The sequence below is a fragment of the Podarcis cretensis genome, assembly GCF_951804945.1.
Source record: "Podarcis cretensis genome assembly, chromosome: 3".
NCBI classification, from domain to species: domain Eukaryota; kingdom Metazoa; phylum Chordata; class Lepidosauria; order Squamata; family Lacertidae; genus Podarcis; species Podarcis cretensis.
Window position 1 is genome coordinate 105,730,621 of NC_137172.1, and position 72,089 is coordinate 105,802,709.

A 72,089-nucleotide genomic window follows, 5' to 3' on the forward strand; every position below is an offset into this window, starting at 1 on the left:
GGTAGCAACACTTGCCTTTCTTCTGCTGGGGGGGGGAATGAGGGGCTGAGGAGGTTCAGCTGGGGGGGGGGACTGAGCAATGACCCTATTTTCATCAAAGGAATGTTGGAGGGTATGTGAATGGCTTGAACTGTGAAGCTGAAGATCAGTAGGCAGGTGGACAGGCCAAGTCAGAATCTCAGGTGCTTAGTCTTTATACAAAGCCTGGCCAATCGGAAGACTTCATGCTGCCTGGCAATGACAGGGGCCGATGTTCTTTTCTGCACCTGAAAAGGGCTCTGAAGCTTGAGTACCCATTAGGCTTCAGTAGTTCATTAGGATAGGCTCCAGGCCCAAACACTCCTGTTTCAAGCCAAAGAATCGCTGGCAGAGTCTCTGAAACATTTAGTTGTGGCCGCTCTGCAAAACATACTGCGAAAAATTAATTGTCCTCAAATAGTGAACCACCCATTTGTCTTCATTTCGGTGTAACTAGAAAAATCCGAACAATACTGTTTCTGATATCACCCCCATTCACCATGCAATGGGAAGAGACCGTCAAATGTGGTTTTAACAAGGAAGAGAAAAAGGAACTGCGAAAGCTAACAAGTGGTAGTGAGCATGGAATAAACTCTGCAAGGCTAGATATTATAGACATTATTCTGATAAAGGCATAATAAAGTACTGTCTGATATTGTCATTGTGGGGTGATTTTAATGCCTTCTGCTGAATTAATTCCTTTTTCCAGGGCATCAAGAAATTAATCTGTTTTATATTTGCATGTATGCGAACAGTCTAATATTTCAGAACAGAAGAGTGGATTGTATTAACTAATCACATAAAAATAAAAAACACCTTGTCTCAAAGGTATTGCCAGGTAGACGGAGACAAAAGGGAGGTAAGAGGGAGCCAAAACGAATAAGTGGCCAATTATCTAATCAGCCACCAGGTTTATGAAGAGAAGATTGGTCAATAATACATTGATAGCCTTTTCTGACATAAATGACCTTTTCCCCCCTTCCTTTTATTTTATTTTTGCTAATTAAATCTCAGAAGCAGTGTTTCCTTCTTCTCTGAATTGCCACTGGGATGACAAGTGGATCTCTCGTACCTCACAATTATAGACTCACAAGTTCTGTGAGTGAAGAAGGTGAGACTTTGACCTAACTTGCCGATTCACTGACAGGAGCCTAAAAGTGACAAACACCACAATCCCACCCATCAGAAGCCAGTCCTACTGAATTCAGTGGGGCTCAGAAATCAGTCCCATTGTATTCAATTAAGCTTACTCCCAGGTAAGTGGGTTTCGATACTGCAGCCTAAGATACTTCGATCAAAATGAAAACTGATAGTGACATAGTCCTGGGCATTTGATTATAAGAAAAGATAGGAAATTGTGATTTTAAAAAATCTCTTCAGAACTTTGGGCATGAATAGCTGTTTCACAACAGCAGCCAAAGCCTTAATGAGGCTGTGCTGCGAGAGGGCCAAATTAACCTTGAATTGTGGAGGGAAAATTTGCTGTGGCAGCTGCAGAAACAAACCTGAATTTACAAAACAGATGCTGCATTTACTAGAGCTGAATACCATCTTGTCCTCCTGAGTGGCAAAAATCCCCAAATACAACTGAAAGAGTAATATTCTGGCAAAATCACTGTTTGAAACATGTTTGTTTAGATGAGCCTATCCAGACACATGTTGGCATGTTTCCAACTTGTTTACTGTTCATTCTAATAATCTCTTAATTTTGCTTTTAACCATTTTTATTGAATATTTTAATATTTCTTGTAAACTGTGGTTGGGTATGAGCCTGTGAGCCAACTATAGAGTTAACGTGTTCATGGAGGAAGATCACTTTAGATGCTGTGTCCTATGTTTGGATCTTATGTCTTTTTCTCTTCCTGGGTCTTCTCTTTCTCAACATTGCATTTGAAGTAGCTGAGAGATACTGTGTTGGCCCAAATATAAAATGCACCCGCAAATAAGCCACACCTTTAAAATTCAGGGGGGGGGGGGAGAGAAAAAGACAATACCCCAATATAAGTTGCTCCCTTAAAATTGGGTTACAGGCTGAAAATCGCTGTGGTTAGTAGAATTATAACTCAGAGCCAATTGCAAGCCTTTGATCTTGCAAGCCTGCAAAAATTACCATACAATCGCTAAAATTGCAGATTGCTATTCAGTTGCTACAATTCCGCAGGCACTCACACCCCTAAATGGCAAATGAACAGTCTCAAGCTCACAAATCGGCAATAAAACATTGTTTTTTGTTCTGTTTTACCATATCTCTGCTTCAGCAGCGATATCGTAAAAGCCCATTTTGTAAGGTCGCAAATTATTATTATTTATTATTTATACCCCGCCCATCTGGGCGGATTCCAACAAAACACTAAAATACAATAACCTATTAAACATTAAAAGCTTCCCTAAACAGGGCTGCCTTCAGATGTCTTCTAAAAGTTTGGTAATTATTTTTCTCTTTGACATCTGATGGGAGGGCGTTCCACAGGGCGGGTGCCACTACCAAGAAGGCCCTCTGCCTGGTTCCCTGTAACTTGGCTTCTCACACTTTGACTTTTCATGGTCACAATTTGGGGGGGGGGGAGTGTGGCTTATATTTGGGCCAATACAGTATTTTTGGGCTAGGGTGTTACAGAGAGAGTCTGAGGGTCATATGCAGCCCCCACCATCCCTGGCTACAATTTGCCTATCTGTGTGATCTAATATCTGCTAGAGCACAAGGCACCCTGGATGAATATCCCCCTTCCCCACCCCAGCATTTGAGTCCTGAACACATTGTTCCAGCTGCTTCCATAATGCACCCAGTCCTGTACTCCTGTAAAGAAGCCAAGCATGAGATTACAGTTTTATGGAGCAAGATTTTCCGAACGCTCCAGACCTCTTATCAGAACAGGAGACAGCCACAATTTAAATTGGAAAAGAACTGCCACGATCAATGAAATGTTCATTAATTTTAACAGTAAGCAGTTTCACTCTTGCTCACATTAATTAAGGGATCCGAAACTGTTCTCCGGGCTCCTAAGAATCTATACATTTTGACATCACCCGCTTCATTCTCTTTAGCCAGGCTAAAGAACTGAAAATGAGTTGTCTGCTGTGTTTCCATAAAAGGAAGAAGACAAGACACAGCCACCCTCGGCTAACCTCCTCACCTCCATTAGCACTGACTTCATAAGGAAACGATATGTGGCTGTGTTCCATGACAGATGAGTGACAGCCCTTAACAGGGAACAGACAGTGTGTGTTTTTTGTTTTGCTTTCTCCCTCCATAACCTCTTCTAGCCCACTGATACCACCTTGTATTTAAAGGGGGGGGGGGAATCTTGTTTCAAATCTTAAAAGAAGAAAGCAGAGGTGTTCTAAGTATTTATACTAGCATGCATAAGTCAATAGCTATCTTTGCAAGAATGTAATTTACCTAGCATTAGTCTGCTGGCTGGTTTTCTTTAAGGTGGGTAGGGAAAGAGACAAGATTTCACACACACACACACAAACCCCAAATTTATGTACCTAAAGAAAGAAAAAAGAAAAAACAAAGACATAAAGCCATTTCAAAATAATATTTGTACCAACACTACGGACTTCCTGTCAATCTCGTTGTATATTCTTTTTTAAAAAATGAATGTACTCTTATTATTGTATATTTCTTTACATTTTATCTAATACATTCCTATATCAATATGTACCCTTAATCTTGTTTCTCAACTCAATTTCTCTCCAATGTCAATCGAATGCTAGCACATATAGTGAACCTTTACTATATTTTTGAACATATATCTTATATCTATCCCATTTTTCCATAAATTTTTGTTTTGAATTGCCTCTCAGGCTATTTGTCAACTGCGCCATTTCAGCAAATACTTGTAGTTTATTATGCCAGTCCGTTATTGTCGGGGTTTCTTCTTCCTTCCACCCCTTTGCCACCAAAGTCCGGGCTGCAGCCGTTACATACAAAAATACCTCTCTAAAGATACATTTCTGCTAAGTATTGTTGGGAAAGAGACAAGATTTCCTGTGATCTATGGGGACTCTGGGAGTCTTGGGTATTGATGGCATGTACCAATAAACCAATACTAAGACTTAAAATAAATAAATGGGAAAGCATTGTCCAGACTTTGATGGCAGATACTGGATTGACTTTGTAACTTCATGGCTATTAACATAACATTTTGAACCAGGCCTGGCATCAGTGGTTGGCATCAGTGGGCATCTTCTGAGTACCACTAACAAGTAGGACAGAGCTTCTGCTTTCATTTTCTTGTTTATGTTCTCAAAGATCAGGAATACCCATTGCTTCTTCCACCCCGAATGCTAGATCTGTAACACCTACCACAGACTTATTCTCCATTTTATAATCCAGACCCATTTCAGTCTGCTTTCAGACTTGGGTTTAGCACAGAAACAGGCAGCACTAGGGACACCAGGCAGTGAAGATGTGCAAATAAGCATCTTCCCTGAACAACTCCAATGTCTATGTACATTTTCTCTGCAAAATTCAGCTGCTCTTTCCTCAGATTAATTGTGACTTCTCTTCAATATCTACCTAAACAAACCTCATTCAGCTCTCCTAGAGTCTCAACAGTTGCTGTTGAAGGAAGAAAACAACACTTGTAACACTGCTGCTAAAGAACAATGTGTAACTGAAACCCACTGAGTGCACAGTTTTGTATCAAAAGGGGTCTTACAGAGACTACACTTGTGTGCTTCTGTTAGCATTACTTTGATATCCCCCAAACTCTCCTGTATGTAATATTCATGGACCACTATGGCAATGTTTTCTGCTTGTAAAGAGCAAATTCCGGAGATTCAAGTCTGAGGGGAGAGGGTGAAAGTTATTATTTTCATGTCTTTGCTCTCAAGGTAGTTAGCTGCTTGAGAGAATGGTAGACTGAACAGGTATTGCAGAATGTCAGATGGGGCTCTATCTAACCTCCTGGCTTAGCTTTCCTCAAGGATGCCATATTACAGTCTCTAATGCAGTGTCTAATAGGCCCCACTGGGAAACAGATACACTAAAACCTTCTGAACCCCAGACAGATGAAATTCGCACTACATATGACAGACAAGACACATTTCTGTCAATAGTTCAGATCTAAACCACTGATTTAATTACAGGCCTAATTTATATTTACAAACACAGGCTTCCAGATGAATTGGAAACACTACTTTCAGTGTGATTTTCTGAGGGTTTTGTCTGTGGCCGCATGGTACAGTTCGTTCAGTAGCACCCATGTCTTCTTTCCCAACACTTCCCTCAGAAACTGCATGGGGGGGGGGGGGGGACTCGAGACCAGTTATGGTTCATAGCTTTCTGAAAATCCCCTTCCTTTCATCCCATCCTGATATCTCAGGGCAGGTACACATCACTGGCTTAAAAGCCAGCCAGGCCATTTCATGTCTCTGTTTCAATTTGAATTTGTGCATTGTTGTACACACCCACACAGTTTGATGTGCTATTTGAAAGCAGCCCTACATAGGGATGCCTTTCAATGTGTAGTGTTTATTATGTATTTATATATGTTGGAAGCCGCACAGAGTGGCTCGGGCAACCCAGCAAGATGAGCGTGGTTTAAATAGTAAAATTATTGTTATTATAATTATCATCACCGCCATCAAAAAATTTTATGCAGACAGCTATCCAGGTCACAAGGCCAGGTGCCAGAGTGTACAGAAATGCCATTTACCTTCCCGCCGCAACAGTACCTATTTATCTACTCATCCTGGTATGCTTTCAAACTGCTAGGTTGGCAGAAGCTAGGACTCCCACTGCGTGGAGTCAAACTGCCGACCTTATGATCAGCAAGCCTGAGATGCTCAGTGGTTTAGACCACAGCACCACCCACATCTACTAGTCCAATGTGCATCACCTGATGTCAGCGACTGGGTAGATAAGGAAGTATGGTGGAGACTGCCGCCCCAGATGTCACCTAGAGAGGAGGAAGGGGCAGATAGCATAGACCTCCAGGAGTGGTTTGGCACAGGGCATACCTCAGAGAGAGACGAAGGCAAAAGTTGGGAAATAATGGGAGAGGAGGAGGAGGAATTGGATAGCATTCAGCAGGCAGAGGCTGAGCAGCGATTGAATGAGACACTCTCATGCATTCATCCGTACCCTACTCCAAAACCAGCCATTTGCTGAGAATAGCAGAACATAGAGCTCAGAGGCAACTGTCATGTAACAGCCACAGTCAGAGCCAGGAGGAAGAGTCTGATGAATAGGGAAGTAACAGAGAAGCAGGGTGGAGCTTCACTCGGGGCAATGTTAAGCATTATGATGCATCTTGGATTTGTCTCTGCAAATTGTATTAATAAACAGAACTGAGAAAGCTTTCTGTTTCTCTGTCTCACTGCTTTCCTGGGAATTGGCCAGAAGCTTCCAACAGCACCCTGGCACCAGGTTTATTTCCCTACGCTGTCTCCACCCAGGATGTATTTGTGCTCTTCTCATTTGCACATGTTCAGAGGTGTTTATTTAACTGTATGCTTGCACCTTTCCTCAACCCACACCTTTCCTCCCCACACCAATTTCTGTTACTCCTGAAGTTCCCTTCACCAGCATTGCCATTTTCTCCTGCCTCAAGGGAATGACTTCTGAGTAAACATGCAAAGGATTGCATTGCTAGGTGTACTATTATTCTTTAGTATGGAACTGGCACAAGCAACAATGGCACAAATATGTGTTACAGATATGCACACCAAAGTATGCCCAACAGAATTGGCTGTAGAATTGGCTGTAGAATTGGCTCCCTGTTCTTCGTGCATTTGGTGGCAAGCGTTACGTGCCCTGATTTGTGGAATGGCCAATAACAGTGTCCCTCATATAGGAAATTTTAAACTTTGGATTTCCAATGACAGATATTATTTTATTTTAAGGGAGGGCATTCCATTGTTCTGGATCCACTTTAGATTGCATTTGCACAGCAAAAGCAAATCTAGATTGCATTTGTTTCTGTGTTTTTGAAAAACAAACAAACAAAGGCTACCATACATTCCTATAATGAATAAATAAGAATAGAATCACACATTATCAGAATCCAGCAGACCCATTTTAAGTGCCTCTTCCGCATATGTAACACAGAGTTCAACGTATTTCATTTCCTGACATCACTGTGACGCTGGGAATTTTCCCATTGTGGCTCCACATCACTGGTTGCCACTGGTAGAGGAGTGAGCAACAGCGCAATAACATCAGAACACAATACCTCTCCTCTTTCCGGAGGGGAGGAGTTGTGAGCGGGAGCAGGCTCCCGAGTCAGCAGGGGGGCGTATTCGATCCCCTGCGTCAGCCTTTCCCAGCTGTCACGCCAAGCCCTTCAGCCAGCCAATAGGGCTAGATCGAGGGTGGGGTTTAGCCTCATTTAGGCGGCTGCGGCAGCGCTGGGGTTTCATTCGCTTCCTGTTTTCATCGGATCACCCACCCTCCCTTAAGGTCATCTCTATACCTTTGACCTTGCTACAGACTTTGGTCGGTTGCCTTGGTTGCCCATGGGGCCTGGCAGGATTTTTCTCCATTTGGCATATTGGCATCAGCCTCTTGATTTTCGCCTACCTCGTAGCAAATCGTCACAACTTTTGGGTATTGGCGGTTAGGCATTGGAATATGTGTGGTGTGTTGGAGGGCAGGTTGTGCCATCACCTACCCCTCCCCTTGTTTGGGTATTCCGTTAAAGGAATCCGGCAGTCGTGGATCCTGTCCGATGCCTTGCTGGTGGCTAGGGCCATGGCACGACCCCTGGTGATGTCTGGAGAAGCTTCCAGTTATATTTGCATCAACAAGCTCCTCCTACTGGCTGTTAACCCCCAAATAACCTCCCACTGTGTGGAGTAGGGTCATGTATAGTTTGTTTGATCCAGTACCTAAGCCAATACCATTCACCTGCTGTAACCAATAAAGTTGTGGCCTTATTTTGCCCATTAACCAAAATACATGTGTCCTTGTGCTTTATTTATCTCTACACGGGGGACGGGTCCTCGACTCACAAAGCAATTTGAACTATGCATCCCAAAGAAGGCTACAGAAGCCAAATAGGGCTGCTGATTTCAGCCACAGACTTGTGTATTGATAATATGCAGTTCAATGGACAGAAGACCATTTCCACTGAGAAAACTGGGGGTAGTGGGAGAGAAAAGGGGGGGGGTTGAGGCATCTAGGAGAGTTAGCAATTTCTATAAAGAAACTATTTCAGATGCTGAGGCATGAGGATGAATAGATAAAGAAGAGTCACAAGAGAGCAATGTTACTACAGTTTACTGGGCCCATTTTAACAAGCTGAATATTAAAAGGGAAACATGAAGAAAAATAGAAGGGAGGACATGCCGGTAAAAAGATGCATAAAAGAATAGCTCAAGCCAGCTGGAAGAAAAACAACAACACAGGCACAAAATGAGCTACAAGTGCCAGGGGAAGGTAGGGACAATAATAAGTTAGCATGTATATTAGGAGGAAGAGTAGAGATCCCCTTGGAATACTGCATGCTGGGGGTGGGGGTGGGGCAAATAAAAGTTACAAAAAGATGCAGGAAAGGTACAATTGTTCGATGACTATTCTGCTTCAGCCGGGAGCTGGGGTTACACCTGAATATATTTCAGTCAGTGGCGCTGAACGAACTACACACTAGAGAGGAAAGTAGATGGGAAATATCTGACGGTGCAATCTTATATGCATCTTCTCAGAAGAATATCCCATGGCATTCAATAGGGCTCACTCCCAAGTTAGTAGGTACAGCACTGCAGTCTGGATTTGTATAAGTTTCTGTGTTTGAAATTTACAGAAAAAGATGGCTGTGATTATTGAGGCATTGGTGCATTCCCCCCCCCTCCAATGGAACACTAATGAGGTCTGGGCTTCTCCATTTAGGAAAATGACAGCTAGGGAATGGGAGCCCATTTTGGAAGTTTGTAAAATTATGCATGTGTGGAGTAAACAGGGTGTTTTCTTTCGTGGACACAATACGTTCAGTAATATTGATTGACAGTAGTTTGAGACAACAGAAGACAACACCCTCACATCTTCCCTCAGTGTATAATTATGGAAGTCACTGTCAAACAAAAAAAATGTGATGGCCACTGACTCTGCTATCTTTCTAAAAGACTGGGCAAATTCATGAATGATAGGTCTATCAGTGGATGTTCACCACAATAACTAAATGAAGTGGATATTTATCCATTTTTCAGAAGCGAGTATATGTCTGAGGACCAGATGAAGGAAGCAAACAAGACAGAGCCCTCACTACCATACTCTGCTCATGAGATTCTGGAGATATCTGACTACTAGTGGAAACAGAATGGCAGACTGGGCCAGTCTTACCATTCTTTTTTATATATATAAATTGTTATTAGAAATTTAAACAAAACATATTATCTTAAAACATATCATCCTTAATTCTCTCCCCCCCATTTTCCCCTCCCCCCTCCCTCCCATAAAACAACCCACCCTCCCCACCCTGACTTCCCTGAGTTCCAATCTCTGGTTTGTCTATAAATGCTATTCTCTGCATATTACAAAATTGTATAAATCCTTAATTTATATAACTGATTATTGTCAATAAAAAGCTTGTGGGTGTTTATTCAAAACCTGCCAAGGAGTCCAATTCACTTTGTTGTCTCTTTAAATAATTTGTAAAAGGTCTTTAAAATCACAGTTATCCTTGTCCCATAATTTGTGTGTCAGTTTTGCCAGTTCTGCATAGTCCATCAGTTTATCTTGCCGGACTTCTTTAGTCGGGATTTCCTCAGTCTTCCATCCTTGTGCAGTTTTACCATTCAACAGAGTGAGGCAAGTTCATCAGATTGTTGTGAGTGTCACAAAATGGGCAGCCCATTGCTAATTAATTCATTGCATTTTTTTTTACTGCCAAGTTGATTAAGTCAGAGTTTAGATGCAATGATGTGCATCAGAAGCAAAGCAGCAAGCTGGAGCCGAATCTGAGCAATATTTGATTTCTCTTAGAATCCAAGGCTGTGGCTATGTGAGAAACCAAGTCCCTCTTGGGGTGTTAATGCTGTGAACCTCTCCATCATAGGCTCAGGTATAGACAAACCATATATAATAAAGACACCACAGTCTCCACTGTGCCTCATTCTGAAGGAAACACGAACCCTGGGTAAGTTGCTGGAACCCCTGGAATTTCACACTACTCAGAGATTAGGGTGGCATGAAACAATAGTTAATTTAGGGTAAGACATTTTGGACCATTGGTAATCATAGTAGCACATAGCAAACATGCCGTACACACAGAGAGAGAGATAAGTTCTTCCACAGAGCTTCAAGAACTGAGAAACGTTCCTCTAGACATTGCACATTTTCTGGAGTGCAACGACTGATGAATATTAATGAATACAGATTCCGATTTAATCACACCTTATCAAACCCCTACCTGGATCTCACTTCTGATTATGCTTTATCAAAATCCTGCTTCGGCATTCCACTCCCTCACTTGGCTTCCTCCCCCCCCCCCCCCCCCCGCTGTCATGCAGGAAGCCACTGATGAGCGTTAGCAGCAGGAGAGCATTTTATCCCCTTCTGAACTTTGAGGAATCAGAGGAGAAGAAATGACGGAGATGCTCTGAGATCGTGCTCTGATTAGTGTCGTGCCACAAGTGGAGTTCTCAGAAAGCGACTACCCCCGTTCTGATTTTCCAAGCATGACACAGAGGCACCTATTCCAGACACGTTTGTTTGTTTGATTTTGATGAGACACACAACGAAATGGCACATCAAAAGGGAAGTCATAAAGGAATGCCCCAGGCAGTACTTGCACCTAAAGCATCCCTAGCAAATTATATCATGTTGGTGAGAGAAAGGACAGGCTAGCTGCAACTTGAGAAGAAGAAAAAAGCTGAATAATTTTAACAGAGAGGCATACAGAGTGCCATACAAAATTTAATGAAGGCTGTAAGAGCAGGAAAACTACAGCAGTCAGAATTCATGGTTATAGCGATTCCGAGTTGGGATAGGAGAGAGATTAGATTCAGTTCGCATTTAAAGGCAAACCTATCTAATTTGTAGTTTCCAAAGCTATATGTGAACTGAAACACAGCAATCCAAAATTCCCAGCCAAGTAATGTGTGCAAAAGTGCCCACGCATTTTGAAAGCACGCATAAAAATGAAAGTATTGAAAATAGGAAATTCTTTTGGAAAAATCTATATATTATGCAAAAATTGTATATAAAGATGGATCTGTTAGGAGAAATTGGCACCATGATGCTGCCAAATTTTCACTAGGCCTTTTTTTTAAAAAAAATGCAAACTGATTTGGAGAACTGAAGAGTGGGAAAATGAGAAACCAAAAATTGACAGATTTGCCCATCCTTGGTTGATTATAGAATTCACAGTGGTTTTTTAAGCTAGTCACACATGGCAAACATATCCCATGAAATCATCAACAGCAGTATTTTTCAGTTAAGGAGATTTTTGCACTGGATTCAGGCCATCGCTAGCAAAGTTAGAAATGAATTCATTAGAACAAAACACAGCTTGCCTCATCAATATTGATATTCTTTTATGAAAATGTTGGCTCACCAAGTAGCTCCAGAGCTGTAAATCAAAATTAATGGGGCGGGGAAAATCAACTAAAATTCTTTAAACATTTAAAGGATTTAAGTATTCTACAGTTTCTAGACACTGAAGGAAAAATAAATATACAGGTGAACAGATGCAATGATTAAAGATGGTTGTTCTTTCTATTTCATTCTCTATTCTGATAGCAGACCAGAAGCAAAATAGCCACCACAACAATGAACAAGTGCCATCACTTCTCTGATTAAAATTGGCCTACTCTTATTTTTTTCAGGTAAAGTTTCAGCTAGATTAATCTACTAATTAAAATGATTCAATCTAGCAGCTCTCTTTTGGGCTCACCACATGTACAATTACTCCATGTGATGCATTTCCCAAACTTTCTCTTTAACTTTAAGAAGGGACCTGGGAATTGCAATGCGGTAGACCCCCTTCTGAGTTTGACAGCCTCCATTTCAATATACAGTGGCTGCTATCCGATGCTCCCATTCTGCCAGCAAATGTCCTAGTGGAACAGTAGGTTCCCCTGCTCTCCTCTCCCCTGCAGTATCCTCCACCATGCATCCTCAAATTCAAACTGTGGGGTTTGAGGGATCCTCCAGAGAAGATGTAGCTGTGGGAGAGGAGTGGAAGTGCCGCTGTTCCAGTGGAACTCCCTGGCACTGGTGTAGATACAACTCAATACAGCAGTATCTTGTTTCTCAAACACCTTGGTACTCAAAAAACTTGGAACCCAAACACTGCAAACCCAGAAGTAAATGTTCCGGTTTGTGAACTTTTTTCGGAAGCCAAACGTGCTCCGTTTTGAGTGTTACACTTCCGATTTGAGTGTTACACTGAGGTCTGTCTGTTTTTGCTATTTATTTTGCATTTTTGTGGCTCTTTTTTGTTTTTGTGACTGTGTGATTTTGTGATTGATTGTGTGACTGCAGTACATTGTTTATTGCTTTCATTTTATGGACCAATGGTTTCGTTAGATAGTAAAATCCATGTTAAATTGCTGTTTTAGGGGTTGTTTTTTAAAAGTCTGGAAGGGATCAATCCATTTTGCATTACTTGCTATGGGAAAGCGTGCCTTGGTTTTGGAATACTTTGGTTTTGGAACAGACTTCCAAACAGAATGGATTAAGTATGAAAACCAAGGTACCACTGTATAGGTAAATAAGTTTAAATTAAAAGCTAAACAAGCTAATATAAGCAGGTCTGCCCAATTATTCCACTGGGGACAGAGAAATGGAAAAATTGGCCTGTGAAGAGCTTAAGGCAGCTGGTTCCTTCATGGGAGGGAGGGAAGTTTCTGCAAAATGGACTGCCCAGTGCTGATAACCATCATGGACATGATTCTTTGCAAGGTGGGAGGGGTGCTTCCTTCCCATACAATGGCTCCAAATAAGTCACACCAGTCCAGCCTTGCTCTCTCCCTGAAGGGGAAAGGGTTTTTTTAAACAGGAATGGAGTGATGGTTGACCCTGCTGTTTCCTGTTGGCCCCATCCCAGCTCCCATCATAGAGAACAAGGACCCATACACCAGGTATTAATGGTACCCTGATTGTAATTTATTTGGTCATCTTTTGGAGCCAATTCATTCAACCATTACCGGCTTTCAGGCATAGTACAACTTTGTGAAACAGCTTCCAGCTCTCTCTGTCGCCCTCCAATGCAAACCTTTTATACAGAATCAGCCAAGCACTAGTCAGCACCCATAGGCATTAAAGAACATGCAGGTTCATCATATACCTGACAAAACTATGATGATAGTCACCAACAGCCATTAGACAGCAAACTCACAATGCTATGTACCAGTGCCATACAGTACATATACTGAAGTAGATAGAATCATAGTTGAATAGAGGTGTCATTGTGCATCATTTAGACCACTCCCACTGCTCATTCTAGAAAGTGCAGGGCTAGAGAATCACAAGGGATTTCAGTATCCACACCACTGATCATCTTCACTGTCTTCCTTTGAACCCTCCTCTACATACCACATTGTGAAAATCCAGTGTAGCAGAGAAGGAAACAGTAGTTTAGAAATAGCCTATGTGCATAAAAATACTCTAGGACTTCTCCAGAGCAAATTCTTTTTCATTGGCATAAGCCCTTTTGTCTGATTAAAGTTAATCTCAGATGAATCATCACAGTACTTTCATTTTCATTTCTCCAGCTGATTTTTCTTTTCTTTTTTTTGGAGATAGACCTTAGGATTCTATCTGCAGTTTCTTTATGCTATTTCACCCCTTGAAGTACATGTTAAATGGGAAAGTTTTGTAAGATAATTATTTAAATCCTTTTTTCCTGGAATTGCATAAGCTTTTTGTGTTATGTATCTCATCACGTATATCACTCTGAGGTGCTGGATGCTAGAAAACCACATAAATAGGGAAGCTTTATATATAGCCTTTTCACCATTTAAAGCTCACAGGATCAGGCCTAGGAGGTGCTTGATTGAATTTATTCACATTGCTAGATTACATGTTCTCCCTATTTATAACCCCCTTCTGAGCAAAATAGGAATAGTGGTAATGGGAGCAAGATGTGTTATTAATAGAAAAACTGAAGTGATGTAGTGGAGCTCTTGGCTGCCTCCTAAAAATTGATGGCTTTGATAACGTTTTTCACTTGAAATGGAATTTGCAGCACCATTCAAGCCTTACTTTCTGCTCCACGTGGTAGCTGTGAATTCTAATGATTTTAAATGTTCTTTTAAAAATAGATATATATTTTTTAAAAAGGTAATGCTCTCCACTTCCATTGCCTACATACAATTGAACCAAAAAGGTGTATCATTGCAAAGTTAATATAATTTTCGAATTGCCCGATCAGTAACTTTGTTATTGTGTCATTCAATGCACCAGCCACGTGACAAAAATATAAAATCACACTGTTAAAACCATGTTTGAATCGAAGAATCAGTAACAGAGAAATAGCCCAAAATCTGGAAAAGCATGTGCAATGCAAACACACCTGCTGTGTCTTCAAAATGAAATAATGTTATCATATTATAGCTAAACCAAAGTGTTGTAAATTATTGCTGGAATTACAGCAAAACTCTATATTCATCTTTACTCAGAAGAAAGTTTCAGTTTGTGATGGTTACAACAAAGGCAGCAGCAACAACTACTAACACAGCAACCATCTACCATTGTGTGTTGTGCTTTACAGAGCACAAGAGGTCTGGACCCTACCCACGAGGAGTTTGCAATCTAAAACACAGGGTGTACCACCAGTGTAAGGATTTCTAATTGTGCAATGGGACCCCCCCTCAAGTGTGCACTGCATCCTCCCCAAATCTGGTCCAGCAGGTTGGCGTAACCCCTGCAATATATTTCATGGATCCATGTGGAAAGGAGAGGGGGAGAATTAATGTTCCATTGTGCAAAAACAGAAATTCTTGTGCTTCTGGAACATTCCCCTTTGAACTACTTCGGATACCAATTCAGAGAAAGCAAGGAAGGAGTGGCAGAGATAAATGGAGAAAGAATCTGAAATTGTTTCTGTTACATTTGCTTAGGTTTTGTTACAGAATTAAATGTAGCTAAGAGTGGATAAATCTGTCCATTTTTGTTCCTTTCGGTTATTTCAATTTACCAGTATTAAGTTTAGTCTGCTCTATTTCTGCATCAGTTTGAGATTTCGTTTTTTAAAAAAGCTTGAAAATGTTACACATTTTTGTGTGCATGTCTCTAATCATACACAGGTTTGTATGCAAAGTTATCTGATGTATGCATCTTTGCAAGTGATTTCCACTGTTATACAATTTTGTACATTAATTTCCCTAACATGTGCCTTTTTCAATGCATTTTAAATTGAGAATTACATCGCAAAATTCAGAAAAGTGTGAATTTCAACAGATAGCTATATTCCCATTTGTGTACTGCTTTGGGAAGTATGAATTTGGTAGATTGACAATGAAATGCAATCTGAACCTTCAGCAATTCATACTTCACCCCTCCCCTGTCTTGCTAGAAATGCTCTAGAAGTAGATGAACCCAGGGTACTGCTAGCAATATTTTTCTCTGATTTCTCTCTCAATAGGACTCAACAGCAATTCACACCTTTCAGAAGGATTAAAAACAGAAGAAACTTGACATTGCGAGGGATCAAGCTGTATGCTTCCAGCAGTAAAAAAAACATCAGAAGCATGAAGAGATGTCATAGCTTGTAAGATTTAAGGCCTCAAATCTTAAAAACGTCAACCGTACACAAAACCATATACATACCTAACCAGTCCTGCTGGGTCAGCTATCATCAGCTTCTGAAACAAGTGAATCAATAAAGCATCTCTTGAGATTTAACATCATACCCTAGAGATTGGGTCAGAGGTCTGTGAGCCCTATTGCTCTAGAAACAAGCAAAAGATCAATCCAGGTGGAGCTTATAAAATGGCTTCAACTCCTGGTTTTAATATATGCTTTTTTGCACCGAAAGCATGTGCTATGGCTTTTCACCTAATCATCAGAGCCAACGCTTCAGACTGCCATTCAGGGGTCATCCACACTTCTGCTTCTCCCTTACCTAGAAACAGTGGTGCACTGCATGCTCCCAGTGCCCGAGTGTCAGGCGGCAGAGAAACCAACTCCCACAGCAGGTTGCCAGGAACGGACATGACAAGGAAAAGTCCTTACCATCTGCTTTTATTCAATATTCACAGAGAGAGACTTGGGAATGAAGCCTCTCAGAATAATGACATTGTCCCAAGTAAATCTCTACCCTACTTTTCACCCACTTCCTCATTCACCATCCCCTTTATGGTTGCCACTTAGGGCCATCTGTCTCTGAGTTCTTTGCTCTCCTACTTTCAAGGCCCGCCAGGTTCTGAGAGATGGTGGGTCCGGAAAGCTTTCTAGTGATAACTGTTACGATATTCCATTCCACCTTAAGAGTTGTTGTATATCACATGGCTGTTTACATTCCAGCACAGCCTGCTGGGAACTTCCATTGTGTGTATATAGCTTTTCCTTATGCTTTTTGCTTGGACATGAAGGGGAGCAAACATGTTTTTCCTTTGTCCCAATGCTGAATAAAATGCCTGTAAATACGCTTTAAAGGTAAAGGTAAAGGTAAAGGTACCCCTGACTATTAGGTCCAATCGTGACCGACTCTGGGGTTGCGGCGCTCATCTCGCTTTATTGGCCGAGGGAGCCGGCCTACAGCTTCCAGGTCATTTGGCCAGCATGACTAAGCCACTTCTGGCGAACCAGAGCAGCACACGGAAACGCCATTTACCTTCCCGCCAGAATGGTACCTATTTATCTACTTGCACTTTGACATGCTCTCAAACTCCTAGGTTGGCAGGAGCAGGGACAGAGCAAAGGGAGCTCACCCTGTCGCGGGGATTCGAACCACCGACCTTCTGATTGGCAAGTCCTAGGCTCTGTGGTTTAACCCACAGCGCCACCCCCTTCTCTATACGTAAATACGCTTTACACAGCCTCTGAGTTCTGATCTCTGCTGGCTTGCGTGCTCAGTTTCTGAAGGTTTCATGAAACTCGAGTCGCAGTTACATGCTGATCCACGGACCAGAGTTCACCTGGCTGCCGGCTGGTGAGCTGGGGCCAGCTGGGGGCCTGCCAATTGCCTGTTTCCTTGGATGCATCCCAACAATAACGTGTCAGCCACTGCTCTGGCTCTGCCTCCTCCTCCTCTCCCATTATTTCCCAGCTTTTCCCCTCATCTTCCTCTGAGCTGTGACCTCCCTCAAACCCCTGTTGTTATTCTGAACTGTCTTCTTCTTCTCTGGAAGGGTCAGGCTGGGGAGGCAGTCTCCACCATTCCTCCTCTGTCCAGTCCCTGACACCGAGGCCCGTGCATATGCCAGAGTTTGGAGCCTGGCCACACCAGCACAAGCCCTCACCACCCACCAAGCTGCAGTGGTTTGAGCTGACAGCAAGAGGAGGGAGAAAGTGGCCCAAAGCAGCCGTGCAGCAAGCGCAGACCTGAGGGCTATGGCGCCCCATTCACAAATAAGGAGGCAGCTACCAGAGTCTCTTGCCTCTCCTTGGTGGGCGGTGGCAGCAGCAGTGCCCTTCCTCTCTCTTGGCTGGCCCAGGGATGGGATGTGTGCAGGTGTCCGATCAGTGGCCATGAAGGGAAGGAGGCTCCACCACTGCCCCAGCCCTGAAGGCCCATCCCGGGCATGGCTTGCCAAGTGTGGGAGCCTTGTGCCCTCTCAAAATCTGTGCCCAGGGCCATGGCCCCTTAGTCCTCCCCATGCAATGCCCCTGCCAAAACAGCATGGGTCTGAACAGTTTTGCTTTCTCTCTGCTTCTTTCCCCCTGAAAATCCATTCTTTAGTGCTAAATGGAACGACAGCAATCTGTGGGAAACCCAAATGCCATTTCTTCCGATTCTTCACTAAACTGTGGGCTTTCCCGGCCATAGGAAGAGTAGATGAGCCCTCAGTCGAATGACATAGCTTCCTCCCAAAATACTTTATAGATCCTGAAATATGGCAGCGTTCTTTTCGTTGTCTGATGGCTCCTAGTAATGTTTGAGACAAATTGCTTTCCATTCCAATGAACTGTAAAATAAACAAAAGAAACTCATTCCTAAATGCTGTAAAGGCCCTAATGTCTCAATGAAGGAAATGCAAACGGCTGTCTTGTTCATCAGCAAGAAACCCACTTATTTCAATGAGAAGTGTTTCTCCTGCATTTCTGGATTTCTTGTATGCGTGTGCTGATTTGCATAATAAATACGGATAGTAAATAAGATGCTGGAGAAATCAAATCATCTAAAACATTTGTATCAGCTCTCTCAATATGCCAAGTGATTCTGAAGATAACTTCTAAATGCAAAGAAATACACAGACTTCAATAGCTTGTTTTATTTACAGGGTTCATTCTCTTCCATCTTCCTCCCCGTTTTTCTTAGCTCACATTTATAGCTGAGCTATTCTTTTCATATTGTGCCCTGAGACCTCAGCTGGCTAGTATTTTTTTTCTTTAAAAAAAAAACCCACCAAAAAAACCTTGAATATCTCTGCCAAGTCTGAAATGAAATGTGTGATGAGTTTTATTCTCTGATTGGATTTTTTAAAAGTTTAATTATTTGAAGAAAGCATTAAAATATGTAAATGTATTTTAATCAGTATCTTTGAGAGAAAACACATAATTAACACTGTGTCCAGAGTGGCTTATGTTAATCACGACTGCAAACACAGCAGAATCATAAAAACTTTTCGGTACATATACTTCTCTGTTTGTATCTGCTGGCCTAGGTAAGAATAATGCTTTACTGACAATAAGGAAAGCTTCAGGCTCTCTTCCTTCCTTTCCTTTTGGCCCCTACATCAACAGAAAGCAAAATCCCCGAACCACCTGTTATAGTGGAAGCCCTGTTAGTGGATTTCCAAGCTCTCAGTAGGATTTCAAGAGTTTAAATTCCAAAGTCAAGGGATTTCTTCCAAACAGGTAGACAATCAGGACTTAAATCTGAAGGGATTTTCCTTTTCTCTACTCCCATCAAGGGCGCAGTGTCCAAGCTGAAGACATCAATCAATAAAGGAGAAAGAAATTGAAGAACCAGCCACATGCCCCACAAGCCCAGTGAGATATTTGTCAAGCATCCCTCTGAAAGCTCTTAAACACCCTTCTACTCCCTCAATCAAGATTCCTAAGCAGAGGTGCCATTGTGATGTAGTAGGAGTGTTTGTGAACCAGGGACATAAAGCGAAGAGCTTTATAAAGTCAAAGGGTTTTCTCTGTCTGCTGGTGTGTTGGAGTTTTAAAGCACAGCCGACGTTGAGGATCTTTATTCATGCATTCGCACAAAAACCACAGATGAGATCAATGGAATATAGGATTTTTAAAAATGGAATGCTTGTGGGGCTGCTAGGCAGATAGTGAGGTAGGGAGCGATTCTGGGCTTTCCAACCCACCCATTGTTTTGCTCTTTACGTACCCTGTCCTGGTTGTCATGATGCCACCACTGCAGAATGAAAATGTACAGGAAGAGCAGGAGAAAGCCCATTGTCAGGAGTGCGTGCAGGAGCCAGGCCCTGTGACCGGTAGGGCTTCGCAGGATTGGGGCTTTTCTAAGTTTGTTCTGAAGAGGCAAGGTGCAGCCGCACAGGTGAGGCCGATTGGTAACTTACTGCACCTGGTGGCAAGAGCCGGGAAGGGGTATAAGGTCAGCATTTCCCTTTGGCTCTTTGCCACAGCAACACGTTTCCTACCTTGCTGCATTTGGCTCCTTGACTCCTGGTTTCCTGACCCTCAGACCCTTGGCTTCTTGACTCCCGGCTCTCTGACCCTCAGACCCTTGGCTTCCCGACTCCTGGCTTCCCGACTCCCATTCCTGCTCCCACTCTGCCGTCTTGCCCCCAGTCCCGACGTAAACCGGACACCCATTCTCCCCCTGTTTGCTGTTCATGTGGGGAAAGTGGTCTATTTACCAGTGGAAAGAGGCACACACACACACACCCAACACCCTTGCTTGGCTAAGCTTGATTCAGCCAAAATCTTTACATTACAGCATGTCCTCCAACATTTCTCTGATGAAAATAGGGATGCCCTATTCCATTATTATTATTATTATTATTATTAGTAGTAGTAGTAGTATGCTCTTTATTTCCTGCCCATCTGGGCAGCTTCCAAAATATATAAAAATAAAACGTTAAACATTTTTTAAAACAACAACAACACCTTCCCCATACAGGGCTTGGGAGTCAGATAACTCCATACTGGCATTTGTCTGATGAAAATAGAGTCATCCTAAGGAAAAGCAGGACATCCTGGGATCAGATCAGAAACTGGGATGGCTTCTCTAAATCCAAGGCTGTGCCTGAAAGATAGGGACATTTGGGAGGTCTGCTACAGTCAGATTCACGTAGCATCAGGCATGTCGCTGTCCAAGACCAGCCATAAAAATGTGGGGTGCACCAAAATATTCCCAAATGACTTTATATGCATTCTTAAGGGAATAGAAAGGGGCGGGGGTGGCGCTGTGGGTTAAACCACACAGCCTAGGACTTGCCGATCAGAAGGTTGGTGGTTCGAATCCCCACGACAGGGTGAGCTCCCGTTGCTCGGTCCCTGCTCCTGCCAACCTAGCAGTTGAAAAGCATGTCAAAGTGCAAGTAGATAAATAGGTACTGCTCCGGCGGAAAGGAAAATGGCATTTCCATGCACTGCTCTGGTTCGCCAGAAGTGGCTTAGTCATGCTGGCCACATGACCCAGAAGCTTTACACCGGCTCCCTTGGCCAATAAAGTGAGATGAGCGCCGCAACCCCAGAGTCGTCCGCGACTGGACCTAATGGTCAGGGGTCCCTTTACCTTTACCTTTAAGAGAATAGAAAGCAGCAGAGCTAAAGAGCCTGGAGGAAGACAATAAACAGTCACCTGATGCTTAGGTTAGAATTTGTATCCATAAAGGAGTCTGCTGCTCTAGAATCTAGAGCAGTCGAGCATAGGGTTCGTCTGTTACAGTGCTTTGGATTATATTAATTGAAACTGCCATGTATACTCGACTTCAGAGCAAAGGTGATGATCCCTCCCCTCAAGCAAAACACCTGGAGAAGTCAGGAGAGTTTCTGCAAAGCTTGGGGCAGGGGTGTGAGTGCACCCTGGGCCGTCGAACAAGCATAAAATAGAAAGTGAACAGTTCCCCTGTTCAACATGCTAAATGTTACTCGCATTGTGGCCTTTATCTGGCTGGTCAATACAGGACTAAGTCTTTGTGTGGTGAAAATAAGGAATTGGTGGAAGTTGTGGGGTTGTTTTTCTTTTCGTGTTGGTAGCCCTGGAGAGCAAACCATGTGATGAGCAAATAAAAATAACATCTTGACTTGGCGATCATCAGCATTAAAAGCCGCATTCCCAGCACCCAGCAATCAAACCCATGGGACCTGGTGCATTTATCTGAAGTCAGCTGATTGGGAAAAGCCAAAGACCATGTGCTGAATGTCGTTCATGTTTATGTACTTCACATTCCATATCAGCGCTTCAGGGAAAATTGTTTTCTTGGGTCCTGTCAGTTCAGAATTCCTGTTTTGTTTCTTCAGTTTCCACCCCCCGCCCCACCCCTTTCAGCTTCTTAGTTTAAAATTGTTCTTAGCTCTTTCTTTGAATCCTCACGCTCAGCTACAAGGTGTCGGGGTTGAATAGAAGTATTGACTCAAACGTGACAGAGTTATTTCAAAATAGGGTGGCAGTTTTTTCAGCTTCTGCAGCTATCGTTAGTTTAAATTCCCTTAATGTGGCTTTGGAGCATGTGTTAGACTTTAGACTTTAGAGTATTGATCTAAGAAAAAATAACTGTGGCCTAATCAGTGCTGCATTTCAGCTCTTTAGCTTCATGTAGTTTACAAAGCTGTTGTGCATTTGATTTGTTATGGCCTCGCCGTATTATATTACAGAGTGAGACACAAGGCCATAACAAACCAAATACACAAGTGTGTGTGTATAATTCTAGAAAAAAGGCAGTAGGATGTAATGTCGATATCTGATTATGTTTATTAGTTATTTTTCTGCAGTCCACTTTTGCTGCTCAATGTGGTTAATCCAGTGTTCTGGATACTGTTAGACTACAATTCCCACCACTCCTGACAACTGGCCATGTTTTCTGGGGCTGATGGGAGTTGTATTCCTGCAGCATGTGAATGGCCACCCCTCCGTCGCTGCTGTACATGATGAAGATGCCTCATTAGAGCAGGAAGCAGAATTGCAAATGAAATGTACACCCAAATTACTTCCGCGGGCCTGTCTGTCATCTAAAAAGAGCACATATTATTCATGTGGCTGAAGTGCACCATCTATTTGAGTCAATATCTGGGTCTCATTCAGGAAACTCTGAAAACACTCTAATGGATAATGGAAACATTTTGTTTTGCAGGCACTTTCCCATCCTTGGTCATTTGTGTATTTATGCCTCAGCTCTGTTGAAGCATTTTATTTTCACATCTAAAAAAGATCATTTCAGGGTTGAGCAGACACAGCATATTCAGCCGCAGCTGGAATACATCTGCTACAGTTCATTCTTTGGAAAGTTTATGAAAAGGTCTTGAAATATGAATGGGTCTTCTGAAGGCGGAGATCAAATGAGAAATGTTAAATAAAGGGTCTGATCTGGTTGAATAGGTAAATGATAAAATATTTCGTTTTGTTGTTGCTCCTGGGAACTTGTTAGCCCAGTTCTCAAACTCCAGTAGCAGTGCAACAAGTGAAGAGTTCCCAGTTCTCTGTCTCTGCCGCTACAGGAGAAAGCGTGTTCTCCTTCAGGGAGAGCACGTGTTGCGGTGGGGTCTACTGAGCCACCCCTTTGTTGCTGGGTAAGTTCTCCAAGATGGCCGGGGGGCATTGATTGGATTGCCGAGTTGCTGGGGCAAAAGTTATGTTGCAATTTTGGTGGGAGGGGTAAAAGGTTTAAATACTCTGCACACAGCCTTGTACTTTCTCTTTTGCTGCGTGCAACGGATCACCTGGAGCACTTGGACCGTCTGGAGGACAGTGGAGTGATCTTCTCATTGTCTCATTGTCTGGTTACATTTCTTTATTTTCCCCTTCTTTTTAATCTTCTCTAGTCCCTTAATTAATTTAATTCCCCTTTTTTCCCCTGTTTGATTTCTCACCCCACCCCTTACCCTGCCCTGTGGGAAGATTCTCCCTGTACCTGTGAGCGCTGCCTGGGCATAATCCTCCTTGGCTTGCCTTTCCCAGTAGGGAGAGAGCCCCCATTCGGGGCTTTCTTTTGCAAAAAGGTTTTCCCCATTTTTGCCTGTTTAACTGTGGGGCTAGTCAGGGCTGTTCCCAGCTTACTTGGAATCACTTTCATTTATAGTATCCCCATAGGTTGGCTTTATTTTGGGTGATTGCTGTGCTGTTGGCCAAATTTTAATCTAGCCTTTGGCTGGAGCACTATTTTGAGTTCCTTTATTTAATATTGCAATGAGACAAAAAGGCAGAGAGCAGACGCAGGGAGGCTTTCACGGCCTGCTCGGCCTGCACATATCATTCAAGCCTAAGCCTGCTACAGTTAGCAGTACAATACATTCCCAGCTTACCTGGGATCACTTTCATTTATAGTATCCTCATAGGTTGGCTTTATTTTGGGTGGGTGCAGTGCTGTTGGCTGGATTTTAATCTAGCCTTGGGCGGGAGCACTATATTGAGTTCCTTTAATATTGCAATGAGACAAAAAAGGCAGAGAGCAGAAGCAGGGAGGCCTTCACCGCCTGCTCGGCCTGCACATATCTTTCAAGCCTTAGCTTGCTACAGTTAGCAGTACAGTAAATTGTTAAGTCTCTGTGACATGTGACTCATTCTCTCTATTAAGAATGTATCTGTTTGTTTGCAGGCTCACTTGTTGCTAATGTATATCTTAGGCAGACAGAGTGGAGCCAGAGGCTCTCTGTGCCTCCAATGAGCACTCTTTGTATGCTCTTTAACTATGCTGTTTCTGAACAAGTTTATTTTCTTCAAGTTTGTTTTTCCCTGATAGTGGCGACTGCCATTTTAGAGATGAGCCATTGTGGCTTAGTGGCTAGAGTACAGGATTAGGACCTGGGAGACAGGGTTCATATCCCCCACTTAGCCCTTGTTATAACAAAGCAAAACAAGCTGCTCCTTTTGGACTATTTTGTTGCTGGGTAGTTTGGCCCATTTGTGATATTGCTCCCCCCCCCCAAAAAAAAAAAAAACAACTTTGGGTTTCTTGAGGGGGTGCTTCCCTCTAAAGGGCAAACAGGGGTACCTGGACAGGCGGTGGGCTGCCTCGAGTTTGTTATCTCATTGGAAACATTTATGTCTGGCCTGGCAGGTGATCCTAGGGCTTGGCCCGCTTGGCCCTAGAATTTGATGGCCTCTGGCAGCGTTTCTGGCCTGAATAGTGTCCCCATGTGGTGCACAAAGCATTAGTTTCACCTGTTCCTCACATTGGTTAGGTTTTTTCCTTTTGCAGACTATGACAGGGCCTTTGCAGATGCCTCCAGAGCTTGCCTCTCCTGCAGAGGATGACTTGCTGATGCCCCAGATGCCTTCTTCCAGAAGGAAGGTCTTCAGAGGCAGGAAAAAGCAGAGCAGGGATGATGCTTACACCTCCTTGCAGGTAAATCACCACTGGGCTCTGATGATGACTCAGACATCACCTTGGACCTCTCCAGGGGTCAGGGTGAGGCTGTTCCAGGTCTTTAGGGATCATCCTGGATAGCTCAGCTGGTCAGCGTATGGTGCCGGTAATGCCTAGGTTGCAGGATTGGTCCCTGTATGGGACAGCTGCATGCTCCCTCATCACTCTACCCGGACACTGAGGTCCAGCGCCGAGGGCCTTTCTGGTGGTTCCCTCACTGTGAGAAGCCAAGTTACAGGGAACCAGTTGGAGGGCCTTCTCGGAAGTGACACCTGCCCTGTGGTACACCCTCCCACCAGATGTCTACTACCAGACTTTTAGAAGACATCTAAAATAGCCCTGTTTAGGGAAGCTTTTACTGTTCCTTCCAACCCCACTATTCTATAAGTGGTAATTCACTATGATGGGAATGTTAGACGCAGGGCTGCCATCATCCCCTTAGCTCGCTAGGATCACAGGGACAGGGACATGTGGACCACTTGCGCAGCTCCACATTTCAAATGGAAATTCCCTGAGCAATAGAACCGGAAGCTGGTATGCAGGAAGCTGGCCCGGTGGCAGCTTTGTTGGGACTTCTTTAGGGTTTCTGGCCAGTGTTGGCCCTGTAAATTTACACATCATGGTGGCAACACAAGGCAGGGCATCTTGCCCAAGCGGGGGCTGGCAAGCAATAACTCAATACCTCTTGCCCATATTTCCGTAAAAATATCGCCCTTGAAAGTCTGGCTAAAAGGTTATCTAGATGGGTCAGTAGCTTTGTGCTTGTGGGAAGGGTTTTTCCCAAGGTTTGGGATTCCTCTGGCTTTTCAGCCAGTGGCTCAGAATACAGCAACTCAAAAGCCAGTTAGAGAGCTACCTGTGGTAGCCAGAAAGAAGGTTAGGAAGCAGCTTGCATTGGGACGTATGGTGGGATCCCCTTGATTCTCCTTCTAGTCCCGATTTTCATTTATCCCCATTGGGGATCGTCCCAAAGAAAGCCCCATATAATTCCATCTGATCCATATTTATCGCATCCCAAGGGCACCTCAGTGAATGATGCTATCCCTCCGGAATTGTTCCGTGAAATATGCATCTTTGGATCAGGCAGTTGAGCTTACCAACAAATTGGAGGAGGTGCTTTGTTGGCATTATGCGATATTGAATCGGCTGTTAGGCTACTGCCGGTTCACCCTCAAGATTTTAAGTAGTTAGGCTTTAATTGGATGGTCCTTATATTGATAAGGCGATGCCAGTGGTTGCTCAATAGGCTGTGCAGCACTTGAGTCCTTTAGTGGCTTTCTGGATTGTACATTGCGAGTCAAGACTCGTTTAACTGGGGGTATCGTTATGTGGATTGTTTTACTGGCTGGTTCATGTGACACCAGCCTCTGCTTAGCTTACTAGATGCCCCTTTATTCCCTGAGGAGCTGGGTGTTCTGTTGGCAATGGAGGACAGTGGGTCCTACTGCCCCTTTTAATGTATTTGGGGGCTAGCTGGATACCGTTGCTCAAACTTCTGCTTGCCTGTGGAAAAGCTGTTTGCCTTGAAGGATGTTATTCTTGTAGTGCTTCCTCTGAAGCAAGTGTTGCTTTGTCAGATCCTATCATTCCTAGGTCAGTTAAATTTTGCATGCAGGGTGGTTGCTCCAGGCTGCCCCTTCCATTCCTGCTTGGCCAGGTGGTCTCATGGCCCGGGGTTCCTTCATCATCATGTACAGTGGCCTTGAGCCTGGCAGGGCAAGGCAATCACATGTAACCTAACTTTTTGCGAGTTTTCCCCATTGTAGTGTCAGCGCACATCTGGACTGAGGAGTTTAGAGACCGTCGGGTCTGTCTTGGTCTGATAACCAGGCAGTGTGAGAGTCCTGGCAAAACAGTCCTCATGCTCTGGCAGAGTCTTCGCACTGCTTAAGGTTTAATATTGTGTTTCTGCTCGCTTTATTTCGGGATCATCTAATGTTTTTGCGGTTGCTCTATCCCGTTTTTTCAGTTGGAGAGCTTCAGATCCTGGGCTCTGGACACCCAGCTATAGCTGGATTTTTCTGGAGCTCCTGTGGCACTTGGCAACAATTAATAATTATGAGAAGGCCTGGACTGATTTCTTAAAATTTAGCTGGCAGTCCTCGGCCATTCAGAGGAACCTGCCCCCATCCTCTGAGCAGGACCTGCAGTAATTCGCCCACCTGCTGCAGATCGGATGCAGTGTTAAAACTATCAGACTTCAGTCCGCTGCAATGTCTGCTAGAGTAAAGCTTTAATTTTTCAGAGACCCTTCAAAAAGTGTGTCGTGCGCAGGGTCTCGGAAGGTTGGAATAAGCTCCAACCTTCACAGGACAGCAGGCAGGAAGCCGGTCAATCTTTGACCTATGCAGTATCCGCAACAAGTTAAGACTTGTCGGCTGGTTCAAGATCAAGACGAGACTTATTTCAGTATTCCATTGTAATTTTGGTGTACTGAGGGTTGGGGAAATTGTGTTGGAGCCAGCACGGGGCTGAAAGTTTGGAGGCTTATTGCCTCAGGACTTTTCCTTATCTGCTTTGGAGCTTGTCATAAGTGTCTGGAGCTCTGAGTCAGACCTAGTGAGCAGGGTTGCCACCATCAGGCTTCCAGTCGCAGGTGAGGTGGGCCCTTGCCCTGTTATTGGATACCGGAAATATTTGGCTTTTCATTCCCCTGGGGGCTGGCTCGATCCTAGAGCACAGAAATGGGTTCCAGTTCGACGGGCATCTAATTGCTCACGTCGTGCGCCAGTTATTGCAGCCTGTGGCTTGCCTACCGCTGAACACGCCTCATTCCTTCCAAATAGGTGCTGCTGCAAAGGCTGCGCACTGGGGCCTGTTAGTAGACAGGATTGTGAATACGGGTCATTGGAAGTATGATGCTGACAAAGGTTATCTCAGGAAGCATCGCCAATGATGCCTGTCTGTTATTCCTTTTATTTTCCCCTCATAGGAGCAGCTGTGCGCATTTGGATTGTCGGCCACAGCATCATGCACTGAGCTGGCAAGCACCCTGACGAGTCTGGACTGGGGGCGCCATCTTGGCCTTCCTGCCCATGTTTCTAGCTCCAGTCCGCATTTGGATTGTGGGGCACAGCATCGTTTACTGGGCTGGCATCAGAGCGAGGCAGTCTGGAAGGGGACCGGATCTTGGCTTCCCACAGCACGTACAGGTGTAGTGGATATCCAGACGGGGAATGTGGTGGAGTGAATTCATCCCACTAATTAAGCGGAGGGTGCTTTCACATGGTCCCCCTTTGGCGATTATAGTGCAGTTGGGGAAGAATGATATGGCAAAGGTTGATTGCTCCACTTTGCGCTCCACAATTCAAAGAGACTTGGGGGAGTTGGTGACCTTAATACCTACCGTTAAAATATTTTGGTCACAATTGCTGCAAAGGAGCAATTGGCAGGGCATTTCTCAACCCAAGGCTGCTGAAAGGGCCAGGAAGCGCATTAATTCCGCAGTGAGCAAGAGGGTAACGGAATTGGGTGGTTTGGTGATTTACCACCAGGATATTACCTTCAAGGCTCTGGCCCTTTACCGCAATGATGGGGTACATCTTTCCGAGCTGGGGAATGATGTCTGGTTGGATGCGGTAATTGAAGGGTTGAAGAATGGGTTGGGATTGTGAGTGGTTGGCGGCGAGCGTAAAGGGCTCGATTGGCGGTTAGGCATTGGTTATAAATCTGGTGGAGGAGGGGTTAGGATAGGCTGGGCCTACCCCTCCATGGAGGGGTTCAGGATAGGCTGGGCCTGCCCCTCCATGGTTGCTGCGGAAAGGGAATTCCGTTAAAGGAATCCTGGGGCTTGCCATCTTTTCGTCCAATCCCTGGAATGGGACTAGGGCCGGCAAGCCTTCGGGGAGCAGGCGGGTGAGAGTTGAGGGTCTGTGTCTCAGCTCCAATTCTTCCCCGACTTGCTTTCCCCCGCACTGTCTTTCGGTGGTGCCCGGAAGTCAGTTCTGTCCCCAGGCGGGGGGACAGATAGTCTTAACCAATGCCTAAACAACCACTCACAGTTTGTATTTTAATAAAGTTGTGGCCAAAATCATGCCAAAAATCTTAAACAAAAATTACGTGTCCGTTGTGAGTTATTTTGGGGGGTGGATTGGGGACCTCAACACGCAAAGCGTGTTCTCCTTCAGGGAGAGCACGTGTTGCGGTGGGGTCTACTGAGCCACCCCTTTGTTGCTGGGTAAGTTCTCCAAGATGGCCGGGGGGCATTGATTGGATTGCCGAGTTGCTGGGGCAAAAGTTATGTTGCAATTTTGGTGGGAGGGGTAAAAGGTTTAAATACTCTGCACACAGCCTTGTACTTTCTCTTTTGCTGCGTGCAACGGATCACCCGCCCACCCGCCCTAGAATAAGGGGTTTGTTGCGTTGACCTTGCTATGCCTGTCATGGGGTCGTCTGCCTGGTAGGAATTTTTCCACCTGGCAAATTGGCTGGCTGGGTGGTTTTTGCCTACTGCGTAGCAAATCGTCACAACTTGTAAGGTTGTGGTTAGGCATTGGTTATAAATCTGGTGGAGGAGGGGTTAGGATAGGCTGGGCCTACCCCTCCATGGAGGGGTTCAGGATAGGCTGGGCCTGCCCCTCCATGGTTGCTGCGGAAAGGGAATTCCGTTAAAGGAATCCTGGGGCTTGCCATCTTTTCGTCCAATCCCTGGAATGGGACTAGGGCCGGCAAGCCTTCGGGGAGCAGGCGGGTGAGAGTTGAGGGTCTGTGTCTCAGCTCCAATTCTTCCCCGACTTGCTTTCCCCCGCACTGTCTTTCGGTGGTGCCCGGAAGTCAGTTCTGTCCCCAGGCGGGGGGACAGATAGTCTTAACCAATGCCTAAACAACCACTCACAGTTTGTATTTTAATAAAGTTGTGGCCAAAATCATGCCAAAAATCTTAAACAAAAATCACGTGTCCGTTGTGAGTTATTTTGGGGGGTGGATTGGGGACCTCAACACGCAAATACTCATCACATAACTTCCCTACAAACAAATAAGAAAGGATGGTCATTATAGACCGAATGTAATCTAATTTTGTATAACCTTTGTGCAAGCAAATCAGGAAGAACACTCAATGAACAAGTCATCTAGAGGACCCTAAGTTAAGTCCCATTGATTTCAATGTGTGTACACCAAGTATGATTGATTCTGGGTTTGACCCATAATGTTTATTCATCAGCATTTCCTTCAATATTACATTCTTATAATTAAATGAAGATTCAGTAATAAAAGCCTACAGACGCCTAGTGAGCCCAACCCTATTAGCTATATTTTAGCAACCATCCTAATGTTGCTAAGTCCAATTAACTTTTTGGGAAGGGGCATTAAAAAAACCAAAAAACCTGGTAGTTCAACAATGTTTTGGAGGTGCATTAGCTTTGATGGCTTTCCTGCTGACTTTTGCAATGATAAAAATTGTGATCAAGCAGTAGGTAGACGATGGATCAGGACATAATAATGCTTCTGTTCATGCCTTTCCCTGTCTTCACGATGCAAAACATCCCAGTGCTTCAGCGTGACGAGGAGAGAAAGAAAATATTTTCATAATCTTACAAGTGTTTACAATCTGCCTTACAAATCAAAGTAATATGGTAATAAACAGATAAGCAAAATAACACATGGTTGTTAAATGAAGTCTCTTTTTTTTCTCGTGGGAGATGGAGCGAGGGAGGACTTTGTTGAATATACCATTCTGAGATTATCTCTCTCTTTTTTATTATTAAGGCTTTAAAAATGCTTACCTTCTGCAGTTGGACAATTTATTGATAAATAATTTAGACCACATCTTAGCAGCTCCTCTCCATGTGCAACAATATTATCTGATTTAATTATGTCTCCATAGCAAAATAATAATAATAAAAGAAATCCACTCCTAGCATGATTCAAAAATATGCTGTTTTATGAATAGTTCAGTAGATAACCTTTGAATATAGATAGTGCAGATTTCAGAATTTCAGGCCCTACACAAGTACATACACCCTACAACTTGTTTCTAGGCTCTTATCTGTCATTCCAGTCATACACTGATCTGCACAGTGATTAAGTGATGTTGCCGGAGCTCCCAATTAGCTGGTATGAAATGCAAATTTATCCCACCTTCACTGATGAGTTACAAACAGGGATGAATGGCTAGGTGTCCTTCTTGCCCCTGTCACTTTTGAATTTGTTAATTTACAAGTCTGTCCATCTTGTTTCCAGTTTAAATTGCATTTTTTGTCTTATTTTAAAAAGCACTAAATACACTACTTACAGTTTTAAGATTTGGTCCTATGGAGTAGCCCTCTTTTTTATAATAGCATATATAGATGTATTGTTGGTCCCATGGGCATTTGGGACTCCATTTTCCATGTAACCTTAGTAGATCCCAGCAGCAGCCAGGCTTTTCAGAAGCTTGCAAGACCTATTATTTGCTTATAGAGACCTTAAATGCACCCTGAATTAATACTATAAGTATGCAAGGAAATGTCCATGGAGGCGCAGGTTAATTTTGCAACCTGGGCGACTGTCTACCAGCTCCATCTGGTACTCTAGCTGAAACCCTACCTACCCTGTCTCACCAGAGTGGTACATGTTCTGGTTATCTCCCACTTGGACTACTGCAACGTGCTCTATATGGAGCTACGTTTGAAGGTGACCCAGAAACTACAACTAATCCAGAATGCGGAAGCTAGACTGGTGACTGGGAGCAGCCGCCAGAACCATATAACTGTTGGGATTCAGAACTTACTGGGTTAAGTTTGTTCTGAGTGTGCCTCCCATTCTCTGACGTTTGAAAGGAGGGAGGAGCTCTACTTGTTGTTCTCTCTGTGTCTCTGAGAGAGGACGCCATGAATGCTAGCAGTCCAGGAGAATTTGGGAAATGCTGAGCTGTAAATATTTGCTGCAATAAAGAACTGATGAATTTGTGACACACAGTGCTTGGTGTGTTTGGATCTGAAGCAGACTGCGACAGTTTTGATCCGCTGTGTTTTTACTCTGCTAGACGAAACCGGAGAAGAAGAAGGTCTGCAGCTGGGAAGCGTGCCGGACCACTGGGGCTAATTGGGGCCATAAAGCAATTAGCTGGCCAGTGCAATTAAGATCTTATCAGATCTTCACAGGTTATGGAGGACCTAATTACCGCTAATAAAACTGTTGCTAAGAGTCTGCCGGTGAGCTTTGAAGTTTGAAGTCAGCTTGGCAATAGCTGGAAGACGCTACTGAAGCGGCAGAGGTCTGCGTTCTGTGTTTTGCCTGCTGCAGAGAGGCAAGAGTTGCTGAGGCAGAGAGCTGAGAAAGCAGCTGAGGAATCGGGTGCCGGAGAGCTGACTGGTGAAACGTGAGTACAGCAGCTGGGGCCCCGGGAAAGAGGAGAGAATGGCAGACAGCCAGGTCTTTGAGGACGTTCCGCTTGAAAAGCTCACTTTAAGAGGTTGGGCAACCTGGTCCAGAAGAGTAAGGGGTTGGTTTCTGGTTACTGGGCTTTGGGATGCAAGCCAGAAAGAACCACGTCCCCTGAATCCAGGTCCTGAAGGGACAGACATTACAGGCTTTGAGGCTGCGTTGCCTGAAGAAAGCCAGCAGAGAATGCAAAGAGAGCTTGCTATGCTAAAAGCATGCGTACATGCATCGCTTTTGCCCAGTTTGGAGGGCGTAAAGTCAGCAAGGGCTGCCTGGGAGGTGCTGAGAAGTTTGTGTGAAACTTCAGCAGGAGGCCAGGCCCCTGGAGGAGTCATGCAGAGCCTGGAGATGGCTGTAGCCCCAGTCCCTGAGGTGCAAGTCGGGGGGGCTGAGAATTCCAAAGGCAAGTTTCAAAAGTTTTCCACTGTGAGTGCTGAAGTGAAACGCAGTTTCAGCGAGGGCAGGGCTGGCACAGAGTGCTCTTCCGGAAGAAGGGGGGCCAGGCCAGCTGAAAGGAGCCCTGGCCAGTATTTTTCCACTGGGGATCGTCGTCGTCAGCCAAAGTCTGGGAAGCGGCGTAGAGCTAGGCGCTTCAAGGTCGGCCACCTGGACAAAGTGAAGATAAGGCCTAAAGAGTCGCGTGGGAACGCAGAGGCCAGGCCGGTCTCCAAGGCAACGGAGGAGGCTACTTCTACGGAAGCTGCCAAGGTCCTGAGCAAGGGGGAGTTGGTTGCCAAGACAACCAGACAGAACTGCTGCAGAAGCCCAAAGAGAGGGGGCGGCGGGACGTTTGTTGCCAGTATGGCTTTGTTTGAGGACAGCTCTGAGGGACACACTGATTTTCGTTTTGTAATCGACTCAGGAGCTAACTGCAACCTGATCTCAGAGACCCCTGCAGTCGAGATGTGGAATTGCAAGGCAATTCCGGCTGGGAAAACTGTTCAGTTTGCAAGTGGGGAAAAGAAAAATGTGAATAACATTGCAAATGTATTGTTTTCTGTTTTGCAGGAGCAGATGGAAGTTTGCATTGTGCCAGGAGTGCAACACTGTATTTTATCTGTGCCTTATTTGTTGAAAAAGGGGTTTAAGGTTTGCTTTGAACACGATGTTTGTACAATCTACAAAGGAGGGAAGCAACTGGTCAGAGTTGCAAAGGGGCAGAATGATCTCTTCATTCTTAAAACGTCTCTGGAGGGTGAGGGGAAGGTTGAGAAAGCACAAGCCCTGCGTGCTACAGTTCCCACTCATGTTTCATGTTCTTGTGTGTGGCATAAGAAGACAGCGCATGCCTGTCTTGAAGAACTACAGGTGCTACCTGAGGTTTCCAAAGGCTGTAAAATTGAGGAATGTGCAAGAGTCCTAGATTGTCAGGCTTGCAGACAGGCAAAGGTAAGAGGGTGCAGTTACCCCAGGGTGGAGAGGGTAACCACAAAACCTTTTGATCTTGTGCACATAGATCTGTTGGGTCCCATGAAGGAACCAAGTTTGGGAGGGGCCAGGTTTCTGCTGACACTGCAGGATGATTTTTCGCAGAACACCTGGACACATGGTCTCAAGTCCAAGGAAGATGCAGCACAGCTGATTAGACGTTGGATTGAGGAGGTGGAACTAAGGTTCTCCACCAGAGTCAGGGAAATTGCTAGTGACAGAGGCGCACAGTTTACTGGGTCTGCTTTGCAGAAGTTCTTTCACAAGAAAGGGATAAGTCACACAGTGACTTCTCCTCAACAGAGGGGGGTGGCAGAGCTCAGAAGTGAGGCTCTGGTTAAAGCTGCACAGGTGATGCTGTCAGATTCTGGGTTATCTCCAAGGTTTTGGATGGAGGCAGTTAAATATGTGAGCTTCACCTGGAATAGGTCCTACAATTCAGTGGTAGGAGACACACCGTTTTTCATGCTTCACGGGAGGAAGCCGCAGGTACATTTCCTCCGTGAGTTCGGATCAACGGCCTTGCTGCCGGTGCCTGAAGCTTTGCGAGGGCCAGGTGAACCCAAGTTCCAGAAAATGATCTTCTGTGGGTATGAGCCAACGGCTCGTGCATGGAGGTTTGCATATCCGTCGGGTGATCAGAGTAAGCTGCTGATCAGTAAACATGCTGAGTTCTGTAAGCAGGAGGAAAGGTCAAAGACCCCTGCCAGATGCGATATTCTTTCAGAATGTCTTTCCGATTCAGAGCAGGAAGGTTCTGATGAGGAGGAAGGAGAGCCAGGGGCTGAGTCTGCTGATGACGATCAGCTCACTGACCAAAGTCAGGAGCAGGATGGGGCATCTCCGCAAGTTGTAAAAAGGGAGCCCAAGAGTGAGCCTAGTTCTCCTGTGAAGGTAATTCCAAGGGTTCGAAGACGTGTTAAGTCAGAGGGGGAATCCCAGGATGCAGAGGACACACCTGCGGAACACAGTGAGTCAGAGGAAATGCCTGAGTTTGTGCCCAGGAGGTCCAGTCGCACAACGAAGGGAATTCCACCTGAGAGGTATCAGGCCACAGGTGCGTGGGTGAGTTTCGCACAGTGCGAATCTGAGAGTTGTGAGGATGTTCCACAGATGCCTGACAGGAACGCCAGGAGAGGGCGCAAGGCATTGGGGAAGGGATTGATCTCACAGAGGTCTGCAAAGGTACATCCACAGGTCTTGTCAGGAATGGAGGCAAGAGGGGGTGTTGGGATTCAGAACTTACTGGGTTAAGTTTGTTCTGAGTGTGCCTCCCATTCTCTGACGTTTGAAAGGAGGGAGGAGCTCTACTTGTTGTTCTCTCTGTGTCTCTGAGAGAGGACGCCATGAATGCTAGCAGTCCAGGAGAATTTGGGAAATGCTGAGCTGTAAATATTTGCTGCAATAAAGAACTGATGAATTTGTGACACACAGTGCTTGGTGTGTTTGGATCTGAAGCAGACTGCGACAGTTTTGATCCGCTGTGTTTTTACTCTGCTAGACGAAACCGGAGAAGAAGAAGGTCTGCAGCTGGGAAGCGTGCCGGACCACTGGGGCTAATTGGGGCCATAAAGCAATTAGCTGGCCAGTGCAATTAAGATCTTATCAGATCTTAACAATAACATCAGTCCTAAAGGATCTACACTGGTTCTTGGTATGTTTTTGAACACAGTTCAAAATGTTGGTGCTGATCTTTAAAGCCCTAAAAGGCCCTAACCCTGTATACTTGAAGAAGCATCTCCACCTCCACCGTTCAGCCCAGATACTGAGCTCCAGCTCCGAGAGCCTTCTGGCAGTGGCAGAGCTTCATGCTCTGCCACCAGGGGGCGGAAAGCAGGTGGGGGCGGGGCTGGCACATGTCCCAGGAGTGGGGCACGGGTCCTGGGGGGGTGATGCACCACCCGCAGGGGTGTGGCGTACGTCATGGGAGGTGGCACACCATCTGTGGGGGCGTGAAGCCCAGCCCGGGCGGGGGGGGGAGCCGCAATGGCACCCCATCGGGATCATGCTGCCAGGGGCGGTGCACTCCCCCCGCATTCCTCTTCCTCCGCCAGTGCCTTCTGGGAGTTTCCTCACCATGAGATGTGAAACTACAGGAAACCAGGCAGAGGACCTTCTCAGTAATGGCACCTACCCTGTAGAACACCCTCCCATCAGATGTCAAAGAGATAAACAACTATTTGACTTTTAGAAGACATCTGAAGACAGCCCTGTTCAAGGAAGTTTTTGATGGCTGATGTTTTATTTTGTTTTTAATATTTTGTTGAGAGCTGCCCAAAGTGGTGGGAACAACCCAGTCAGATGGGTGGCATAGAAATACCACCACCACTAATAATAATAATAATAATAATAATAATAATACTAAAAAATCAAATTTATATCTGCACATTAATCCAGAAAATGCAGAACCAAGTCAGTTCACTCCAAAATACGGAGTTATTGAATTCCTCGCACATCCCTAGCTACTTAGCAAGTGACATTCCTTGCAAAAGTTCAGAACATAAAAGCGAGATGTTAGGCAACTTCTTGTGTCGTCAGTGTAAAGCAGTCCAGATGCACAAAGGCGAAGCCTTGAAGGTGCATGTACAGAAAGAAGATTAAACTTCATACCCGTATTGCAATTTTCATTGGTTTCTTTGAAACGGCGTCAGCTACAAAGACATCAAATGACAGGTGTGTTTCACACCAACTTCTTCCTCCCGCTGAAGCTCTCTTTGATTTTTGTGAACTACTTGACCAGACCCTTAGGACTAAGGAGGCTTTTGTTTGGTGTGTATCTTGTCTATTTAGGTCAACACTCTACTGGGTAATCCTTTGAAAGTGGTGCAGCTTCACTTCCTAGCCTCACCTTTGACCTCTCACACCACACAGCCCTAAAAATCCATACACAGATATCGGCAAATCCTAGGTGTGCTCCCACACCTTGAAGAGTCCTGTGTGAACAGGGCTCCTGGTTGTATTAATAACCTATGTAAATCCAGCTGTGCATGGCAGTCAAGTGCCATGTGATGCAGAGTGAAGCAAATTCCTCTGGCGGCACATCTGGACCCTCTGGGAGGGCTGTGCATCCACCCACTGCTGTCTCTGCTGCCGTCGCTTCTCTCCCCCCCCCCCCCCCCGCTGTGCCCCTGCTGTCTTGTCACCTTGCCTTATATGAACAGCAGCCCAACAAACATCAAAGGAGCTGCAGCATGTTTGTTTACATGGAATACACATTCTTTACTGGTATTGTAAATGAACGAGCCATCTCCCTTCCCTGCGGTGTGTGCTTCATGTGAGCGGGGGGAGAGGGGCTACAGGGCGGCATGTATTGGAGTTATGCTCATGTCATAGACTGGCTGGCTGCAGAAGAGGGGTGGGAGCCAACAGCTGGGGAAACCCCAAGGGAAGAGGGCTCAGAGCCAGGGGGTTGGCGGTGGGGGTGACAATGAATGGTCAGAGGGAGAAGAGGAGGAAGACAGGGAGGAGGAGGTGTTGGAAGGTGAAGAGGTAACAGGGTTCTGTGGGCAGGGATAGTCTGTGGCAGAGAGACGTTCCAAATCAGGGGCAGAAGAGGAGGCTGGCTGTTGAAGATGCCAGGGAGTCTCCCCCTCCTGCTGCAACCAGCTCCCCTCATCCTTGATCTCACAGGTCCAGAAGTGGTATGAAGAGGTGGAGCAGAGACAGATAAGGCAATGAAGTCTCAGATTGCTTGGGAGGGATCCAGGGGAAGAGGAAAATTAGAGACCCTCAGCCCCCACAACTGCCTCATAGGGGCAAAATCTACCAGGAAGAGTTGTTGTGCTCACTAGACCTGGCCTTCTGAGCTGTCTTCTTTCTTTGAATAAAGAGTTAACTTCACTGACGCCGTGTGATTTATTCCTGACCTCCACTCCTGACAGCGTAGAAGTCTGGTTTTGTACTTTTTTTTCAGATAAAGCGAAGTTTCTTCCAGACCATCACCTCCAGTTCTCCTCGGGTGCCAAAATGTCTTGGTAGGCTTTGCTTTCATTTCTCTCAACACGTGGCCATCCAGGTGAAGGGGAGGGGTGCATACAACATCAGGGCCAGCAGATGCAGTCACACACCCAGTCCATGCATTTTCGCAATCCGTAACAGGCCTTTGTTTCTTGCAGACATTGCACATGGTTGCTTGAGATCCTGCATTGTGACCTGACCCTTCTCTTGTCCCAGGGTATGTTTCCATTGGTGTTGGGGGGGGGAGTTGAATTTCCCAAGAAGCTTTCCACAATGACCAGTGTTGGGAACTACAGTTCTCATGTGTCAATGTGGTAAAGTGTGGACCATCTTGGCTGTGAGTTCTGGAAGTCCTGCTTCTTGCCTTACAGGCCTTTTTCCACCTTGCCTGGGAGGGCCGGGCCCTGACTGACTCCGACTACAAAAGCTGAGGCTGCTGAATAGACTCTTGGGCTGTGTTCTTGTTCGCAGGGGTTTGTTGCTGTTGATTTTTTGTGTCATGATTTTGGATCTTGTGATTTGTGTGGCGGTTGTTCAGTTTGGTTGTGTCCTTTTTGATGTTTTATTTGTTTATGACCACTTTTGTTAAGTTTCAAAATCCTGAGTTGTTGCTGTTTTGTATGCTACAAGCTGCTTTGAGCATTGCTTTCACTTTGGAAAGGCGGCACACAAATAAAATTATTGACAGATTGATGTGTGTAGTGACAGCAGCACGAAAGCGCCAACATTAAGACCTAGGAGAAAGCTCTTGGAAAGACACGAGCTTGTTTCTGAGCACTCACAGAAAAAGCTGGCAATTACTAATTATATTCTGGAACAAGTAGAGGGGAACTTACCTATCACTAATGATGATGAATGAGAAGGGGTAGATTCAGACAACATGTTAGTGGACCATTCACTGGATGATTTTATCTCCCTGTTTGAGAGTTTCAGCCTGCCAGAGCGAGCTACTCTTAAGGAGATGAAAAGTGAGTCACTTATCTATTTCTAGAGCACCCACATTAACTAAGCATTGTAGAGAAATCAAAATAAGACACATAAAGGAAGTCGAGTGGAGGGAGAAGGAAGAAGAGGGAGAACAATTTGTCAGTACCAGAACAAAGAGGCGAGTTGTTAACAGGCTGTTACATACAGAAGGCCTCTTTAGCCTTCTTGCTCAGAGGGAGGTGGCAATGAGCTACCGAAAGCCCTTAGTCCCCTAGCTGGAAGCAGAAGCCACGGTGACCTTCCCTTAGAAATGGGGAGAAATTTGATTCAGTTTCCTGACCTTACAAATAATTCACATTTTCTATAACAGCATGAGAACTAAAGGAAACAAAGCAATCCTTTGAAATTGACTCCAAATTCTACAATGCAGATCTCCAGCCAAGCAATGGAGAGGGGAGGGGGATATACTTGGGTAAAATGTGCAGAAAAGTGCATGTTAGACACAAAAATGCATGATATTAAGGGAAACTTCTTTGCACAGGGCACATGTCCCGCCCCAGGGGCCTAATCAGCTTGCTCCGCCACTGCATGCAGCTGTATTGAGGCAACACCGACTGTTGAAATTTTGTGCTCCCTAATAATTTTGTGCCTGGGGCAACTGCCCCTGTGGCTCCCCCATGCTACACCACTTGCTGGATGTGTTTCCAGGGACACAAGTGGCATGCCTCTCATTTTCCTACCGCATTTGCATTTTTTAGTTGTGTGTTTTCCTCCTTCCAGAGCTGAACATGCATCTGGTATAGCAGATGTTCCACTGGAGTAGCAACAGGAGTGTGCCCCTAGTCCCTGCAAAATATGAGTATACAACTGCTCTTTCAAGCAGTGGTGCTATACTGTATTTAGAGTTCAATATACCACATTATATCCTTTGAATCAAGAGTTTGCTTTGAAGAGGTCATATTCTGTGTAGCCTATGCAAATGTTTAGTCCCAGTGTTTCCTTCTTGGCCCTATCAGGCTTCAGCACATTTGTAGCACCTGAATGAGGTGTCATGTCTGAAGCTTTTGAAGGCAAAGCATTATAAAGAACTTACTCATTCCATTTAATGCCCATAACAAAAGCCAATGGCAGGTGGAGTTCACATTTGCTTTGCTTACTTAACTATCATCACATTTCAATACGGAATAAGCCAAAACTGGTAAAAGACTCACACACACATATATATCCCTCCTATAGGCAGAAGCTGTGAAAGAGTTACAAAAATAGCTACAACAGCAAGTTTCTGTGAGTAACCTTTCTGATCTATTAAGTGGAACAAAAGGTTCATAGGAATATTTTTAAATGCTTGGAAATGGGGAAAAGGGAGAGAGGGACAAAATCTGTGGTGGGTGCAAATGCTGTCGTCCTTTCTGTTTGCAGATAGCAGGGTCCTGAAAGCTTCTGAGCTTCAGTGAACAAAAGGGTGGAGATGAGAGAGGGTCTTTCCTTCCTTCCTTCTCACTTCCTTTCCTAAGCTGCTGCTTAGCAGTGACTGAAGGGAGTGGCATAGGATAGGCAAGGCCAGACCAAAAGAGGTCCTCATCCCAGCTCATCTGCCTCAGTGACCATTTAGCTTCATGGCTCCTCCTCCTAACGCATCAAGTGGTGCTGAAAGATACATCATAAGTGTGTAGGGTTCAAGATACTGAGTGTCCCAATAAGAGGACTTGAGGGATTTGACCTGCAGTGCTTTCATTTGCTCCAAGGCCTAGTGTTAGAACCACAGCACTGACCGTGATTCCTGTCCCAGGCTCTAGCTGTAGCCTTTCTTAATGGTGGCAGCAGAAGAGTTTCAGTTTCTCAGAATGCTCCAGAGCAATGCTAGTGTAATAAACAAAAATCTGCCCTTATTCCCTTATGGGGGACACATGAGCCCTTACTGTTGGTTTCTGCTCTCTTCACTGTGCAGCGAAAGTGCTTGTCACGAGACAGGTGTTTACATTCCACAGTCAATTGCTGTTGGGTTTTCTCACGGGAAAGGGAGACTGGATGTGACGTACACTGGTTTCCTGTTTTTCACTGTTCTTTGCAGTTCAGTGTCTGTTGTTCTCTCCGTGCTTTAGAGGAGAGAGGATGCTTTTCTCTGCTCCGGAAGAGGCAAGATGTTTTTCTGTAACCTACCAGCTTTGAAATGTAAATAAAGCAATATAGAGCATGTTGGCACGTATTCCTCATCATTCCGCTGTGCACGGGCTACTGCAAATTATCAACATTCCGGTTATCGGCCCAGAAAGATGCAGTCATCTGAATGCCGGCAAAAGGATCGGAATGCAGAAGGACGGATCGGACGCTATCTCTGCGCGTCAAAATGATTGATGAGGTATGTGCTACTGCTCCGGGCAGCCTGCCAGCTTCTAATTAATGGCTTTATGGCTGGACTTTGAACTCTTAAAGCAGTTTGCCGGGCTCAGGCAAAGGATCAAGTTCCTATGCTGGGGAAATCGAAAGTAACTTATAAAAGTGCTCTTGGAGTAAAGCAGCTGCAGAAAGTAGTGACGCAGCACTATTTAAGGCAGCAGAGAGAAAGCACTTTTGAACTTGCCTTTGGAATGAGGCTTGAAGCAGCACAGACACAGCTTGAATAAAGCAGCTTGATTTAAAGCAGCAGAGATGATGCAGAAGGCTAATGCCAGAGTCATGATGGCTAGCTGCAGAAGGCTGGCTGAGGCAAGTGGGGAATCTGAAGCCAATCAGCCACATGCTCAGCTCAGAGTAGCCTGTGATACTGCCATGATTCAAAATGAAGCAGATTGCCAGGGTGATAGCTGCATGGGTAAGGGGGAGACTTCACAGACGTCATCCCAGAGTGCAGTGGAACCACCAGATGGCGCCAAAGCTTTGAAGGCAGTGAAATGCTACTCGTGTGGACGTCTAGGCCATATGAAGAGGGAATGCAAATATCCCAGGGCCAAAACAGAGCAGGGCAGCGAAAGCTCATCGCGTGGAAAAGGCCGAGGCAGAGGCAAAGGTCCAGTGTCCAGGACAACGCAGCCCAAGGCAATGGTCTCATGCTTCACTCCAAAAGTTGCAGAGGTCCAGAAGACGTCTAGATCTTTCTTCGTTGTTGATTCAGCGGCGACCCATCACATGTGCAACGATAAGCGACTGTTCGTGTCTTTTACACCGCAGGAAGGTGCGATTCACCAGGCGGATGACCACACAATCCCCAGTAAAGGCTACGGAACTGTTGTTCTTCACAGTTTGGACTTATCGATACAGAATGTACTTTATGTGCCGGATGCCAAACATAATCTGCTCAGCGTTGGACAGCTGAATGAGCGGAAAATTGACGTTTCCTTTAAGAACAAAAGGTGCATCATCACAAAGAAAAATGATTATGTATTGTATGCTGAATATGTTGATCGTTTGTATGTTTTGTATTATGATGATGTTGTGCAGGATGACACTTGTTGATTGCAGGTTCTAACAAAAGTTTGCATGCAGAATGTATTCATGATTTTCTTCGAAAATTTGGTCATTTGCATTTTGAGGCAGTATCTAAAATGCCTGCCTTGGTTGAAGGTATGACTATTAAACCCTGCAGGTACCACATGAAGTGCAAGGCATGCGCAGCAAACAAGGTGAAAATGGCTGCAAAAGGTAAGGTGTCTAGTAGGCAAGCTACAGAACCATACCAAATTGTTCATGCTGATTTGGTTGGACCACTAGCGCCCTCTTTGGGTGGAAATAGGTACTTCATGGTTCTCATTGATGCATTTTCCAGGTATATTTATGTGTACAATCTCAAGCAGAAATCAGAGACTTTTCCTAGGTTCAAGGAATTCTGTGCTTGGTTGGAAAATGTGCATGGTAAGAAGGTAAAGACTCTTTTCAGTGATCGCGGGGGAGAATTCACTTCTCAGCAGTTTGAAGCTTTTCTGACTGAGAAAGGAATTCAACACGATTTGTCTAGTTCTCGCTCGCCATGGCAGAATGGACTTGCGGAACGGGCAAATCAAACATTGCTTCAAGGGTTAAAAACCTTGCTACATGATGCAAATCTTCCAGAGAGTTACTGGGCCGAAGCTCTCTCATGTTTCACTTACAGTTATAACCGCAGGTTATCTTCAGCGATTGGTTGTACCCCCTATGAGAAGATGTTTGGCAAGAAGCCATACATCAAACACATGAGAATTTTTGGTTCTGACATGTGGGTTCACTCACCACAAAACTCCAAGTTAGACAAGCGTGGTTTGCATGGTATCTTTCTAGGTTATCAGAAAGGTTCTTACAGAATAAGGATGACTGACTCTAAGACAATTAAGCTCACAAGAAGTGTTGAGTACAATGCCAAGTGGGGGGAGAATGTGGGAATTTTCCAATGTTATCCTGATGACAGTGATGAGACTGAGGATAGTCAAAAGCAACCACAGCAACCCACACCCACTGATGAAAGTTCTGATTCTGAGTCTGAAACTGAATCGGGTGATTCAGAGGATTTCAAGAGTGCGAAAGCCTCTATGCGACCCTCTGAAAGCTCTGATCAAGAATTGGAGGAACCATTGTTCACAATAGGCCACTTTTCTCCCAAGAAGGAAGAGGAGAGTGTTGAAGACCTAAGGCTAATTCGCAGGTCACAGAGAGCCACAAAAGGCAGACCTCCAAAGAGATTTGCTGATGAGTTTGCTAAGATAGCAGTAACAGCTGTTAAAAGCTCCAAGAAGGTATTTGAACCTTCAAGTTTCCAAGAAATCCAGGATTTGGATTCAAAGGAAGCTGAGCCATGGTTAAATGCCATGAAGGCTGAGCTTGATTCCTTAGAAAGGAACAAAACATGGGACCTTGTTCCAGTAGTTCCAGGAATGAAACTGCTTGGAAGCAAATGGGTCTTCAAAGCGAAGACTGATCAAAATGGCAAGATAGTCAGACACAAAGCCAGATTGGTAGCCAGAGGTTTTGCACAGGTACCAGGTGAAGACTATCACGAGACCTACTCACCCACAGTGAGGTATGAGAGCATTAGGCTTATGCTCAAGCTAGCTGCAGAGGAGAATCTACACATTAGTCACCATGATGTGAATACAGCTTTTCTGAACGGATCTCTAAATGAATCACTTTATATGCTTCCACCTGATGGCGTACAGGTAAAACAGGGATTTGTTTGTGCTCTGAAAAAGTCCCTTTATGGTCTCAAACAAAGTGCATGGTGTTGGCACACAAAACTCACTGAAGTATTGTTTTCTCTAGGTTTTCAGCAAGGGAAAGCTGATCCATGTGTATTTGTCAAAGAGGAGGGGCAAAAGAAACTGTATTGTTTGTTTTATGTTGATGATCTTTTATTCTTTTGGGAAGATGTCACAATGTACAATAACGCCCTAGCTCAACTGAAAGAGCACTTTGACATGAAAGATCTTGGTGAGGTAAACAACTACCTATCTCTGGAAATAGAGAGAGATCAAGGTGGTAACATTCTAGTACACCAGTCACAGAAGATTGCTGATGTGTTAAGCAAACTAAACCTGATGGATGCTAACCCTGTAGACACACCGATGACAACAGGTTATCAGGTAGATGACACTGAAGAAGCATTTTCTGACACTACACTGTACAGAAGTGTGCTAGGCAAGCTAAACTTCATTGCCAGATGTTCAAGACCAGACATTGCTGTTAGCTGTAATTTGCTAAGCAGACAAGTCAACAATCCTACTGTTAAGGATTGGAAAGCTCTGAAACGCATAGCGCGCTATTTGAAAGGCACTATGCATTACAGACTGAGATTTAACAATCAGAAGTCTGGTGGTCTTGAGATATTTGCAGATGCAAGTTTTGGAAGTGACACTACAGACAGGAAAAGTACGTCTGGAGTTTGTTATATGTACAATCAGGGTCTATTTGATTGGTCATGCAAGAAGCAAACAACAGTTAGCTTAAGTACTTGTGAAGCTGAACTGAATGCACTGTCTTATTCACTTAAGGATTGTGAATGGTTGTTACAATTGTGCAGACTTGAAAATTCCTGTCAAATGTCCAATCCAGGTTTACCAGGACAACAAAGCATGTTTGGTTTTGCTGAATTCTGAAGGTTGTAAGCAAAGCACGAAGCACTTGCAATTGAAGGTGCAACATGCTAGGGAACGTATTCAGAAGGGACTCGTAACAGTGTCCTATATGCCAGGTAATGAAATTCCTGCTGATGTATTGTCCAAGATTGTATCAAGGGATCAACACTGTACCTATGTGCAGAAGTTGGGTTTGTACTGATATTGTACGAACACGCTGCCCAGTGATGTTCACAGAAAGGGGGAGGATGTTGGTTTCTGCTCTCTTCACTGTGCAGCGAAAGTGCTTGTCACGAGACAGGTGTTTACATTCCACAGTCAATTGCTGTTGGGTTTTCTCACGGGAAAGGGAGACTGGATGTGACGTACACTGGTTTCCTGTTTTTCACTGTTCTTTGTAGTTCAGTGTCTGTTGTTCTCTCCGTGCTTTAGAGGAGAGAGGATGCTTTTCTCTACTCCGGCAGAGGCAAGATGTTTTTCTGTAACCTACCAGCTTTGAAATGTAAATAAAGCAATATAGAGCATGTTGGCACGTATTCCTCATCATTCCGCTGTGCACGGGACACTGCAAATCAACACTTACAGAGTCCTGTGCAGGTTCTCCATCGGTCAGAGATAAGAACAGAGGCCAACCAGAAAATATTGAGAAGCAAAGCAGCTAGTAAGCCTGATCTTTATTGAACTGTTGCAACAGGGTGCCCTCTTCACACAAAGGAGAAGGAGGAGGACTCAGAACCCAAGACCACCCCCAGAAACATCATACCTACATCACAGAAGGGGTGTAGCCCAAGACCACCCCCAGATACATCATTCCTACATCACAGAAAGGGCGGGCTAAAGCAGAAATCTGAGTGGGTTGTTTACTTCATAATCTGAGTGGGTTGTTCACCTCTTGTCTGGCAAGTTACCTGTTAATGCTTACTGGATTGATACCCTGAGGAGCCTGGCCAGTCTTTTGTAATGATAAATACTTACCGTAGTTCCTGAGCCAAGTCACAGGCTCACCCTGTTCATACACAGACATACCCCTAAGGCAGGATTTGTGAAGGAAAAGACAATGGGGAGGCTTTTCCATTTGACTTTGCAGAGAAAACGTCTGGTCAGTTTGGGAGTCAAAATGGCTTCATGGCTGTTCTCCTGTGCAGCTTCAGACATGTGGTTTATATATTTATGTACATGTTTGCTTGGTACATTTATGAACCTTTATTATATACATAAGACCTTATTTTTTTTATTATTTCACTAGGTTTAGGATATTGTGGGAAATTAAGATGTCTGTCTGGTGTTGCTGGACTCATTAATGCCAGTTCTCTCATCAGCAGGGAATGTGCCAGTCCAGCTGCTTTGATCCACTCTGGCAGTCATTATGTACAACCAAGATGGTGCTACTGGGAATCATGGAGAGATCTTTCAGAGCAGCATCCCGTCTCGTTACAGTTTATTCCATGGGTATCACAGCAAGATATTTGCAGAGCAGGAAGCCTCAAAGAATGCAAACAAACAAACAAACAAATGTCTCCATGGTCCTCAGTCTAGCACTAATCCTACAAAACCCTTTGAGTAGGGTTCACCAGCTGTCACCAAATTAAGAACTTGCAGAATTCCCTGATTGGCTAGAAATTGTGGCAATTAATGCCCGTATTTTCTAAAGAAGTGTGGATTGTTCACTTATTGGTAAAATATATGCACTTCTAATAGCTAGAACAAGATTTGCCGATAGAAAGATGAAACCGCTGCCAGGAATATGGGCTGGTTCCATAGTCCATAGGGAATTAAAAGCAGTCAAAGGAGCTTCTCCAAAGACAAGCATCAAAAAGCCCCTTCTTTCTTTTAACACAGGGAGAAGAACCCCCAGACACTGACAGGTAAAATATTGTATATCTGAAATGTATAGAAGTACAGTTTGAAGGAACTTGACTGAGCCAGCGGGTTAAAAAAAAACTGAGACGAGAAACAATATAAGCATTTTTCCAAGCAAGAGATTAGTCATGCAACAGAAGAGTAGCTGAAAGCTGTGCCCAACTGGTTCTTTGTAAGTGAGAAGAAATGTGGGGGGAAACAACTCAAGGCAACGGAGAAATACTTGAGCTAGGGATAAAGAAAAAACAATCCTGAAGTTAAGACTACTTCAGCAGCTTCAAAACAAAGCCCTTTTCACCCCTTCTTTTCATTCAAAGAAGGAAGGAGGGGTTAGAGAGAGATGAGTGCTTGTGGAAGACAAATGGTTAGCTCAACTTTGGGTGCTTATGGGAGCCAACCACTTTCTCCATGTGCCCCTATTTTCCAGGGATTGTCCCGGATTTACAGAAGCCGTCTCAGTATCTGATTTGATTCCAGAATGTCCCACTTTCCCTTTGTTGTTGTTGTTGTTTAGTTGTTTAGTCATGTCCGACTCTCTGTGACACCATGGACCAGAGCACGCCAGGCTCTCCTGTCTTCCACTGCCTCTGCAGTTTGGTCAAACTCATGCTGGTAGCTTCGAGAACACTATCCAACCATCTCATCCTCTGTCGTCCCCTTCTCCTTGTGCCCTCCAACTTTCCCAGCATCAGGGTCTTTTCCAGGGAGTCTTCTCTTCTCATGAGGTGGCCAAAGTATTGGAGTCTCAGCTTCAGGATCTGTCCTTCCAGTGAGCACTCAGGGCTGATTTCCTTCAGAATGGATAGGTTTGATCTTCTTGCAGTCCATGGGACTCTCAAGAGTCTCCTCCAGCACCATAATTCAAAAGCATCAATTCTTTGACGATCAGCCCTCTTTATGGCCCAGCTCACACTTCCATACATCACTACTGGGAAAACCATGGCTTTAACTATACGGACCTTTGTTGGCAAGGTGATGTCTCTGCTTTTTAAGATGCTGTCTAGGTTTGTCATTGCTTTCTCCCAAGAAGCAGGCGTCTTTTAATTTCGTGGCTGCTGTCACCATCTGCAGTGATCATGGAGCCCAAGAAAGTAAAATATCTCACTGCCTCCATTTCTTCCCCTTCTATTTGCCAGGAGGTGATGGGACCAGTGGCCATGATCTTCGTTTTTTTGATGTTGAGCTTCAAACCATATTTTGCACTCTCCTCTTTCACCCTCATTAAAATGTTCTTTAACTCCTCCTCACTTTCTGCCATCAATGTTGTGTCATCTGCATATCTGAGGTTGCTGATATTTCTTCTGGCAATCTTAATTGGGATTCATCCAGCCCAGCCTTTCGCATGATGAATTCTGCATATAAGTTAAATAAGCAGGGAGACAATATACAGCCTTGTACTCCTTTCCCAATTTTGAACCAATTAGTTGTTCCATATCCAGTTCTAACTGTAGCTTCTTGTCCCACATAGAGATTTCTCAGGAGACAGATGAGGTGATCAGGCACTCCCATTTCTTTAAGAACTTGCCATAGTTTGCTGTGGTTGACATAGTCAAAGGCTTTTGCATAGTCAATGAAGCGGAAGTAGAATGCCCCAGAACTCTGCTTGTCCTATCACTGCCCCCCTCCTATTCTCTCCCCTATTACTTCCCTTTCTACTGTTTTAATACCCCATTCTTTCCCCCCGCCCAGCCTATGGAAGGTTGCTGCATGACCACTAACTCTGCCCACAGTCCTTAAAGTGTTTGCAATTTGAGTATTCAAGACACACCCATGCATAAATGCTACCCCTGTATCAATAGCGTATTGCTGTGTGCCTATGCGCTAGAAATATTGCTTGCCATTAGCTCCTTTCCTTCGCTTATTTATGTTACTTGCTGCCTCTGCGCATGCATGCTTCCACTTCCAGAGAGCCAGCGTGGTGTAGTGGTTAAGAGCGGTAGACTCGTAATCTGGGGAACCGGGTTCGCGTCTCCACTCCTCCACATGCAGCTGCTGGGTGACCTTGGGCCAGTCACACTTCTTTGAAGTCTCTCAGCCCCACTCACCTCACAGAGTGTTTGTTATGGGGGAGGAAGGGAAAGGAGATTGTTAGCCGCTTTGAGACTCCTTCGGGTAGTGATAAAGCCGGATATCAAATCCAAAACTCTCTTTCTCACCTACATAAGGAATAACTATGGTAAGTGCTAATAATGTGTCAGCAAAGAGGCAGAAGAAGAAACCTTACTATGGTTGGCATCCTTGCTGGTACCGAGGTTCTTGGTGTGGTAAAAGTGAGATAGATATGATATTTCTTACACACACAAAAAAAGGAAGAAGACGTAATTATTGCTTCTGAGCGCCAATGAGGATGGATGCCACATGAGAAATCACTCTGAGAATGTTGGAGCAGAATTACAGCTGACTTTACATTTCTGGCAGCAGCTTCTGCCTTCCCCAACCCTCACAAATCTGCCCTGATTTATATTATTGATTTGGAGAGTAAAGAGATTGATTGGGAGAGTAAAAAGAGAAAATACTAGGAAAAGAATGGAAGACATCATTCTCCCCCATGCCCTCTGCTTCCTCTGCGTTCGTTTCCCACCCATAAAACTCATTCCTATCAATGTTTTACTATTTCCAGAACTTTATAGATATTACCAATAACAGATAATTGTGTTGGCGGAGTAGCCTAGACTGCTCACTGTAAACACTGCAATACCTACCATATCTTCGAAGCATATTCAAAGGGCATTCCCCCTCCCCCACCTCTCAAAGAATTCTGGGCATAGTAGTTTGTTAAGGGTTTCTGGGAACTGCAACTCTCTGAGGAGTAAACTACAGTACCCATAATTCTTTGAGAGGGAAATATGCCTTTGAGCGTGCTTTAAAGGTACAGGGAGGAATTCAATGTCACACTGAGGTGATCATTCAGTTAGGGCATGCATTTTGGCTTGCCAGATGGAACAATCCCTTCTCTCCTCCCTTGCATGCTGTTCTGGAGGTTGTTCCACCCACCACAAGCCAATTTTTTTTGGGGGGGGGAGTGTTGAGGAGGAGAGAAGGGAAAGACCCATTGTGCAAGCAGAAGTCCTTTTGCAGGGTTTCCGCTGAAGGGACTCATTAGCTGAATCCCACCAATAATGATGATGATGATGATGATGATGATGATGATAGTTACGTATGTTCCTTAAGTGTCCCCTGCTCTTAGCTTGTGTCTGGATTAGGATTCTGAGCGCTGTGTTCTGATTCGATACATGATATCTAATCACGTAGCACTGTCAGGGTTTGGGCTACTGGCATTGGCTCTTGAGCTCCGGGTTACAATTTGCAGCTTGAGAGTTTAGACAGCCAATCACGTTGAGAGTGGGAGTGGCCCAGGCCTTCAGAAATACATATAAGCAGCTGCTTTGCCCCTGCTGCTTCAATAAAACATTTAAGCTGAATCAGTACCTTGAGTATTGCTTGAACCCACGTGGACTTCATACCCGCCAACATTTCTCCAATGAAAATAGGGACGTCCTAAGGAAAAGCGGGACATTCCTGGATGAAATCAGAAGCAGGGACAGATTCTCTAAATCAGGGACGTCCCTAGGAAATTGGGACACTTGGAGGGTCTATTTCAATTATTATTATTATTATTATTATTATTATTATTATTAATTTATATGCTTTCCACCCTGGGTAAAGGTAAAGGTAAAGGTACCCCTGCCCGTACGGGCCAGTCTTGACAGACTCTGGGGTTGTGCGCCCATCTCACTTAAAAGGCCAGGGGCCAGCGCTGTCCGGAGACACTTCCGGGTCACGTGGCCAGCGTGACATCGCTGCTCTGGCCAGAGCCAGAGCCGCACACGGAAACGCCGTTTACCTTCCCGCTGGTAAGCGGTCCCTATTTATCTACTTGCACCCGGAGGTGCTTTTGAACTGCTAGGTTGGCAGGCACTGGGACCGAGCAGCGGGAGCGCACCCCGCCGCAGGGATTCGAACCGCCGACCTTTCAATCGGCAAGCCCTAGGCGCTGAGGCTTTAACCCACAGCGCCACCTGCGTCCCATTTCCACCCTGGGTAGCTTCCAACAAAAAATAGTGTGTACACTATTTTTGGTCTCCACCAAGAGACAGCCAGGCATCTCAAACAGGATGCAGGCCTCATCACACAAAGTGTCTTCTCAGTGTTCAGTAATCAGAGGCAATACTGATTAGAGTAGAAAATGGAAAAAGACCAATTTAACTGTCACGTCTTAATAGACATTGATGAATTTCTCTAATCCCTTTCAAAGCCAGATAAGCTTATAGTATCACTAGTATCTGATAGTGGTATGGTATGCTTTGTTTCAACCTATCCAATGTATGGACCCGAGTTGTAGGATTATTTATACAAATGTTTATAAGCCACTTATATGCCATATCAAAGCAGTGCACAGCAATGCATGCAACAGAATATAAAATACTATGAAAATAAAAATGATTGGCTGAGCTTGAGCAAGCAAACAGACAGAACTGATTAGGCCTGTTGGGATAAAAGGCCTTTATGAGAAGCCTGGAAGTTAACAGGGTGGCTGCTGAATCTCTACGGGAAGAGTTTTCTGCAGCATGGCACGGGCAACATTAACTGCTTGACCACTAGTTGAAGGCAGAGTGTGTGTGAGAAACAATTTCCTCTCTCTTCTCACTGTCTCCATGACACCCAGGCTTCATTACTCTCTCTCTTTTTTTAACAAAATAGGCCACAACCTCTTCAGTTTTATTTTGAATAGAAACATAGAGTTGGAGGGTTGGATCTAGGATCTAGATCTAGGATCTGGACTAGATCTCAAGGATCTAGTCCAGCCCCCTGCAATGCAGGAATCTCAGCTGAAGCATCCATGACAGATGGCCATCCAACCTCTGCTTAAAAACCTTCAAGGAAGGAGAGTCCATCACCTCCTGAGAAAGACTGCTCCACCATCGAACAGCTCTTAATGCCTGGAAGTTCTTCCTGATGTTTAGTCGGAATCTCTTTTCAAGTTCAAGTCCTACCCTCCAGAGCAGGAGAAAACAAGCTAGTTCCCTCTTCCACGTGACAGCTCTTGAGATATTTGAAGATGGCTATCATATCTCCTCTCAGTCTCCTCTTTCCCATGCTAAACATACCCAGCTCCTTCAGCTGTTCCTCATAAGGCTTGGTTTCCAGACCCTTGATGACCTTAGTTGTCCTCCTCTGCCCACATTCCATGAATGGTGATGAATGGTGGACCATTACCTTGATCATGTCAGTTGCCCATCTCTGCACCTCATCTCATATTATTTGGTTAAAATATGGCAATCAATGCTTACACGCCATTCAGTCTAAATGAATGGACTTCCATCAGTCTCATGACAGTTCATTATTCCTAACTGAAACCAACTTTATCTGTATTTCTCTGCACCTCATCTCATATTATTTGGTTAAAATGTGGCAATCAATGTTTACATGCCATTCAATCTAAATGGAAGAATGCCCATATCATGTCTTTCCGACGGGTGTATTGTCTTTGCAGCTCCTTTCTGAACATAATTACTCCCATTGTGTTTGCTTTCTTCACTGCCTTATACTTCATACAGGAGCAAAAATACTGTAGTTTTTGCTCTATAAGACTCACTTTTTCCCTCCTAAAAAGTAAGGGGAAATGTGTGTGCATCTTATGGAGCGAATGCAGGCTGCGCAGCTATCACTGAAGCCAGAACAGCAAGAGGGATCGTTGCGCAGTGATCCCTCTTACTGTTCTGGCTTCTGAGATTCAGAATATTTTTTTTCTTGTTTTCCTCCTCCAAAAACTAGTTGCGTCTTGTGGTCTGGTGCGTCTTATAGAGCGAAAAATACGGTAAAAGCCAGTCTGATGGGTAAAAGGGAAGGCAAGCCAACATCGCACTGCAGCATCTCATGACAGCAAACAGACAAAGAATCATGGTGCTGATAACACCAAGGTTGCAGGTTCGATCCCTGTATGGGACAGCTGCATATTCCTGCAGATGATCCTCAGGGTCTCTTCCAACTCTACAATTCTTTGAGCTATAAAATCAGGGATGGCTTCCATAAATCTGGAGCTGCCCCTGGAAAATAGGGACACTTGGAAGAACTGCTAGAGTTCTATTTTACAATTAGGTCAGTAATGGGGTTCCCAAAGCATGACCTCATCTTAAGCACTTCTAGCGGGAATGCGGAGACCTGTTCTCCCTGCTATGCCAATTCTTTAATTTATTTGAGGCCTCATCTGTCGCCGCACCAGAATTTCAAAGACCATAAAGCAGAAACTAAATCTAGCCATGTGTGATTTATTTGTGCCTAAATTCATTTGCAGCATGGAGGAGAAAAAGAAAAGATGTATTTATTTCCCTGCCCTCGGTATAATCTGATTGGCTCTTGTGGCAGCTGAAACGAGAAAGTCGCTGCTAAGAGAGAAAATTGTATCAGGAAGAGCACATGCTAATGTAATCAGGGTTTCTAAAGGGAAGTGATTTTGACAGATTAGAAATTATAGCTTTGTATGGATACCACCCAAGTTGTCAGCCTCTCTTCCTGCAGTAACAGCAGGCTCTGTTAAACTTAAGGATCATTCTGTCTGCTCGCCGTGTTTTGTAAAATCAACTTCTAACAAAGCTGGTGCATTTCCGACAGCGAGAGCCTACAAAACAGAAGGTTGAAATTTCCCATTTGGCATCTTAATCTTCTATTAATGATGCAACCTGTATGATGCCATCAGAACAGCATGAATCAAGAACAGGCCCTCCCTTCCACAAATGGGAGTTTCGGCTCTAATGCAGTGATCTTCCTCTTTTTTAATTGCTTTTTGCAGATATTTTAAAAAGGCACTTTAATCCTTAAGTGTAACCATTTGCATTCAAACTGCAATGCAAAGATATACTAAAGCATCATTTCTGAACCGTTCCTTCTAGCAGATTGCGCAGCTCCTGACTGCAGAGCAAGATGGAAATGGGCATGCAAAGTTTTTATTCCCTCCTCCCCACCTTCATCTCATTAGTAGCCATTAGAAACCCACAGGGGGGAAATAATGACCAGCGGAAAAGGGGCAGAGCAGCCCTGAATGAACAAAAATAGATGTTTAGAGCACACAGATATTATCCAAAGGCAGCACCAAAGTAGTGGAGTGTGGCCATTTAGGGCATCTCCTAGGAAACCGCTGGATCACATTAAAAGATACTGAGTTTAACATAAAAAGAGCTGTACGGTGAACGCTGTGCATTTGACAGCACTGAGGATGGCTATCTACGTACAGTTGTTCTAAATCCTGCAAAGGGCATTGGTAGGGAATCAAGGGTGTGTTTTCCAGGACATATTGTGGTTTGCTTGGCTTACAGGCTTTCAGCTGAAAGTTCTAGGTTTTAAGAACTGACTGGACTGATGCATGAACTTACGGCAGGATGCTAGAGAGTTACGGGGTGTATGAGAGACTCGTGGCTGTCATAACTCTGATTGCCAGCAGGGGGAAATGCTGGTAGGGGCTGCTGGTGCTACTTTCTCAGTGGCATAGCGTAGTTTGCTGGTGCTCGGGGAACACACAAATGCACACGGTGGGGGGCAGGGGGCAGAGGTTGAAAGGAGCTTCCGTGGCAGCCTAGTCCTCACCGCCAATGCCGCTGGAGCAACCCTCCTCCTGCATCTGAGCAAAGTGGGGCCACCATTCAGCAAGGGGGCTGGGCAGGCAGCAGCGAGGCCAAGCCAGACTCTAGTCCCTATAGACCCCCGGTTGCACACAGAGAAGGATGGGGAACCAGGGCACTATAGGGTGCCTGTATGGGAGCACCTGATTTGCATGCCCTTTAAATTGTGTGCCTGGAGCCACCACCACCCCAACTATTCCCCTGAACTCTCTGACTAAGGGTAGAGTCAGTCCTGCTTCCAAGTAAAAAGGGAAAAGGCAGCAGCCTAAATCATGCAGACCGTGTCCCAAGCCTTTCCAAGGGTCTCTTGCACAAGCTCCCTAAGAACCATCCTCACAGTGTAGTTTGTTTTCAGCACTCATTTCCTTAGGGAGGTTTTGATCCCTGCATTCATGATCAAACAGTTGTGGGTTGTAAATTCTTACGCCTCCCCTTAGAAAGCTTCTGACATACCTAATAGGAAGACCACATCATATCAGACAGAGATGATTTCCCCCCTTCTTCTTCTGACATCAGTGCTTGGTGTTTTTTGGTTGCCACAGTGTGCATTTCCCAAACAGCAGGCCCAGAGGTCACTTAAGTCTGATTATTTGCAGAGCCAGAAAGGTTTTGAATGTGATTGATCAGCTCAGATGTCAGCCAATTTCGCAGAATGCCTGGGTGCTAAGGAAATGGACCCGTTTAGGGAATACAAAGGGGAAAGCGGGGAATTATACATTCCGTTTGTGTCTTTCTCCTAAATTACACACATTTTTTGGCAACTTCAGTAATTCACTTCATCCAATAGACTGCCAGCGAGGTTAGGACAATAAAATTCGAAGAACACCTTTAACTGACAATTTAAGCTCAAATCATTTTTGACTTGCAAGGTGTTGTATTGTATCATCATGAGGAATTGATGCTACAGTAGCACTTTCACATTATGGGATTACAGCTGATCTAGTCAGCATGCAGCTTTTATAGCTGGGGGTGGTGTTGGGGGCACAGGTAGGAAAAAATTATTACCCGAAAATATCAGTAAGAATATCAGTAAGAATACATTCGCTGCAGGCAGTCTTAATGATAATAGCTTTTGATGCATGTGAAAAATTAGAGGATAATTTCGAACTCACCAATGAACTAGATAAGGCATGCAACATATTTCTTGCTGGGTCATATTCCTATTCAGTGTCTGCAATAGAGAAAGAATCCACTGATTGTTGCAGAAGAACATTTGAAATGATGTGGTTTTATAAGAAACATGCTCTCCTGAAATTACTGGTATATGCTTCTTTTAGTTCAGCACTTCCATTATGATATTCAGCTCCTGAAATAACTGAATGAGGCATCCCACTCCCCGCCATAGACAACAACTGACACTTTGTTAGTGAGTAAACAAGATAGACATACTCAATCTCTAGTTTCCTCTCTCAGTTCTACTGTGAAGTTTATGAAAAGAAAATCATAATGAAGCAAACTTAAAGAATGAGAATAGAGAATAGGTTACTTGCATCCTAAAGTGTCTTCTTCTTTTCATAAGATGTTATTAAAGCTTTTTCATAATACAACAAGAAAAAAGAAACTTATCTAAATAAAAACAAACACAGAGAGAGAGAGAGAAATGAAAACTCAGAGTCCTCTCTTAAAGGTAGCTCTTTTGTTGTTGTTGTTTAGTCGTTTAGTCATGTCCGACTCTTCATGACCCCATGGACCAGAGCACGCCAGGCACTCCTGTCTTCCACTACCTCCCGCAGTTTGGTCAAACTCATGCTAGTAGTATCTGAAGAAGTGTGCATGCACACGAAAGCTCATACCAAGAACTAACTTAGTTGGTCTTTAAGGTGCTACTGGAAGGAATTTTTTTATTTTGTTCATGCTAGTAGCTTTGAGAATACTGTCCAACCATCTCGTCCTCTGTCGTCCCCTTCTCCTTGTGCCCTCCATCTTTCCCAACATCAGGGTCTTTTGCCTCCCTCATTCTCTTATAATGCAATGGTGCCCACCTGAGAGGTGCCGGAACTGAGTTCTGATGCTCTGAGCTCTGCTCTTAACCCCTGTCACACACAGAAAGTGGTGGACCTTCCCTGCTCTCACCTGGGAGCTTTCCTCTCTTCTCCCAGTTTCTCACCCTCAGAGATCTTCCCTTCCCTGCCTCTCACTCAGGTTCCTTCCACCCTCCACCCTCCACCCACCACCCACCACCCACCACCTCTAAGGTGCCTTCTTCTAAAGCAAGCTTCTCCCATCAGAGGAAACTCACAATGCAACTCAATGAATGCCTTTGTTCATAGATGTTCAGAAAATGCTACGTTCTCATTGGCAAAGTTATCTGTAGGCTTTTAGCTGGACCCAGACTAAAGCTTAGGTCCATTTCAGATCATTATGGAAAGTTAGCCACAGCAAATATAAGTCCCAGTGATTTTCTTGGGAATTTGGTGCAACTAAGTAAGTCTGAATCCAATGTCACCAAAAGCTTGGAAAAGAATTAAAGAAATCTATTGATTTATTTTCAAACTAGCAGGATTTTACCTGCTGCTTCTTCCCTAAAAACAAACAAACAACCCTAATATACTCAATTAAATCCAGGTTTAATACAGCCTCAAAGTGGACCAAGGGAAATCAATGGACAAACCAGTCATGACTTGAGTTCATTTTTTTCAATGGGTCGACCTTTACCCACCCAGCAGTTGGTGTGGCTTTGTGCATCCAATAACCATTGGATCAAAATAGAAGCCTTCCCACAACAGTAGTGAGGTGCTGGAGTGCCCCATTTCAGGCTTCTTGCTGGTCTCCGTTGACTGTTCACAACCAGCAGGCCTCCCACCTGCCTGTCCAGGTTGGCTTCAATAGGGTGATGCATCACTTAGTCAGTGGTGGACAGTCAATGGGCACCCCCCACTCAATCCAAGCCCCGCTAAGCCCAGAGTAAGGGAAGGGTTGGCTAGCTCTGTAAGTTCTTACCACCCAGAAACTCTGCGTGATGAATCTAAGAGTGCTCTCTTTTGCAAAGCGAAAGGACATTCTGAACATCACGAAACCCTGTAGCATGCTCACCCATTTGGAGGAACAGTTGGCGAACTTTGTAAATTAAGCAAAATTGAACAAATCACCGAGTACAGTGGTACCTCAGGTTACATACGCTTCAGGTTACATACGCTTCAGGTTACAGACTCCGCTAACCCAGAAATAGTGCTTCAGGTTAAGAACTTTGCTTCAGGATGAGAACAGAAATCGTGTTCCAGCGGTGCGGTGGCAGCAAGAGGCCCCATTAGCTAAAGTGGTGCTTCAGGTTAAGAACAGTTTCAGGTTAAGAACGGACCTCTGGAACGAATTAAGTAGTTAACCCGAGGTACCACTGTACTGTGGAAAGATGTTGGAAAACCTCTACATTTTCTCCTCGTTTCCCCTATCTCTCTCCCTCTTCCCATAACTTAAATCTCAAGATGCTAAGGGAAATCTTGGGCCAGTCAAGATCCCCTTTGAATGGAAAAGCTCTGAGCCCATATGCCTCTTCTCAGGCTCACCGAACATGGCAGCCAGCGAGAAGATTGTTACTAGGTGGCCTTAGACAGATTAGTCTGCATGCCCCTGTGACTCATTCTAACGTGTGTGCATCACGTAAATCTCCCTGTTGTGTCCCTGGAACTCTTCACCTGAGGCCAAAGTAGTAACAGCAGCAGCAGGATAAGAGAAGGCCTTAAAGGTAAAGGGTAAAGGGACCCCTGACCATTAGGTCCAGTCGTGACCGACTCTGGGGTTGCAGTGCTCATCTCGCTTTATTGGCTGAGGGTCAATGTGGCCAGCATGACTAAGCCGCTTCTGGTGAACCAGAACAGCGCACGGAAATGCTGTTTACCTTCCCACCGGAGTGGTACCTATTTATCTACTTGCACTTTGACGTGCTTTCAAACTGCTAGGTTGGCAGGAGCTGGGACCGAGCAACGGGAGCTCACCCCGTTGCGGGGATCCAAACCGCTGACCTTCTGATCAGCAAGTCCTAGGCTCTGTGGTTTAACCCACAGCACCACCCACGTCCCTAAGAGAAGTCCTTACATGTACCCAAATCTTTAGATTCCTCTCAGGTCGCTTCCAGAGGACTGGGTAGGAAACCTGTCCCTATAATTTTTTAAAAAATGAAACAAACATTAAATTGGAACAAACCATCATATATAAATCTACTCTTGATGGGCTAAGTGTAACCCAGTATACTTATATTCACCAGGTACAGGGAATGTAGAATTTGGGAGCATTTTATTATCTTCCTCACACCATTTTGGGTTGTGTGGGTCTTTCTGTCCCCCGTCCTCCCCCACATGGGTACTAGCAACATGAGGAGGCAACGGTTACATTAGGTATCTGTTCAGAACCCTGGTGAGACTATTCTGTTCACAGATCATTATTGACACCCTGACATTTGTCACCGTCTTTCATAGCGGTTAAATCTTGTTTTATCTGTAAATGTCACTGTGTCATTTATTCATGAAAAAGAGTCACATTCCCAAAATAGTATATGCTCAGAGTTTGGTGTGTGTGCTTTCAAAAGGGAACTTGGTTTTTATTCACAGCAGGCAATCCTTGGGCAAACTTCACTGCTGATAAATGGTTTGTTATTATTACATTATATTATTCCCCCCCCTCCCCTCCAAGCAGTTGTCTACATCTCTGGATACTGGTTTTAGGTTTATATTTGAGAAAACAAAATCTTAATCGAAAGGAATAGCTCTGGATTTACTTTATTTTATTTAAAGCTGTTTATCCTTTAAGCTCCCTATATATACAGCCCACAAAGCTTTATCAGTACTCTCTGTACCTGCCGAGCATAGTCCTTTTAATTTGACTTTTTAAAACTGACTGAACCCAGCTGTTTTGCTATATTTCAAAGAGCCACAAAGAGCTCTTCTATGTGTTTCTGATTGATCTCTTCAAACACATCAGTCTGAGTAATCTCAGATAATTTCAAGGCCATTTGCAAAGATTGACTAATCTTTAAAGCTACCCTTGTGCGATAAGAGCACAGGCATGTAGTGGTGGAGGACACATTAGGCCAATGTTCCAGGGTTGGAACAGGTTTCCCACTACCTTCTGGAAACGAGTCAATACCTTGAGTGGTGACTCATCATGGTGCACACCCATCATACACCCAAGACCACAACCGTTAAGATACAATGAAAGTTTTGCACGCTAGCACTCAGTCTAGTACTGTGGGAGAGGATAATGCTTGATAGCAGAAGCACTTCAGAAGCCTTCAACTAAATGTAAAACTACCTCTTGTCATGGTTTTGCGTTGATGGAAGCTTTTGCAGAGGGCATTCTTAGAAGACCTGGGAGTTCATTGTAGAACAGGAAGAGATGAGATCTCTAAAGTAGTGTAGCCATGGTGATGCTCTCCAGGTGTTGCTGAAATCCAACTCCCATCAGCTCCAGCCATCAAGACCAGTGGTCAGGAGTGATGGCAATTATCTGGAGGCCAACCTGTTGGATAACCCATTCATAGGCTACAAGCAGTAGCTTGAATAGTGCCTGAAAGAGTACAGGGAGCCAAAGTAAACACAGGAGAATTGGTGTAATGTTATCCTATCCTTGTAAAATTCCCTTCCCCCAAGAGGTTCATATATTGTTGTTATTATTCAGTTTATATTTCAATGAAATAATGGGTTCTAACCACCAAAGCCAGGGTTTCCCAAACTTGTGTCTCCAGATGTTTTTGGGTTACAATTCCCACCATCCCTGGTCCTGCTAGGTAGGGATGATGGGAGTTGTAGTCCAAAAACAGCTGGAGACCCAAATTTGGGAAACCCTGACCAAAGCCACTGTGTGAATGGAAGGACTTTCACTCCCGCAACACAACCTCTCCTTTCTCTCTTGACCCCACATGCTCCTGCCCCTCTCAGATCTGTCTTGATTTCCCCCAAACCCTCTGAAGCAGGGGGTCCAGGGAGCACGTGGTGGGGAAGAGGGAGGGATGGTTCCGTCACACAAATGGAAATTGTTCCCCTCATGCAATGACTTTGTTGGATTCAACCCTAAGTTTTATTCTATTTTAATTTTGTCTCTTGCTCTGGGATTGTGTGAACAACGGAGACCGGGTTATAAATAATTTAAATGGGGGTGGGGGGGAATATGGCCAAGACTGACAGCCAAAAGAGAATTCACATTACGCGTCAAACCATTACCAAATGACAGCAACGTTTAATGCAAATAACTTCCTAGCGTAATAAATAAATCCCTGTTCTGATCCTCCAGGGACAATTAAAAATTCAAAGAAACCATCTGGCTATTACTTAGTCATTTGCCTATTAAGCAATTGGATGCCCTCGCGCTAACGTGTCACTTGCGACAATGTTTAGTACATCGGGAGATGAAAGGTTGTCTCAAATGTCATGTCTAAATCCAGCCCATCAGCAGAATAGCTTTTCTCTCTCAAAGCCAACAATTTCATAATTGATTTCGAACATCCAAAGTCACTCAAGATTTTGTTTTTGAAGGAGGGGGGTATTTTCGAACTGTTTCGGTGTCAGGTTTCAAGGATTGTGGTGCATGCCGTTCAGTATGGGTCACAGCACATTATTGGGTTGATTTAAATCTAATTAAGACACCAGCGTTTGGGAAACATTTCCTACTCAATGTTTCATTCAGCAACACAATTGTGCTGTTTGTCAAGGTATCTAGCGCTGTCGCAAAATTCCTGCATTCGTCAGGGTTGTCTCATTCTGTACAACCAGGGGACGGTTTACATGTGACGGTAGCTACAAGAAGCCATGGCAAATCTCTTACTCATGCAGATTCTCCACACCACCGTTCACCATTCTCTTCACCTAGGCACCAGCCCATATCCTGTAGTGTCTACACACCAAAACAGTCCTCACCAGCACAACACAATGTTGGCATTCAGACCCTGATATGGGCTGAATTGTGCAGCAAGAGTGTTTTAAACATTTTTATTTATTCAGTTTAAATACTGCTCTTTATCTGAAGATCCCAGGCCAGTGTTCAACATTAAAAATGTAATTTAGTAAAAGTAAAGGGACCCCTGACCATTAGGTCCAGTCGTGGCCAACTCTGGGGTTGTGGCACTCATCTCGCTTTATTGGCTGAGGTATGACTGTATAAAGAGGAAGTCCTTAAGGTATTGAGATCCTGAGCAATGTAAGGCTTTATAGATCAGCACCAGCACTTTGAACTGGCCCAGAAACTAGCTGGTAGCCAGTGCAGTTGGGCCAGGAGTGGTGTTAATATGCTCGTCTTGCGCCAGTGAGCAACCTGGTCATCAAATTTTGCACCAGCTGAAGTTTCTGAACCCTCTTCAGAGGCAGCCTTATTGACAATGTGTTGCAGTAGAAGTTACCAGAGCTTGGGTCGCAGATGTTAGGCTATCCCCAGACACTATTTTCCAGGGACAGTCCCAGATTTACTGAAAATGGCCTGGTTTCTGATTTGATCCTGGAATGTCTCGTTCTTCCTTAGGAAGAGTATGGTAGGAGGATATGGAGTTATGCAACCCCTGAGCCAAGGAGATAAGTTACTACACAAACTTTAGAAGACATCGGAAAGCAGCCCTGTACAGTCGTAGCTTGGAAGTCGAACGGAATCCATTCCGGAAGTCCATTTGACTTCCAAAACATTTGGAAACCAAAGTGCAGCGTCTGATTGGCTGCAGGAAGCTCCTGTTAGAATTCCTGCTCCGTGATTGCAGTCATGGGATTGTTGTCTTTCACATGACGGTGTATGTTTTGACTCCACAGAGTGGGAAGTGACAGAAACAGGAAGTTTGTGTTACTGTGTTCTGTGAAGTGGGACTATTGTCCTTTGTTCATTCTCTTTGCTGTTTGATGCTAGAAAGAGAGGGAGCCATGTTGCAGTGCTCCATGTGTGTTGATATGTAAATAAAGTAGATTAGCCAAAATGCTGAGTTGTTGAGGTTAGTCACGCTGACTGCGCAGACTCTGCAGATCCCTAAGTGTGCTGGTGTCTGTTGGCATCAGTCGCTGTGATGTTCCGGCTGAAGAAAGCTTATGAAGCTCCCGAACGAAAGACCAAGAGGAAGAGAACTTGCCAGTCGGGCATGAGTCTCTACCAGGGTCCTACTCGACTGTAGGACAAGCTCCTGACAGCTCCTGTAGCCAGTCAGAAGCCCCAGAAGCCGCATTGGACGTTTGGCTTCCAAAAATAGTTTGCAAACCAGAACACTCACTTCTAGGTTTGCAATGTTCTGGAGCCAAAACGTTTGATAACTAAGCTGTTCGAAAACCAAGGTATGACTGTATAGGGAAGTTTTTTTTTAATGTATAATGCTTTATTACGTTTTTGTAAATATTGGATCCACCCAGAGTGGCTGGGGCAACCCAGTCAGATGGGCGAGGTATAATTAGATGATAATCATGATGATGATGATGATGATGACGATGAATAGGAGAAATGTTGGAGAGTATGTATCCCTAACTTTGCAGCAGCAATCAGACTCTGTATCAGTACCTGGGTAGATCTGTTCCACATCAAGGCAGCAGAAGCAGACTTCATTTTATTCTACTAACCTTGATGATACTAAGATTTTAGTGGGGGGGGGGTTAAAAAATGAGAAAATTGCACCAGCTTTTTCTTGCTTTCTTTTTTCTTAAAAAAAAAATCAGGCCTGGCAAATTGTTGTTGTTGTTTGGTTAGATTTTTCTTTTTGCTCTAGCACAGCAAGAATGTAGAAAAAGTTGCAAAGCATGGAGGTGGGGAAGAAAAGAGAAATGCTAATTGAGTGCTTCTGGATTGAAATAATACAGATAGCTGCCCAAATGGGGGTCCCCATCTGGTCATTAAGCCCATGGTCTAAATCCACGTAGCTGCACGACATGATTTTTATACACCCAGCAAAGACAAAAATGCTTTAGAGAACTTTGAGGCCCTATGACTGTGTTGTTCGCTGATTGTTCTGGTGTTGTTGTTGTCGGGCTCAGTTAGGCTCTGCTTCTCAGCTGGGTTCCTTTCCCCCTTCTGATCTCAGCTTCACGGCTTTGTGGCTGCTGTTATTCTGGTTTACGCCAAGCATATTCTACTGCTGTTTGTTTTAATGGCTGTCAGGTAACCTTGGAGATTTCTCCAATGCCTTGGGTGCAAACATTTTAATAAATTGCAGGAGATGATTTTCTGTAACTAAATATTGGTATAATTTTGCTAGCGTTGAATAAGCGGCATAATCAATAGGAATGTGATGCCATCACTTTTTTAAAAAAACAATTCTCTGTAGCCTATAAAAAATAATTCCAAAATCTGCAGCAGGGTTGGGGCACTTCAGGCTCAGAGGTTGCCTATTAAATCATTATATATATTTTTTATAAATGCATTCCAAATATCATTATATTTATCAATACACAATCTATGCCATTTCCATTGAATGCTTCAGCCATTTTAGCTTCTGGCTCTGCCCACCACAGAAAGGTGAGTCCTGGAAAGTTGCCTAGAGGCAGTCCTTGCGATTAATTTTATTTTCCTCCATTACATTCATGGAGCTTCTTATGAAACCAGGCTTCTTCTTTGCATACACTGTCCCTGTGCATGATGAGCAGCCATGCCGCTGGGACACCAGACTTCCTTCTGAGTAGCCATCTTCACCCTTTCTCCACATTGCAGGCACAATTCAAGGAACTCCAAGCGCCTTCCATATTTCTGCTCATTTATATTCTAATTATATTCATTTCGGCATGGAGGCTTTACATGGCTAGGCACAGGAGAGAAGGGTGGGTGATAGCACAGAAGGCAGACACAAATGTCAAGATTTTCTAAGCCGAGGAAGCAGAAATCCAGAGAAATGTAATTTTAGTTCTAAATTAGAAAGACAGAAGGAGGCTAAAAATGCTCATTTGCACTTAACCTGTTATCCAGCACTCGTATACAGCAGGAAGAACCAATGCAAATTCTTTCTCATTTTAATTATTTGGGGGATAATTATTATTTTTACCGGGAGAACCTGTGAGTCATTGGAAAGAAGGCACTGACAAAAGAAAGAGCAAGTTTTCCTGTACAGTAAAATGCGTGGCTATCAAAGAGTCTATAATTTTGGCGTCAAATACATATATATATATATGCAAGTCAAACTCCAGGGAGTCGGAAATAAATAAATAAAAGAGAAAAGTAAACACATGACAGGGCAAATGGAAGGTTGTGGGAGAAACTGAATATCAAATCTCAGCAAGTGATTCCTTGGAGAGGAGGAAGAATATGGTGTTAAAATGAAGAAGTACCTAATGTGTTATACATGTGCTTGGGGGGTTATTTTAGCAAGGGACCACAAGGCGAGAAGAAGCAGAAAGCCATTATCCTGCAAACACCATTATCCTTCCTCTTCTCCGTTGCTTAATATTTGTGACTGACGTCTGGCTCATGCATTGAGCCAGCTCAGTTGCTTAGAGCATGGTGCTGATAAATTGGGTCCTTCCTTAAAGAGGGCACGTATTGCGGTGAGACCTAGAAACCGACACCCTGTGTTGTGGGTGGGTACGATTGGTCAGCCACAACACCCGATTTGTAGGTCCCTCAAAGCTGGGTGCAATCTGGCCAATGGGACGCAGTCCAAACAGTTCGAGGGACCTATTTATACCCATGCACGTGACCCCATTCTTCCCAGCATTCCTAGTCACCACTGAGAGCATGCAAGGCAGCATTCAGAGCATCAACTACAGTAATCGCTGGAGCACCTGCCTGCCACCTTCCTTCATATGTACTAGCTGAGCTAGTGTCTTTGCAATTATATAATATATTGCACATTATAAATTAGAGTGGGGGGAGAACTTCAGTGTACTGAATGAGAAGAATGACGGTCATAAATAAAATAAAGCAGCTTTGCAATTAAGCCAACAAATCTTACCTGCCCACTTATATTTTGCAAACACGCCTGTCAGCTTCAGTCATTTAAAGTTATTCATGCGCCAAAAAGGATAGGCTACACCAGGCATAGGCAAACTCGGCCCCCCAGGTGTTTTGGGACTACAACTCCCATCAACCCTGACCACTGGTCCTGTTAGCTAGGGACCAAAACATCTGGAGGGCTGAGTTTGCCTACAGAGAGAGAGAGGGGGGGGGAGTTCACAGCAATCTATTTTTGGTTGGTGTCTGGAGAAGTTTTTTACTTGCTGGTGTATGAGTAACTATAAGTGGCAAAGCAGCCAACTCCTAGACATAGCTGTCAACGTTTCCCTTTTTTAAGGAATAGGATTCCTCGCAAGAAAAGGGAAAAGTTGGCAGCTATGCTCCTAGAGGACAAGGTCCCTTTAGCCCCCCCCCAATATTGAGGTGCCCCCCCCAAAATTGATGGGCATTGCCATTCAGATTGTGTGTGCACACTGTGTCTTGTGGGGCAGGGCTTACCCGAGCCTCCCCAATATTTTATTCAAGTTGGCATCCCAGACAAGTAGCCTTTGACTACTTACAGTATAGGTAGAAATGCTTGAAGGATTTGATTTTTTGCAAATTCTGATACAAGGTGACTTGCTTTACAGCTCTCAAAGTAAGCTGCAGATGCTTTCGTGCTTCCCAAAAATTCCAGCATAGCTTTGTCTCAGAAAAATATATTGAAATATATACCAATAAAAGCATATGAGGGGGGGGGGAGAGAAACATGGATCTATCCCTGTCACTAGAGACCCAGGTGACCTCCGTAACGATGAGTGCCTTTGAGTAGATTCAGCTGGTAAGACAGCTAAGGCCATTTCTGTGCCAGGATGGTCTGACCACTGTTGCCCATGCCCTGGTAACCTCCAGAGTGGGTTATGGCAATGTGCTATACGCAGGACTGTCCTTGAAGTTGACCTAAAGGCTGCAGCTAGTCAAAATATGAAAGCTCAACTGCTACTGGGGCAGAATATCTGCATCGTATTATGCCACTGCTGAAGGAATAGCATATATTGTTGGGGCATGTGCCAACGCAGACTAGGCCTCTGGCCAAGGGCAGAGGCCAAGAGCAAACTTGCTTCAAACACAAGTGTATTTATACTTTAGATTGTGCTGAGTCACTCTCACATGCTTGCTGACTCAGGCTGGATCTACACTGATCTTTTAAACGTTATTGGAACGACATTAGATAGAATGTTCCATAATTTTTTTATATAAATGAATAAATATTGGAGCTCACCAGTGAAAACAGCATGACAGAAGAATTAAAGTAAGGCAGTATGTGCAGCTCTGATTCTAATTGTACCACCAATCTATTTTTTTAATTTTAGTTCTTAATTTTTCCATTTTAAAAAGGGTTCCTTCAACTATCATCAGATTGGGAAAACCTGTCCCATATTTATTTCTGTGAGAAATCATGCCTCTTTCCAAGGTGGACTACATACTTGAGTTACAAAGTTAAATATTCTGGGGGTAGCAAGCTACGCCAGTGTTAAAGAAGAGGTATAGAGAGAATTTAGCTTTCTTTATGAATTAACCAGGCAGAGGGCCTTCTCAGCAGTCAGAGGTCAAGGAGATAAAGAACTACATGGGAAACGGCTATGTATAGTGAATACTTATCTACTTAAAAAAATTATCACCTGTGATCTTTTTCTTTTACTTCTTTATTTTTTCTTTGTTCTTTTTTTCTTTTTTCTGATATCTTATCTTTCATTTCGCTCCTTTATTGTGAATAGCATTTTATAGAGGTATAAATAACTGTAAATATGAAAAGTGACAAAGTATTCTCTAATTTTTTTTCCTGGGTTATATGTATTTTCTTTTTCTTTTGTATTTTCTTTTGTATTTTCTTTTGTTGTAAATATGTATGTTTTCTCATTTGTACTTAATAAAAATTATTATTAATAAAAAAGAACTACATTAATCAGGAAATGAGGCCAACTTATAGACCCACTTTCTGGTGTCCCCTTCACAAAGATGGCACATGAATGGTTTTTTTTTTGGAGGGTATGTGTGTTTTTTTTGTTTTTGCCTGACTAGAAAGAGGTTTGGGCAGGAAAAGGGTTAATTGCTGACTCACAACAGCCTCACAGAGTCAGGTCTTTTAACCCACGTTCAAGAATTCTGCTTGCCACCTTCTCCCATACTGCAAATGCATCAAGCTAACACCAAACGTAAGCAAATTGTGGAAAAGATTCCATGAATTCAAAGTGTAGGCACTATGTATACTTTTCTTTGTTTGTTACACAAAACCCCCCACTAATTTAATTATTTCTTTAAAAAAGCTAATCATCTCGGCAGCAGAAGCTTGGGGCTGATGGCGTCATCATTTAGCCATAACCTTTGAAAGAAACTTTCCCCTTCCTAGTGTACCACTTTGCAGGTGCTGATCAAAGAACATCATTTTCCACATCGCCTGGCTTGTCCCCTTTGACAAACACAGGATTTGACAATCCCACGCTGTGAGGCGACAGGACAGCCTCCGGAAGACTGTTCCTCAGCCCAATCTGCGGATTGAATAACTAACAAAAGACTGCTTAATGGATTCTGTAAAATATAGAAGCACATTTCAACCAGCTGGTTGCTAATTTCCCAACACATCCTTGAGTGTGTGTGTGTGTTTACAGCTGTCAGCCCCATTTTATTTCATTCTGCTCAGCTCCATATCTAAGCTCTGCTGACTGACCTGACCATGTGAAACTCTGCTGCCTTGCATGCTTTCTTCTTGCATCAAGGAAGTAGCTGCACGCTTTTGATCCTTCTCCAAACTGCATAGCTCTTCATTTCTATCTGTCCAGCCCAGGATCAGTGTCTGTGTCTAAGATGCTCTGCATTGCTCAACAAATAACCTTGCTTCATAAATAAAAACAGTAAAAAAAACAACAACCAAAAAACCCACAAATAACCTTGCTTCAGTTTCACTCCTCTGTGACAAACCCTCTTCCTTGCCCCAGTATTAACTCTTTCAGGAATGCTTGTATGAAAGAGCTCGCCCACACAGCCACTTGTGAAGCTACTTTCCTCCTGGAAAACCCAGTGTTTACCATTGAATCAAAGCATACATCAGCCAGTTTTTCTGTGGATTGATGAGACACACACACACACACAGAGAGAGAGAGAGAGAGAGAGAGAGAGAGAATTTCAATTATATTTTTATACCTGGCTCGGAAGAACAAGGGGTCACTTTTCAAATGACTGGACGGGAGCAATTTACCTAAATGACTCTCATTAATATAACTGGAACTGAGACAACTAATCCTTGCACAGCTGACCGATCAGATATATGTGCAAAGTCAAAGGCAGCTTTCAATAATCTTGCTGGAAGCTTACTTTGAAAGCACTGGGCATGTAGAGAATTAAAGTGGGGTGGATGAACATCTCCACAAATTGGCTCCAAAAATCAGGTGAACTTGACAGTGAGGGGAAACCTCTGAGGTAAATACAGCTCACGTTCTTTCAGATCTCTGTAGCTATTGGCTGTGTGGGATCTCTGGCTTTGGTCATTTATATTTAGTCCTCTCTTCTTGGCTGAAGTGTTCTTGAATGTTAATGAACATTACAACGGTGCAGAAGTTGATGAAAACTGTCACCCCAAAGATTTAGGAATAGATGAGGACTCTGTGTTGTCCTTTGCAAAATCATCATAGGCCTTTAGAGGATAGAGTGAATGCCAATTCACTTAGACAAAACTGTGTCACACACCGTGTAAAAAGTAAATGTGACCAGACAAGTTGTTGTTTTTCTTAAAGTTTCCTTCTTTCTAGGTTTCCAGTTCTTATTTTGCCTTGCAAAGCGCGGGTCCGATGTTGTGGTTTCCTATTTGGAAAGTCTCATCACACATATACAGTCAGCATAAGATGAAGTAATAGCTTTCAATGCTGTTTCTATTATAAGAATTTCGACATCAGCCCAAATTACCTGTCATCAGCTGTTCGAGTCTTTTCCCCATTACTGACAAAACAAATGAACAGCTGTTTGCTTCATGAAACGGATGCACACTAAAAGAAAGAATGAGAAATGCTAATAATGGAGAAGAGGAAGGCAGGATGCGGCAACCAAAATAAGAAAGACGGAGAATAAGAAAGTAGGGTTTGAGGGGGGGACATGACAAAAATACTCTTTAGGAACTGATGCAAGCGTCTCATTGACTTTCAATGAGGACATCATCCTGTGCCTTTAAGCAACCGCATTAATTTCCACAGCCCTTGCATAAGAAATCGAAGACAAAGGATGGGATTCTTTGTGTCTCTGCATTTTTGTTTGACATGAGATAGGAGTACATGATCTGTGGCAAGAGGGCATCATGGCAGGAGTTTCTTGCTCTGCCTAATTGTTATTTCAACTTAGGGGAAAGTCAAAAGATTTCCCTGTCAACTATAATTTGAAATGAACTAGAACGATAAGAGTCAAAAGGGGAAGGTGTGGGAAGCCGAAGGACTCAAAGGCACTGCTTATTACCTTTGAACACTTGTGAATAAAAGGAGTTTTAACTTTCATGCAAAGAGAATGCCTCAGTCTCACTCTGGGCCGTATACTGATTTATAGCTGTGACTCTTCCCCCAGCCTTATCCTTTCTTTTTAATCTGATGACTTTATAAGACTTATCTTATTTTACCCTCGTCCGCCCCAACATACACATATCCATTCTGGCCCTTTCTTTCAATGAAATCCCTTAGGTCTCAAGGCTCAGCGGTAGACTGAGCGCCTCCCTTCTTTCTCAAAGTGTCTCCATCGCTTCAAGGCCTGTCTGTACAATGTCCACCCAAAATGTCCTTTTGTCAGCTGCCATTAGAAAAACAACAAACACAAATGTACGTTATGGATTCGTCAGCAGCAGGGGGTGGCAGAATTTGAGCAGGCAAAGATAAAAGGGAGTTTCTGGCTCCCCCCCCCCCACTCCAGTTTTCTGGGGAAACAAGGGAAGAAAAAGACAAAGGAAAGAAGAAAAGAGCAAAACTATGTTGTGTTGCAAGGCAGCAAAAAATCACTTCTACTTTGAAGGCAGCCTTCCCTGTTGACAAACAGGCTCTCTCAATGGCCCAGGGAGATCTCGGCCACATCCAATTTTTTCAGCTCCAATACAGGACTAATAAAATATGATGGCACATGAAACGTAGCCTCCAAAATTCCACAGATGAAAATTGGGACAGTTCTCAGTCCCCTTCAACTGACCCTCCTCAACCCCCATTTCCCACCACTCCAGCCCACCTGCAGAACATTTCCATCACCATTAAATCAACAGAGCACAGCAAAACCCTTAATCCTGATTTTATTTGTTTCTCTTTATTTATTTATTTATTTATTTATTTATTTATTTATTTATTTATTTGGTTTTTCAGATTAAAATTTTACAGTCACATATCCAACATACAACATAGAAACAAGATTCCAAAGAATCTCCTGGACTTCCCTCCTCCCCTTTGTGGGTCCTATTTGTTAATCATTTCTCCTGCATCTTTTCTAATAATCCAAATCTTTTACCTCTCCATTGTGTCCAAAATTCACCATTAAACAACATGTGTTATTCAAATCCTACTAAGATTTTAACTGTTTACAATAGTTTTTAAGATGAATTATTTTATTTCTTGGAAGATTTGCAAAAAAAGAAAAGAAAAGAAAGAAAGAAAGAAAGAAACAAAGAAGGAAAGAAAGAAAGAAAGAAAGAAAGAAAGAAAGAAAGAAAGAAAGAAAGAAATTCACAGGACAGTAAATAATTTTTGGAAAGGAGCAAGATTAAACGTGGATGCACAAAGTATTAAATAAAAATCAAGACTGCTTGTGCTCCACTCTGCCTTTCTTCCCACCCAGGGTGGCCCTGCCCTTTGCCTGAACCTCAGAGCTAGCGCATCATGCTAGCCAGTGTGGTGTGAGAGCCAGTGTGGTGTAGTGGTTAAGAGTGGTGGACTCGTAATCTGGTGAACCGGGTTCGCATCTCCGCTCCTCCACATGCAGCTGCTGGGTGACCTTGGGCTAGTCACACTTCTCTGAAGTCTCTCAGCTCCACTCACCTCACAGAGCGTTTGTTGTGGGGGAGGAAGGGAAAGGAGAATGTTAGCCACTTTGAGACTCCTTCGGGTAGTGATAAAGCGGGATATCAAATCCAAACTCTTCTTCTTCTTCCTCCTCCTAGTCCAATCTCCAGCAGCCGCTATGAGCTGCCTAATAAAGGAGGCCAGTAGTGGGAGCCATAGAGAGGCCATGAGCTCAGCGGCGGAGCAAGCCAATCAGGCCCCTGTGGTGGTACGCGTGCCCTGGGGTGGGGCCAGCTGGGGCAGGATGCTCCGCGGGGCCTCCGAGGAGTCTGCCTGCCTCCTCCCACTCAGCCGCCCTACAGCTGAGGGGGAGGTGGCAGATGGACCGTTTGGGGCAGTGCAGAGCCTATGGGCATCCAAACCACCACGTCACTCCCAGGAGAGACGTGTGGCTCAGGCATGCTGCAGGCCCCATGGTGAGTGCCGCCCGGCATTTTGACACCCCCCCCCTCAGTGTGACACCTGGGGCAGCCCGCACACCCCACCACACACCCCTTCCTCTGCCCCTGCTGCTAGTATGTTAACATTAGTATATTATCTTATACAGATAATAAATCAATAGAAAACAAGAACAGCAACCACAACAACAGACAGTTTACAGTTATACCCAAATTAAAATAATTGCCAATCCCAACTAAACATTTAACCAACCCCAAACTAACAAAAACAAAACAGAGGAACCAAAATAAAAACGGTTTAAAACATTTAAAAACATTTTAGCTGATATTTGATGAATTATTTTTATTTAGAAGACATCTGAAGGCAGCCCTGTATTGGTAAGTTTTGAATGTTTGATGTATTAGTATGTTCTGATATATGCTGTGTGCTGCCCAGAGTGGCTGGGGAAACCCAGCCAGATGGGCAGGGTATAAATAATAAAATGATTGTTATTATTTAGAAGCCAATTGCCCCAACCCAAGAGTTGTTCCAGCAATGTTCCTCCAGCCTCCCAGGAGCCTCTTTTAGCACTACCTCACAGCTCTAAGTGCAGAGAGTGTATCACATTTTGGTCTGATAGGCATAAAAACGAGTTGTGCGTTGTATTTTCCCAAGCCCTCCCTGGAAATTCAAGAATCTCTGGAATACCAAATAGAAACAGACTATGCACGAGGCTCAGGAGGTTGAAATGTCACTGTAACATTCTGCCATATGATAATTATTTCCAAAAATATGTTGGGAGAGTGCAGCAGAGAGGTGGAGCAGCATGTTGCGGAATGATTCTCGAGACACTCCCCGCAGCAGAGGAAATAAAAGCTGCTGCTGACAGGAACTTATTGTTCTGCCATCTTGAATCCAGCTTGCCTGGCTCATCTGTTCATCAAGCCAATAAAGGAACAGAGTGAAGACTGATGCTCAACCTTCCAGCATCGTGTTAATGGCAAAAAAAACCACCCCACCTGATTCTACCAGATATACTGGCTAAATTTAACTGG

The 72,089-nt window shown here is 44.2% G+C and overlaps 1 long non-coding RNA gene across 1 annotated transcript; it reads right to left on the reverse strand.

The window, feature by feature from the left end:
- Positions 1–22,080: 22,080 nt before the first annotated feature.
- LOC307212789 lies at positions 22,081–51,453 on the reverse strand. Its single transcript, XR_013837218.1, has 3 exons — positions 51,375–51,453; positions 29,542–29,550; positions 22,081–22,733 (listed from the first exon to the last, which is right to left on the reverse strand). It is a non-coding gene; the product is annotated as an uncharacterized lncRNA (long non-coding RNA).
- Between the last annotated feature and the right edge of the window lie 20,636 nt (positions 51,454–72,089).